Source organism: Phragmites australis, chromosome 21 (genome assembly GCF_958298935.1).
Source record: "Phragmites australis chromosome 21, lpPhrAust1.1, whole genome shotgun sequence".
Classification (NCBI taxonomy): domain Eukaryota; kingdom Viridiplantae; phylum Streptophyta; class Magnoliopsida; order Poales; family Poaceae; genus Phragmites; species Phragmites australis.
In genome coordinates, this window is record NC_084941.1 from 13289286 (window position 1) to 13361374 (window position 72089).

The 72089-nt window shown below is 44.8% G+C and overlaps 3 protein-coding genes and 1 long non-coding RNA gene across 5 annotated transcripts; 3 read left to right on the top strand and 1 right to left on the bottom strand.

Annotated features, from left to right (window-relative positions):
* Positions 1-4639: 4639 nt before the first annotated feature.
* On the top strand, positions 4640-18647 carry LOC133902894 (uncharacterized). The gene is made up of 6 exons (XM_062344216.1): positions 4640-5118; positions 5202-5303; positions 15661-15741; positions 16234-16343; positions 16437-16572; positions 16642-18647. The coding sequence occupies exons 1-6, from the start codon at positions 4777-4779 to the stop codon at positions 16849-16851; spliced, it is 981 nt and encodes a 326-aa protein (XP_062200200.1). The 5' UTR covers positions 4640-4776; the 3' UTR covers positions 16852-18647.
* Positions 11120-12508, top strand: LOC133902863 (uncharacterized). Its single transcript, XM_062344183.1, has 2 exons — positions 11120-11536; positions 11611-12508. Exons 1-2 carry the CDS (start codon positions 11151-11153, stop codon positions 11756-11758), a joined length of 534 nt encoding a protein of 177 aa, XP_062200167.1. The 5' UTR covers positions 11120-11150; the 3' UTR covers positions 11759-12508.
* A 232-nt stretch (positions 18648-18879) lies between the features above and the next one.
* On the bottom strand, positions 18880-21682 carry LOC133903636 (uncharacterized). 2 transcript variants are annotated; one of them, XR_009907314.1, is made up of 6 exons: positions 21016-21682; positions 20548-20618; positions 20053-20220; positions 19858-19956; positions 19294-19342; positions 18880-19085 (listed from the first exon to the last, which is right to left on the bottom strand). It is a non-coding gene; the product is annotated as an uncharacterized LOC133903636 (long non-coding RNA). The 2 variants fall into 2 exon arrangements; XR_009907315.1 differs by lacking the exon at positions 20548-20618.
* Positions 21683-50688: 29006 nt separating this feature from the next.
* Positions 50689-52536, top strand: LOC133903683 (tryptamine hydroxycinnamoyltransferase 2-like). Its single transcript, XM_062345122.1, has 2 exons — positions 50689-51165; positions 51431-52536. The coding sequence occupies exons 1-2, from the start codon at positions 50794-50796 to the stop codon at positions 52361-52363; spliced, it is 1305 nt and encodes a 434-aa protein (XP_062201106.1). The 5' UTR covers positions 50689-50793; the 3' UTR covers positions 52364-52536.
* Positions 52537-72089: the final 19553 nt, after the last annotated feature.

Genomic DNA, 72089 nt, shown 5'->3' on the forward strand with positions numbered 1-72089 from the left:
AGAGCTACGTCCGTTGTTGACCTTTCCATGTTTGTTGTTAAGGCTTATTAATGTACTCTATTGCGTTCAAATAGATATTGTTTCATAATGCACGTACAATTAAAATTTAGAAACTTGCACTACTAATATGCATAAATATATTAATGCTTGTCATATAAAAATTGTATTAGTATATTTTTCATGAAAATACTTCCAGATGATTACATTTTTAATAGCTTAGAAGATAAATTCTTAGAAAGTAATAGTAAAAGACATATTTTGAAACCGAAACGCTCACTTGAAAAAGAGAGTATGGTTTCAAAATTGTCACTTAAATTGGATACTTCACTTTAACCAATAATGACATGGGTTCCGCTAATGCTATTATCTCTGCATGTGCTTTTTTTAAAACTAATAGGGCATGTTTGGATCCTATGAATTGAATTTAATTCTAGCAATTAGATTCCAAATTCAGATCCCAAACAGAATTAAATTGGCAAGAATGTTATTCAGTTCCAATTTTCTTGTTTGGATTCACATGGAATTGTTTTCTTGGAATCAAATTCAAATACCTGTTTGGATGATCCAAAGTGTGGGATCAATTTGATTGTAACAAAGAACTATACCTTGAAATTAGCAAGAATTGTGCCTTGCATAATAACACAAACTACACAAAAATTTGAGATTATCCAAGTAATTCCACCAATGAATAAGCACATGTTGCATCTGCTTTACATCAATATCTCACAACTCAAAAGTAAAAGTTATATCTATGAACAAGTACATATCAAACTTAGCCATAGGCATACATAGCATCTGTTTAGCAATACAAGAGTCTTTCATAGTAGGTCACATGTCGAATTGCTCCATTTGAGGGCCAGAATATCACTATTCTGGATGAACTCATTTACTCGCTCAAGTGTAGAAATAGTCTTTGATGAGATTGTAAACAGAGACGAGATCATCATCATGATTCCATGTCCATCTGGGGCGAGTTTGGCTACAAAGGACGCTCAATTTGACACTTAAAACATGACAAATCAGGCACAAAAGACAGTGGTCCATAGCTGAATTTCATTAGTAGGTGAACATTTGATGTAGTAACATACATACACCCTAGAGAGCAAGCCCGCAATCTTGACACTCCTTGCTGCTTCACCGAGCTTGGTCATGTCAACTGATGACTTCCTAGCTTACAAGGCATGGAAATAGTTAGCACCAGGTTTGAATTCTGAGTACAAAAGCATAGCAACAACAATATGATATTAGGAATAGTGAGTGTATATGTTTTCAAAGAAAAGTGTCAACATAAAGAGGTAGATGAGAAAATAAATACAAAAAATTGTATGCTGATATTCTAAATCACTCTTTAGTCTCTCTTATAACTATTTGTTAGACAAATGCATGGAACCTAATAGTTAATTTTTTGTCATTATGCTCTTTTGAAACAATATTCTGAAATATAGTTTTCACCCGCCGGAATAACTCTCCTAGCAAAAAAAAAAAAAAACTCCCGGCAATAACATAGTCAAAATCATAGACCATGTCTGTGAATCATGGCTTGAAGCACACCAATGACCCAATAAATTCTGCAGATTTCAGATTCTTTATTCTCATACCTCAAACCGATTTAATAAATATATCCAACTAATGACAACTCCAATCCAAATAAAAGAAGAATACAAATTACAACTGAGATGGTCTGCATAATGCAGGAAGGGACTTATGTGCCAAATATTAGGTTTTCAGATCACATAAGTGCTCATATCACTTCGATTTATACATACATTTAGAGGAAACCCACATAAACAAATTTGGAAGACACTAACTACTTGTTTCAGCTAGATCATTTAACAACAGATTTAACAAACCTTCACTACGTATCTGTCGGTGTATCAGCAACTGGGGGTCCCTGAGTCCCGAGACCAGGCCAGCCGTCCGCCACGTGTCACCATCCCGCGAGGTCCCTCCTGTAGGATGAGGAAAATCTAAGTTCTGGGAGAAGGTGCTCGGGGCCACAGCCTCTGGTCCCCGAGCACCCCAGTTCCCCGATGACCCGCAGAGTCCGAGTACCGGGAAGAAAGTGCTCAGGGAGGTGCCCGTTCGCCCCCGAGTACCATAGTCCCCCGATGGGCCGAAGAGCCAAGAGCTCGAGAGAGAGTGCTCAGGGCTGCACGTGGCAGCCCCCGAGCACTCGGTTCCTCGAGGGTTCTACAGAAGTGCTCGGGAGAGAGTACTCGGGGCTGCACGTGGCAGCCCCCGAGCACTCGGTTCCCCGAAGGTTCTACAGAAGGGCTCGGGAGAGAGTGCTTGGGGTTGCACGTGGCAGCCCTCGAGTACTCGGTTCCCCGAAGGTTCGCGCGAGAACACCCGATGCCCCGACGACCCCGAAGGGCCCGTCGACGAGGTGTCAACCAGTCAAAGGTCCGAGGCCGCATTTAATGGGCATGCACGGCCTGACATCCTGACATTCCCAACTGCTCCCGCCGCAGTGTCAGTCCCTGCCATGCTTTGGCAGGGGGGCGTGGGTCCATTAATTGCACGGGTCCCGTCCCGTATCATCCAGGGTGTCTCGGGATAACGTTGCCAGGATCAAAGCGTTCCGCCTGCCACCCTGCCCTGGCAGAGGAACAAGACAGGGTGGGCGCGCCGGGTGCCCCTGTGGCCGCCCGGTGGGCCCTCTCAACAACGCCAGGACGCCCACAGTGACGGGTGGTCGGATGCACGCCGCGTTTTTCCACCGCCCCTGTCACTTCGCCCAGAAGGAATGATGATGCCTTTCTCAGCCGTGGCGTCTTGGAACTTGAGCCCCCTCTTTCCCATTTGGGGTATGTCGTGGCCGGCGAGCGTATAAAAGGAAGGGATGGATAACACAGGAAGGGCGAATCGGATCAGCAAGGCAGAAGCACGACACAGATACACGAGAAAACATCCGAAGACAGATCGAGACGATCAAAGGCATCATCCGAAGAACACCGCAAGCAAGCTTGAGCAGAGCTAGAGCAAGGGAGCCTCAAGCTCTCTGTTAGGCAATATATTCTTGTAACCAGATATATCCTTAAGGGATTCCCTTCGAGGAAGAATATTACGTCCATACAGGAGTAGGGTATTACGCCCCCGTGCGGCCCGAACCTGTCTAAACTCCGGTGCATTTATTTCTCTTTGCACTAGGTCGATCATCCCCCACCACCGGCCGTTGCATTTATTTCCACTTCCATTTATTTCTCCGACGAACTCATTCAGGATCATCCCCCCGGCCGAATCTCTAAAAAGGGGTCTCTCGGGATCCCTGCGACAGGAGTTCATCCTCCGACAGTATCATTGCCTGCTAAAGCTGCTTTTGAAAGTACATGGAAGAATCAAGAATGAGATCAGCAAGCAGCCAAGCAGAGTATTAGCTATGAAACAACAAGAGTTTTGTAAACTTGCAAGTCATAACAACAAGCAGTTGGCCAAGGAAATTTATATGCTTTAGTATAATTAATTTCACACCATAGGCTCAATGTTTACCCCGTATTTTAGGGAAGTGTTTTCGCAAGAAGTAACTAGCCAATGCATGTAGCACATCTGCAGTTCAAGGCATCCCCAGACTATTTAGGCTTCTGAAATTGATTCACATATGAGCTATTTCCAGTGACTGCTCCAACGATACATGGTAGGTTCTTGGTTCAAGTCACCTACCCCTACTTTACGTGCATAGGGCAATGATAGACCTAGCGTATCCTGTGCACCGTTTGAGTACACAGTTTGATTCATACTCGTACAGGAGTATACAACAACACAACCATAAATTTTTGCGGTGGATTCAAGCATAGGACTAAACAGTTCGACACTTAGTTGGGGCACAAACATGCTAGAAAATCAGGAGGAAGCAAATTTCCATTAATCTACATCCCAAAACACTACAGATCAATAACAACCAAGCTACAATTATCACACCACGAGTTCATCAAGCATATATATCAAACAAACACATATCACTACCATACACGCTAATATAATCCGCTGGTAGCACTGGCTTTGTCAAGAGCACCGGCTTTGTCAAGAGCACCCACTAGAAATAACTAGAACTCAGGGTAAATGAGGATCTATGGTTACAAGAGGAGGGAGTACTTGTGGGAGAGTGGAGGAGGCTGGCGGCGGGGATGCGGCCAACAACGATGGGGGAGCCTTTGGTGGCAGGGGAGACGCTGTGTCAAGAGTTAGGACTCAGAGTCAATGTGTTAAGATCTAGCACGAGCGGACGAGACAAGATGGAATTGAGGTTTCCATTTTGTTAGCTAGAAATGTTACGTAGCTATGGATGAGCTTCACTGAAATCATTTGAATTTTTCACTTTATACTCAAACAGACCAATAAATATATTTATTCGAAACAAAAGTACAAGATGAGCTAAACAGAATAATAAAGATATTGATTCAAAATAAGAGTACATAGTCTTGAAAAATATTTTTCAGATTACACAAATATAGCTACTGAATTTATTTTTCATACTAGATTTTACTTAGTGCAGCGAAGTAGCATGCTAAATCAAACCATATAAACCACCAGATTTTTCTTCTCAAACAAGTCCTGTTTTGCGCGACTTTTCCCCACATGCTTATCACTTGTTTATTATTTGATATCTACTTATCTAGAATCTAGATGCGTATCAACTTATCACACCTCATTTTCGCTACACGTACGCACCCTACCTTCCAGGCTTCCACCGACTTCATCTCATCACCTTCCCATCCGACCCGACCGGTCCCCCCCCCCACACCCCCGCGCAATCCCTGCGCCACCGCCTCGCCGGCGATGGATTCGCCGCCGCCGGTGAACTGGGACGCGCTCGACGCTCTCGTCCTCGACTTCGCAAGATCCGACCGCCTCGTCCTCCCTCCCCGCGCCTCCTCCCCGTCGCCACCCTCCTCCCCGTCCTCCTCCACTACCACCACCACCACCATCACCACCGACACCTCCTCCTCCTCTTCGGCCCCCTCTTCGTCCTCGTCCTCATCCTACCGCTTGCGCCTCCTCATCCGCCGCGCCCGCAGCGCGCTCGAGGTGGGCGACGTCGACACCGTGCTCGCGCTCCTCCGCGCCCACGCACCCGTGGCGCTCGGAGACCACCGCCTCCTCTTCCACCTCCACAAGCAGGTAAGTGCCGCCCCGCAACCCCTTCCTTCGGAGTCTCCCTCTGGGAGCTCGTGATCGAGACATAAGTCTGTGTGGCGGTGCAGAGGTTTGTGGAGCTGGTGAGGAGGGGTGCGGAGACGGACAAGGAGGCGGCGCTCGACTGCCTTCGCACGGCGCTCGCGCCCTGTGCGCTCGATGCCTACCCGGTGAGGGCTATTGCTGCGACTCCCCTCCTATCGCCTGAACCCTAATGTATGTGCTTCCCATTGGGGTGTTTTGGCGTCATATTGATATACTCTATGCGAATTTGGTGTGGTGACTATATAGTGAACCTTCACGAGTGGTTCATGGCATGCCAAAAATAAAATTGAATGTTTTTCATTGGCTGAGTTTGAATGAGTAAACAACTCTGCATGTATAGGCTGTTAGATCGTATGAGTAGAGTATCATGATACGTTGGAAATTTGTTAGTTGTCATGCTTGCTGTTGTTTAACCTTTCTTGATAGCGCCCCTGATGCAAACATTTGCCGTAACTGTAATTTTTGATCTTTTGGATTGATCTATGCTTGAGCAGAAAATTCAGCTCGCTGATCTCAGATATTGATATATAGAGTGCATCTTTTGGTTTGATGTATGCTTGAACAGAAAAGACTAGGTCGAATATCATTATTTTCCCTGTTATACTCATTGCACGTCTTACTTCACTAGCAGGGTGTTATTATGCACTAATATTGCACTCATCTCCTCAAGACAAAATAATCTGTCTTAGTGCACGTCGTGCATAACATATGGAGACGAATGTGTTATAAAAATAATATAGCCAAACTAACACATCGTTATGCAAGTTAACCTGTGATATTATTGCAAAAGAATATCCAATCATGTAATCAATGCCTTGTCATGGTGACATGGAGAAAGATAAGTCAAATCAGGTAGAGGCAGGTTCATATAAGCTCTAAAGGGACGTCTGGTTTTACAGCTTCTGAAGAAAACAATAACCATCACTACCGGAGACGGCGTCTTTGCCGAGTGTCCCATACTTTGCCGAGTGCTTTTTATCGGACACTCGGCAAAGAGGGTCTTTGCCGAGTTCCAGAGGTAAAGCACTCGGCAAACATCTGGCACTCGGCAAAGACCCTCTTTGCCGAGTGCCAGAAATAGGACACTCGGCAAAAGAGTATCTTTGCCGAGTGTCAGAGAGCAAGCACTCGGCAAACATCTGGCACTCGGCAAAGAGGGTCTTTGTCGGGTGTAATTTTTTAACACTCGGCAAACCCTAATTTTTTCCCCCCTTTTGGCCTCCAAATTTTTTCTACAGCCCTCATACAGTACCTGGTACTCCATGTTCCAATGTGGCATATTTCTCGGACTTTTTCTATATTTCTTTAATTCATTTCAATTAATTGAATTTTCTTGGATAATTCAAATTATAACTGCTAGTCATTCGAATAATGAAAAAAAATGAATGGAAAAATGATATTCATGTTATTTAGTATATTGTGAGACCGTATCCAGGAACAGACCACCAATTTCGAATATCAAGGTCACGAAACATGACCACGAACTTGCGATCGAGTTGTTTTTAAATTGTATAAAAAGCAAACAAAGTCCGAAAATCTTGAAACTTGTCAAGATATCATGATTTCATATGTGGAGGCTGTCATAAAAATTTGAGAAAGTTTTAAGCAAGTTATCACGTACGATGCTTGCAAACCGAAGAATCTCCGAAGAAGTTGCTTAAAACCTTGCTGAGATTCTTCAGTTTGCAAGCATCGTACGTGATAACTTGCTTAAAACCTTCTCAAATTTTTATGACAGCCTCCACATATGAAATCATGATATCTTGACAAGTTTCAAGATTTTCGGACTTTGTTTGCTTTTTATACAATTTAAAAACAACTCGATCGCAAGTTCGTGGTCATGTTTCGTGACCTTAATATTCGAAATTGGTTGTCTGTTCCTGGATACGGCCTCACATTATACTAAATAACATGAATATCATTTTTCCATTCATTTTTTTTCAATATTTGAATGACTAGCAGTTATAATTTGAATTATCCAAGAAAATTCAATTAATTGAAATGAATTAAAGAAATATAGAAAAAGTCCGAGAAATGTGCCACATTGGAACATGGAGTACCAGGTACTGTATGAGAACTGTAGGAAAAATTTGGAGGCCAAAAGGGGGAAAAAAATTAGGGTTTGCCGAGTGTTAAAAAATTACACTCGGCAAAGACCCTCTTTGCCGAGTGCCAGAAGTCTGGCACTCGGCAAATACCCTCTTTGCCGAGTGCCAGAAGTCTGGCACTCGGCAAAGCCCCTGAAATTTTTTTTAAAAAAATCCCGGTTTTCTTTGCCGAGTGCCAGATCGGGGGCACTCGGCAAAGAATTTGCACCTGTTTTTAAAAAACCCCTCTTTGCCGAGTGCCAGATCGGGGGCACTCGGCAAAGCAGGGATTTAAGTACCCGGCCCAGCCGGCCCGCACGCACGCACGCACGCACGCGCACCCGCCGCCGCCGCCGCCCGCGCCCGCTCCCGCGCCCGCCGCTGCCGGCCCCTGCCGCCGCGCCCGCCAGCGTGCCCGCGCCGCCCGCGCCCGCCGCCGCCGGCCCCTACCGCCGTGCCCGCCAGCGCGCCAGCGCTGCCCGCGCCCGCCGCCGCCGGCCCCTGCGCCGCCGCCGCCGGCCCCTGCGCCCGCAGCCGCCGGCCCCTGCGCCGCCGGCCCCCGCGCCGCCCGCGCCCGCCGCCGCCGGCCCCTGCGCCCGCGCCAGCGCCGCCGCGCCCGCCACCACGCGCCGCCGGAGGAGGAGGAGAAAGACAGGAGGAGGAGGAGAGGAGGAAGAAGGAGGAAGGGAAGGAGAGGAGGAAGAAGGAGGAAGAAGGAGGAAAGAGAGGAGGAGGAGGAGAGGAGGAAGAAGGAGGAAGGGAAGGAGAGGAGGAAGAAGGAGGGAGAGAAGGAGGAGGAGGAAGAAGGAGGAAGAGAAGAAGGAGGAGGAAGAAGGAGGAAGGAGGAAGAAGAAGGAGGAGGAGGAGGCGCTCCGGTCGTCGTTGTCACGTTTCCGTATCACTAGGTATGCCATACCGTCGTCGTCGTAGTATTACTAATGGTTGCGGTAGTAGTAGTGGTAAAGTAGTTGTGGTGGTAGTCAAAGTAGTCGTAGGAGTGATTGTGATATTGTTATATATATGCGGTTGGATATAATCTTGTGGATGTCGGCCATCATGCCGTTCATATATATGTGCATGTCGGCTATCGTGCCGTTGGTTTTGTTGCAGGTTTTGGAAACCTCACCGTGCAGGGGAGGTGCTGCCGAAATTTTGTATTAACAGTTTTATATTTCTTTTTTGGCAGAGAAGAGCCAGTCGGAGCGGCGCCGGAGTACCTCGGCGACCCCGATCGCCTTCCTTGGCGCTGCGAGACTGCCTGCACCACGTCGCCTGACTCCACCGCCACCCTAGGTATAACCCCTCTTTCCGTATCATGTTGTAGATCACGTAACCCAGTTAGGCGTCTCCCGTTCGAAAGAGATACGGTTGGAAATATGCAGATATTTGCATATCTAAAACCGTATCTGTTTCGAATTGTCCACGTTTTTTGGACAGCACGCGGATGCGTAGGTGGGGTTAGTTTTCATGATCTGCTCCGATCGGAGACAGAGTTTCGGCATCATCTCCCTGTTGTTCTCCGGATACACACTCTCCCTAGCAGGACGTGTATTTGGAGAACAGCGGGGAGGTGCTGCCGAAATTCTGTCTCGAATAGGAGTAGAGAATGGAAACTAACCTCATCTACGGATCCTCGTGTGGGATTAGGACCTAACCTCACCTATAAGATAGTAGGAACGGCGTGTAGATGCAATTGATGTTTATATTACTCGCCGCTATATATGTTAGAGGATGGAGGACCGTGAGTGGATGTACACGGGCCGCGCAAGTCAGGGTCAGGTCACCAATGAATGGATCGACAAGACCGATGCTTTCTTGGAACGGGCATTTGGCGTGGCTGCTAAAGGAGCGAGTAAAATTTGCTGTCCCTGCAGCAAATGTGCAAACAGGAAAAGACAAACGAAGAAGGTAATGGGGGAACATCTTTGGAAGAATGGATTTACGGCAGACTATACCCGGTGGGTCTACCATGGTGAAGCCGATCGTACGAGAGAGGAGGTGGTGAGGCCACGCGTCGAGGATTATGATGCTGAGGCCGGGGTAGCAAACATGTTAAATGACTATCACGAGGCACAGTTCGCTGAAGGACGTACGGAGGAGGAGCCAGAGGCAACCGCAAAGGCGTTTTACGACATGTTTGCCGCGGCACAGAAACCCCTTCACGGCCAGACAAAGGTTTCTCAACTGGATGCCATTGGACGCATAATGGCGTTGAAGTCCCAGTATAGCCTGAGTCGAGACGCCTTCGATGGTATGTTGACAGTTATTGGCAGCCTGCTTCCGGAGGGTCACCTTCTGCCAAAGAGCATGCACGAGTCACAGAAACTCCTTCGTGCACTTAAGATGCCGTATGAGCAGATACATGCTTGCCCGAAGGGGTGCGTCCTATTTAGGAAAGAATACGTGGAAGCAAAGTACTGTCCAAAGTGTAAATCATCTAGGTTCCTGGAGGTAGATTCTGGTGATGGCCAGAAGAGGCAGCTTGACATTCCCGTGACAATCCTACGGCACCTTCCATTCATACCGAGGATCCAACGGCTATACATGACCGAGGAATCCGCGAAACAGATGACATGGCACAAAAATGGCAAACGATACAATCCTGACAGGATGGTACATGCATCCGATGGTGAAGCATGGACCCACTTCGATGGCATTCATCATGAGAAAGCTAAAGAGGCTCGTAATGTACGTGTTGCGCTGGCAACAGATGGGTTCAATCCTTATGGAATGATGGCTGCCCCATACACATGTTGGCCCGTGTTCGTTATCCCCCTCAATCTCCCCCCCCCCGGCATATGCTTTCAATGACAGAACGTATTCTTGTCGTTGATAATTCCTGGACACCCGGGGAATAATATGGGTGTGTTCATGGAGCCTGTGATTGATGAATTGGTCCGTGCTTGGGAGGAAGGGGTATGGACATACGACCGAGCTACAAAGAAAAACTTCAAAATGCATGTTTGGTACCACTACTCCCTGCATGACTTCCTGGCGTATGGGATATTCTGCGCCTGGTGTGTTCACGGGAAGTTCCCATGCCCAGTATGCAAGGAAGGTCTGAGGTTCATTTGGTTGCAGAAGGGTGGCAAGTATTCATCGTTCGACAAACATCGGCAATTCCTCCCTCTTGACCATGCATTCAGACGAGACATCAAGAACTTTACGAAAGGTGTCGTAGTGACAGACCCTGCACCACCGATAATGACTGGTGCCACGGTTCGTGAACAGATAGATGGTCTCGTGGTCAATCCAGAAGGTGGTTTTGTGGGATATGGTGAGCAACATATGTGGACTCATAAGTCGGGCTTGACTCGGCTCCCCTATTTTGATGACCTTCTCCTTCCACACAACATTGATGTAATGCACACTGAAAAGAATGTTGCCGAGGCACTTTGGGCAACAATCATGGACATTCCTGACAAGTCAAAGGACAACGTTAAGGCTAGAGTGGATCTGGCAACGATATGCGATAGACCAAACCAACATATGAAGCCTCCTAGTCGCGGCAAGACATGGAGAAGGCCTAAGGCCGATTTTGTCTTGAGCAAGCCTCAAAGGAGGGAAGTACTAGAATGGATTCAGACGTTAATGTTCCCTGATGGGTATGCAGCTAATCTGAGGAGGGGAGTGAACTTATCTACTATGCGAGTCTTAGGGATGAAGAGTCATGACTACCACATATGGATTGAGCGGCTTCTTCCGGCGATGGTTCGGGGCTATGTCCCTGAGCATGTCTGGCTAGTGCTAGCAGAGTTGAGCTATTTCTTTCGCCAGCTTTGTGCCAAGGAGTTATCTCGGACCGTGATTGCTGACTTGGAAAAAATGGCACCTGTGTTGCTCTGTAAGTTGGAGAAGATATTTCCACCCGGCTTCTTCAATCCGATGCAGCATTTGATTTTGCACCTCCCGTACGAGGCACGAATGGGGGGGCCCGTGCAGGGCCGTTGGTGCTATCCAATCGAGAGATGTCTAAAGGTTCTTCGAAAGAAATGTAGAAATAAATGCAAAATCGAGGCTTCCATTGCAGAGGCATACATTCTGGAGGAGGTGGCGAACTTCACAACAACATACTATGGTGACAACCTCCCTAGCGTGCATAATCCACCCCCTCGTTACAATGCTGGCGAAAATGAATCGAACCTCAGCCTTTTCCGAGGGCAACTCGGAAGCGCAAGTGCATCAACCCCCAAGACCTTGAATCATGAAGAGTGGCGCCATATCATGCTATACGTGTTGACCAACCTTGACGAAGTGGCGCCGTACATGCAGTAAGTTCTCAACGAACTTGTTAAATACGCCGTCACTATTCTGCATCTAACCCCCTTGTTTCTCGTTGGTACAGGGAATTTCTTCATGAATTCTGGCGTAAATCAAGGGATCCTACCCCGCAGCAGGTAGATACCCTTCTTAGACAGGGTGCGGGTAATGGAATGCCCGATTTCATTTCTTGGTTCAAACGGAAGGTACCGTCCAATTTAGCTCGTACTTAGTTTGACATTCCTAGTTACTCGTACGTGCGAATAATATAACAATGTATCCTGCTTGAGCTTGTAGGGCCAGAGGGATGCGTCTATGTGTGCCGAGTTGAGACAGGTTGCTGATGGCTTTGCCTATAGGGTCAGGTCATTTTCTAGTTATGACGTGAATGGATATCGCTTTCGCACAACAAGCTACGAGCAGAGTCGGCCCAATCGAAGAACCACAAGTTCCGGAGTTTTTACGCGCGGCGTTGATGAGGTCGAGTATTATGGAAGAATTGAAGAAATATACGAACTCAAGTTTCATGGTTCCGAACCTTTTAATCCCGTCATATTAAAATGCCATTGGTTTGATCCTGAAGTAACGAGACGGACATATTGTAATCTTGGCTTAGTCGAAATTCGACAGGATTCCGTCTTACCAGGAGACGATGTCTATATTGTGGCCCAACAGGCCACGCAAGTTTATTATCTCCCCTATGCGTGTCAAACCAGAAGGCATCTTAAGGGTTGGGATATTGTGCACAGGGTATCGCCACACGGTAAAGTGCCTGTCCCAAACGATGAAGATTACAACTTAGACCCAAACACATATGACGGAGAGTTCTTTCAAGAAGAGGGACTAGAAGGGAGGTTTGAGATAGACTTAACCGAAGCGATCGGAATGGAAGTAGACAATGAAACGGTTATTGAAGAGGACGTTGGAGATGAGGTGCAAAATGTGAAGGACTTACAAATGCTTGAGCGATTACATTTGGACAATGACAATGGCAACATTTCTCATTCGGATAGTGTTGATTATTTCGACATGATTGATAGTGATGATGAGACTTATGATCCAGCTAATCCCGATCATGAAGAATATTTCTAATACATGTAATACTATGTTATTTTGTAATTACGTTTTGTTTATTTTACATCTCTTTCTAAGGACTTCTTGTTTATATGTGCTTATTGGTTTACTCTTCTTAATTGCAGGTGATTGAACAAAGATGGTGGGCGGTGGGATGAGGAAGCTAACGTCCTTGTACCGAAGGACAATGACCGCTGCATCGGGGGAGAGTAGGAGGACGAGCAGCCGCAGGAAGGAGACGTCGCCTGCCGCCCCGTCGCGTGAGGAGGAGGAGGAGCAGGTGCCCCAGGAGGAGTCCGAGGAGGCGCAGGAGGAGGACGAGGAGGCGCAGGAGGACGACGAGGAGGAGGCGACAGCAGGGGGTTCCGCTTCCTCTAGTTCGTCGAGCGTCTACTTGCGAGGTCCCGCAAGCCTCCCTCAGCGACCGATACCTCGTGAGAGACGCCCGCTGATTCGACCCGAGGGGGAAAAGTAAGTAACTTTAGATGTTATCACTACTTTATATGATATGTTGAAAATCAAAATAGAAATTAATAATTTTTCTTAATCACTTGGGCAGGAACTGGACGATTGTGGTGAGTGGAGGTGCTCACACACGCCAAGTCAATGGCATCCTCGGTCTTCTGTGCAAGGAGCACTTCCCTGGCCTGGTTGAGTACGCCGGAGTGACGGGGCCGGCCTACTCGTTTGACCACTACGCCGCCGCCCCCGATGCTGCAGATCGGGCCCGCAGGGTATTCAACAACAAGGCGGAGCGGGTGAAGCAAGAGCTGTGGGTAAGTCTTCCCCGCACTACATTGCTCAATACATCGTATTTATTGGACATTCTTGAAATAATGAATGGATACATCGTGTTTGTATGCAGGATTTCTTTAGATGCCAGGACGGACATGAGGCTAGGGCGGATGCGGTGGCTACCAAATGCTGCAAAAAACTCGTCGTGGACATGCATTACGAGGCGCGCATCCAGGCCGTCGTAACTTACCACGGGACCGTCGTTGGAACGAAGGTCACCAAAAGGGACGCAAGAACCATGACGCTGACCCGGGACCAGTACCTGCAGGTAAATACAGAACATTAATACTGATTCCTCTTGAGATTAAGAAGGCTTAATTTCATCTTCTGATATGTCATGTACTTAATGGCATGTAGATGATTCCTTATTGGTGCGCCGCGCATCCCCAGTGCTGGGAACAGATGGTGGACAAGTGGTGCTCACGCGAGTGGGAGGAGACGCACAACTTGTGCCGGGAGCGGCGTTTGATGATGCCAGGTGTCGCACACCATCAAGGCAGCCGCAACCTCAGCGGATACGCACAAACATGGGTACGCGAATTCATTTATTTATTCTAACGCTCAATTCTGCATGATTTCTAATCATCTTGCTATTTTTCTCGCAGTCGGCGTCACATGGTGGCCAGCCTTGCTCCATCTTCAAGGCATTTGCTATGGCCCATAAGGGCAAGGCGACTTCCGACGTCGACTACAACCCGGAGGACGGGCCCGAGGCGTACAGCAATGCGACCGTCCACAACCGTCTTAGTGAGTACACATCGATGGCAAGGGAGGTCCATGGGCCAGAGTACGATCCGAGCACCGAGGACCTTGATGGAGAAGTCGTCATGAGGGCGGGAGGAGGAAAGAAGCATGGGCGATACTGGATTGGCGACGGCGCAATCGACTCGGCCGCTACTCCCAGTCTCTCCCAGATTCGAGCAAGCAGCACGAGCACGAGCCCGGCCATACGACCTCGGAAGGACACTTCACAGCACCGGGTGGAGGCACTCGAGGTTATTCCTAGTTTATTCGTCGTTCATTGGTTTTTTCATACCTTTCCTTTGCATTATTGTAACATTAGGGTGAATATATTGTAGGCCCAGCTGGAACAAGAGAGGAGGATACGGGAGCAAATGCAAGCGACGATGGAGAGGGTGGAGGCCGAGCGGGAGGCCGAGCAGCGGAGGATGGTGGAGATTCTTCAGTACATGCAAAGTATTGGCGCTGCTACGGGTGTAGCTCCGCCACCTTCGCTATTCGCTCCACCTCCACCTCCTCCCTATTCTACTCCTGTGAGTATAAATGTTTTAGTTTGTATGTTCATGCTTACGGTCAAATCTAGTGGAGTATGAAAGTTTTATTCATGTATGTTATATATTTATCTTGTCTCACACATGCAATCTCTTCTCCTTTGTGCAGAATCAATCGGCGGCATCGAACGATCCTAATGCTTCAGCGAATCCTTCACCAAATCAGTTTCGTTGACCATCTTGCTTATGATACTTGTGGTTGTTAATGGTACATCTATCTGCAATTATGGTTGTAGATGATGGACCTCTTGGATTAATTATAAACTTATTTGTGATATATTGTGAGACATGTGACGTTTGTGATATATATGTGGTGTTGGTGATATAAATGTGCTGTTGATGATATATATGTGATGTTGGTGATGTTTGTTATATATATCTTCTGTTTATTTGGATGGGATGTAAAAAACAAAAAAAAGAAGGCTGTTATCAGTCACTTTGCCGAGTGCAATGGCCATTGCACTCGGCAAAGTGACAATTCTTTGCCAAGTGCAATGGCCTCGGACACTCGGCAAAGTGACAATTCTTTGCCGAGTGCAATGTCTATTGCACTCGGCAAAATTACAATGCTTTGCCGAGTGCCACGGTCCAGACACTCGGCAAACAAAATGTACTTTGCCGAGTGCCGCTTTCACTGGCACTCGGCAAAGAGGAGACCTTTGCCGAGTGTCAGATTAGCACTCGGCAAATCCTTTGCCGAGTGCCCGATAAAGTGCACTCGGCAAAGAGGTCTTTGCCGACAAACTGTTTACCGAGCGCCCTTTGCCGAGTGTATATCGTACTTTGCCGAGTGCCTGAGGCACTCGGCAAAGAGGCTGTTTCCGGTAGTGCATAGTATCTTTCAGTTCCTGTCTATTCAGATGAGAACTTGGGACACCTGAATAAGCGTGTTTATTCTAACACGTTCATTAAAGTTTCTTTGTGTTTGTTTGGATCTTGCCTTCTGAATATTGGTACGTTGATATGCTCCGAAGGAAGCTTATGAGGAGTTCAAGCATATAATGCTTGTGTTGATATACAACAAAGATGATCAATCCTCCCCAGTTGTCAATGAGGTATGCACGGCCCTCTATGTCCATGACTCCATGTTATGCTTCCTAAGATTTTAATCTGAAGAATAATATCATGGGATATGTTAATTATTCTTGTTTGAGCATACTACTTTAAATAGCTTGTAGTAATCAACACCAATTAATTGATTCAAGCGGAAAAGTTTTATTTTCCCTGGCAAGTATGGATCTTAATTACTTGACTTCTCCAGAGTTGAAGTAGCCTTTGATTTTCATTCAGTTAATTGACACTATGACAGTTTGCTGCTTCGCACTGGAGCCTTACCATTTTACCTACTGATATGGTGAAGTACTATGCTTGTTGCTTCTTAGGATATCTATGTTATGATGTACTATGCTTATTGCTTCTTAGAATTTCTATTTCTCAACTTTCAAAAGGTTCCTATAAAACATCTTTCGGCACTTTCCAGTGAACTGTAGGAAAATTGTTATGGTTTCACATATGATTCATTCTTCTGAAACCTTTTTGCTCCACAGTGGTCTGTAAAGAGAAGGTTTGAACTTGCTGGTTTGCTATCATCCATACTAAGAGCTCATTTACATGCTTTTGATCCTGTTCTATCAATGACCTTGAGATACTTAATAAGGTACCTTATATCATCCTGTCCTTTCTAACATTGTTGGTTTGGCTACTTCCTGTTCCCGATGCCATTCTGACAATCTTTCAACACTTTGAAAAGCATTCACAAGGTATTTTGCTTGCGCCAAGGAATTTCATCACCTATATCTGATCTGACCAAGCGACTACTCTTTGAGGATCGTGATCCACCTGTGGTTCCTCAGGAATGCTCTCTAGAAGCACCACCATTTGATGAGGCAAGCACTTCTTGGTAATTATTAGCTATACTAAGCTCTTTGCACCAGCTTCTGATATTTGGCTATCAGGTTGATGTTCAAGCCCTAGCACATGCTGTGGAGTTGACAAGACAAGGTGCTGTTGACAGCTTGAAGTTTTCAAAAGGAGATTTGTATCAAGCATTTCAGGTTGTATCACAGTTACAAAATTTAAATATGAAACTATTCATCTATAAATATTTTAATTTTGTTGCCATATCTATTTCAAATTCTTGGCTGAAGGGAAAATTTTGTTTTTAATAGTTACAGTAAAACTTGCAACATTTAGTTTTCATGTAATCTAAGCAACACATTTAGTTTTCAGGTAACCTAAGCAATATTCTTGATCTTCTTAATGGGTTGTTACTTTTTAAGCACTGTTATTAATGCTAGGATGTTCATATTTATTTAGTCAACCTACAAAATTTTGCCAACAGACGTTTCCCTTCGTACATCGTGAATCTCTATTTCTCTGGACCCTTCCAGAATTAAAGTTTTGGTGCTGAACTTGTCATCAATGCCACAGGAGTCAAGTGTGAAGCTGCTGACACACACTATGACACTAACCGATAACTAGATGCCTGAAACTTAAAAAAAGAGGAAATTTGGAATGCACCACTCCAAAGTGGCCATTTGCAAACAAAAAATGCCAACTGCAGACTCAACATATTCGTAAAAGGCATTACTTTGTTTTTGGCCACTAAGGCAAGTCCTATTCTAAACTTTGCTACTAAATTTTACATGCTCCCATTTTTGCCACTGGTCAGTAGTGCCATGTTCGTATTTGCCATTTTGGTTCCCTTTGGTCAGGTTATTATGGTTTCATCTGAGTCATCACCAAACTCTCAGTAGAAAGCCCAAACCGCGCTCATTGCTTTCACCAGCGCCTAGTACCATCTTCCCCTCCCTCACCGTCTTTCTCTGCTCTGCCGCCTTCCACCTCTTCACCAGCCAATGTCTCAGCAGCAACTGCAGTGTCTGACCCAGCAATGACAGTTTCAAGAGGGCAGAGAGGCAGCGACAATGGAAATGCAGAAGTGTAGTCGAGAGACTTAACAGAGGGAGTTGGCAGTGCGGGCGACGTCACTATTTGTGCACTTGTGTACCTGGTGTTTGAGAACAGCAGATCCATATAGCTAGTCCTTTTGTTCCGAAACCTGCACAAAATCGATCCATCTATAAGCAAAAGAATTAGTGTTAAAGGCCAAATCTCTGACCTTTGTTCTGTAGTCAACAAGACTAGATCCTTTCAAACACACAAACAACCATCACAGCTACATGAAATGAGTATCTCATCTACAGGCATCCCTGAGAACCTGACCTTGGTGGGTTTTTTCCTGTTTTGGGGTGGGTGGGTTTGTAGCTAGGCTCAGTTTGGTGCTCTTTGCCTGAGAAAGAAGAGATGAGGTGGGGTCCTTCTTTCCCTAAATGGGTGAATGCCTTACGGAATTTGATGGCAGAGGCTAAACAATGGTTGCCCTTGTCGTGTTCCCATCTCCACCTCCTTACCTCATGTCCATGGAAAATATAGAAAAGGAAACCTGTTACACCACTGTTCACTCTGCTGCCATACCTGTTACTCTGCTGCCATCCTAGGCATATTGCCCACTGTTTTCATTTCCCACGACCTCCTGCCATCCTGGGCTTTCAAGTTTCAACTGGCCTGCCTATTCTGTCCAAGTGTTCAAAGCTGGCTGGTGGAAATGTCATAATGTGGAATCATCTGTATGTTTGATCATGTATGAGATGCTCAATGGAGTTCCAAGTATTGTACCTTTCTGAGAATTGTACCTGTGGATGCCATTTTGGCTGTACACTTTATTGTTATATAGCACTAGTTTAGTGACATTCTAAAATCTACTTGTGCTTTGCTTCAAGTTGCTTCAAAGGACTTACCCGAAAATAATCTTCAAATCCGCGGCTCAAATGCAGCAGGTCTTCACCGAGCTCTCTTCCTCTCCTCTCCTCTCCCCTCCTCTCCTCCCTCTTCACAACTTTTTTCTTTTTTCTGAATAAAATGGAATTTTAGGCTAATTTTAGCCCATTTTATAGAAGAGGCTGAAAGGGGGGTAGGGACCCCTACCCACCCCCTCAGGGGGCGGTAAGGCGCCGGTCACGAGCAGGCAGGCCCTAGCCGCCCTCTAAGGGGGGCGGTTAGACCTCCGGACCTCTCAGAGGGCTGCAGGGGGCTATAGGCACCTAGTTTTGGAATTTTTCCTACGAGAAATCTATTTATTTAAATTTTTAATAAAAAATATAAAAATTAAAAAAAACTCGCGAGGAGGAAGCAGCCAAAAAAAGGAAAATGAAAACAACAACATGAACTGTGCTGAAAAGCAAAATTGAAGCGCACGAATGAAAATAATATGATGCAGTGGAAGAGAAAGCAGCCCACATGCTGGTAGGCATCCATCTTGGTGTGGATCTGATGGCGAGAAATTTTACTAAAACTAGCTGGTGCCCCGCGCTTTTGCTCGGATGCTATGTACACATAGCTGCATAATAAGAAAAAGAGAAGGATACACAATATGAACAGTTGATGTTCAAATATATACTTATAGAAACTGCACAGCTTTGAATTGCAAGTCTTAAACGAATTTCAAATTGCCATAGTATATGCCTAGTAGAATGTAACATTGTTACTCCAGAAAAGAAGAAGCATGTACAATTATAATTAGTACGTATATAAAATTAATTCATTACCATTGGGTAGTTATCCACACATTATCTTAGTGTTTCGATCCATGCAATCCTGCAAGGACAGACGCATAAAAACTATTAGAGAAGCAAAGCAACTCTAATCCATACAAATAGAATGTAATCAACACATCAATTCAATTCTCGGCAGATTTCTATAGTTTAGTTTCCATAAAAATGATCTGGTGATCCTAACAGCACAAAATCTTTTCATTTTGTTTGCAGTTAACTTGGATATATATTTGACCATAGATAAGTAAAATTATTTCGATGTGACTACAACGGCTTAGACCTGTAACTTGAACCATGCCTACTCGAATGCAGTGGCACATACTCATGCCTATTCCCTAAAAAAATTTGGCACAGTTGGAAATAGTGGGCCAAAGAAGTCATGCTTGCGTCTACTGGAAAAGGATGTATAATCTATGAAATGAGGAATCAGTTATGATCATAGCAGAAGGTGGTACAATAATAAGTGCAATCAGGACCGAAAATTCATGCACAAACATTTGTAGATTATAAACAATAGTGTGTTGTAATTATGAAAATGTCAAGACTCAAAATATTTACCTTGCATTAAGGCATTCTCTTGAGCACTTGGCAGAGAGTCCGCATGTAAGAAAGCATGGCAGCAACTTCATATGATTGAAATAGTCAGGTCTCCTCCTCCTGTCATCACAAATGCTTTTGCATCAATACTATTCAGGGGTTTAAAGAACTCATGTGCATTGTCTGATGTTGGTGCTTGCATAAAAAAAATAGAACCTTGTCGATTGATGCAGCAATGAGTATTGCTTGTTTCAATAATTACTGGCTCCCACAATGCCCAAAGTACATTATCTTGGAATGCTATAAAGAAAACAATTATTCCTAACACAGTGGCAAAGCCTTGAAATTGGTTGTGCTGGAGCCTGGAGTAACCTCATTGGTCACCTGCAAATTGGATTCCCCAAAGTATTTCAGGGTCGGGAATCGTATGTAGAAGAAAGAGAGCAGGCAATAGAGCTATAAGTTCACAGCATCCAAAATGACGGCATAGAAGGGGCATCATGTAATGGAAACTCTACACGAATGTGTAATATTAACAAAATAGCTGCATGGGATGTGCTCATGCCTAACTTCATTCAATTCTGCAGTTAATCTGAGATACCTCGACACAGGTAAGCTCTTGTGTAAGCCCATGGTCGTTTGATCCGTACTGGCTACACAAACACTAGTTGAACAAGAATTAGCTACCGAAAATAGTAAAACGTCAGTCACCTTAACAATAGGGGGAAAAAGCATTCTGTCAAACATTAAGGTTGGAGCTTTTTCAGCATTTCTGAAGCGTACTGCAGGTGAGCACAAAACAAAGCAAGAATGAACTAAATAGCAGCACGTAGATGCGTTTTTAATGGAAATTTCAGTTGACAGAAGGTTAACGTGGAAGCAGAAAAACAGCAGTTACCATGAAAGAAAATATGAGATCGAAGTTTTTTTTTTCCATGCTTGGGAGAAAGACTGAACGTACCTAGGATTCTAAAAGTAGGAACGAAACTGATTTCAATAAGAGTATCAAGGGTGAACACAATATCTCTAACTCGAATCAGCAACATTTATTGTAAGAAAATAGAAATGGAAGGCTAATTCATAAGCAAAATAGCCATAAAAGTGCTCACAACATTTATTGGCACGCCTGTTGCGGCCGATGGCCCTTGATAGCTTGACCTCTCAGCTTAAGAAGCTCACCTCGTGGAATTTTACGCATCAGTTTGGACCACAGGGAGATGTAAGTATGGAGCCCAGGATAGAAGACCGGATCGAGGGAGGGCGGCACGGGCCGGTGACACGCGACGGCTAGGATTACTTTGCATCAGCTATATGCTACCAGCTGAAACAAAATGAAATTACTTTTGCATCAACTACACAAAAAAAAATGTAAAGACAAAATAGAGCTCGATATTATCTTGAATGGAACAGGTACGGCACAGATCAGGACCAAGGATCAGGAGCTTGCACGGGGAAAAGGGAAGGCCGGGGGAGGGAAGGCGAGAGGTCTCGGTAAGCATCGATGGGGATGGCGTCCAACTTGTGCGTGGAAGGCTCGCGATGGCTAGGCTCGGGACTTGGTCCTACAGCACCAGCGCGACTCGGGGAGTTGATTTAGGTGCTTCTCGATCGGCGGGCCTGACCGGAGCACGGCCGGCGGCGGTCGCGTCGAGCGGCAGTGCACGGTAGCACGGCGAAGGATGGGTCGGTGACGGGCCCGAGCAAGACGGAAACGCGCGCGGGGATGGAGAGGGGCTCGAGCAGCGGGTTGGCGATGAGGCGCGGAGGACGGCGGTCGGAGGCGGGCTAGACGGTTGCCGAGCTCGATTCCACCGTGAAGGAAGCGAATCCGGTCGGCGACTAGAGTGGGGACGAGGGGGAGCTCGATAATATATATGAGGGTATTTTTACTAAAATAGATAATATATTATCGTATTTGTAATTTTAATATTTATATTTATCATATTATTTATAGAAATAGAATTTTGGTATATTGTACGCTGAAAAATCACGAGTCTAGTCATATTCGATATACCATGTACCGAATACGACATTGTAGCTCATATTCGACACACTATTAACCATATTTAACACACCGTATGTCAAATATGATCTCTTTCCTGTCGTGCGGTTAATAATTCGGCACACGGTCATATTTAGCACATCTTGTACCGAATACAGCACTGTAGCCCGTATTCAACACACCGTGTGCCAAATACGGTGTATCGAATATAGGTTTTTGACGTACGGTGTACCGAAAATCTATTTTTGATAAATAATACGTGAAATATAAATACTAAATTTATAAATACGATAATATATTTTTTATTTTGATAAATACATTCACGTATATTATCTAATTTTGAATTTTTACGAAACGTGAGGCATGAGAGCCTGGGCAAGGCAGTCTCAGTGCAGGAGCATAAGGCCATGGCGCAGAGGGGAGAAAGACGGCAGCAACGGCGCGATGGGAGGCGAGTTCGGAGGAGCCGATGGACGATTTTTGCCTCTGACCGGGCCTCCAGGCTTCTGGAGGCAGGGCGGCGTTGGCAGCTCGGAAGCCGTCGAGCCGCGATCGGACAGTACGAACAGTAGACGTGGGTGAAATCATAGTATTGAGAAATAATAGATACTATATGATTAGAAGTGGACGGGCCTGATCCATTAACAGCTCAGCCCATTGGGCCTACTTGGATCAATTTTTTTTGCAAGACTGACCATCTAACCATTCAAGGGAGGGATAGAAGTTTTTTTTTTTTAAGATAAGGGTCTCTTGACCCGGCCTTCTAGGAGGCCAACAACTAGAAGTATCTAAACTCTGCTTTCAAAGAATATGATATCATGTTCAGATTGTTATTCGTGGCACGCCTTTGCGATTCAGTGGTTGGGCGGAGATGGAGCAAGCTATCGATGTTACAGTCTTCACCACCCAAGAAGAAATGGCAGCTCTCTGCTCTCTGCTCTCTGTACCCTTCACAAGGAGCTGCTGGAAATAACAGCAAAGGGAAATGGAATGCTACGATGAGATAGTAGACATTGGTTGGTTCTTGGATGGCCTAGACAGGGGGCTACTGCTTAAGTTGCCATCGGCCATCGTTACTGCGGCTGAACCTGATCGGGATCCCTAGGGTAGGTATCATCCATAAATGCCAGTTATTTTGCTCTTGAATATTTGCGTTTTCCCCTTTCCCCAGTATCAAAACTCAAAACACCGACAACTATCCCAGTTATCTTGTGCAATGGATGCCAGGGCTTCCATAAGTGTTTCGTTAAATTTTTTGCTAGCTTATAATTCCATTTCTAATTATCGCTCGTTTGCATGTCAAATATACTCCGGTTCCTAAATATATAGCATTTTAGAATGCTTTTTTAACTAACAATAATTTAAAGAAAATGATTGTAGTTTGATATAACTCTAGCTTCTAAATAAACTGTGATAATTTTTTTATTAGATTGTTTTTGGAGACTATTCCAATGTTAAAATGTCGCTTTTTCATTGACAGGGTAGTAGATCTGTACGTAGATTTCAAGTTTTGTTTCTCTACATTTTTTTCTCGAACACTTCCCTAATTTTATTTTTAGTAGTAGAGTTAGACCCACATGATTTGGTTCGGCAAAAAATTATGTACGTTGAGGATTGAGAGACTTCATTATGCAACAGATGTATTCATGTTCTCCACTAAATATGACCAGTCTGGTCAAGAGCCTGCCAAACCTCCGATGAGGGAGAATGTGACAGCACTGATTCGCATCAAAGAGGGTCAGGTGTCCACTGGTCTGGTGAAATCGGAGCTAGAGTGCCTAATTCATGTCAAATGACAATGGTCGATGCAAGCTCGTGGTACTAATAAGTTTATGGTTTCATTCCCATACAAAGTGGAGCTTAGCGCATGATAGCGATTTAACATATTACGACATACAATAAAGAAGGAACATATTACGACATACAATGAAGGAGTTATGGTTTCGAAGGAATAGGATTCTAAGATAGAGCCTAAGCAAATTCAATACATCTCACAATCAAATTGACTTATCTCATCCATATAACACATCTTACGATCAAATTCAATACAACAACGTATACAACAAGGAATCTTTTTAGAAGGACTCTCACATATGACTATTCAGGATACACTATTACGTTCCAAGCACTCACGAATTCAACAAGGGAACTACCGCAATCGGACCTTAGAACAATGTAAACTGCAAAATGAATGGCAAGAGCAGCCAAATCACCAAGCACTTTGCCAGCAGTTGCTGCCTCCGGATCGCCTCCGCTCCTCTCATGTACCCATATCCTATACACCGATTCCATCCTACATGAACACAAACAAAATATCACCAAAGGTCAGCACCAGATCCGTAATGATGCAACAAGACTCAAATAAAAACCAAGGCGAACCCACCTGCACAAAAAAAATGATGAAATGGGGAAGAAGGGGTCCTTCTCCCATCGGCCGAACGACGTCGCCATCGCTAGCTTGCCCCCTGCGCTCTGACCTATGCTTCATGTCATCGCTGGTGGCAACGGTGGAGCCACGCAACGCGCTGAGAGCACTATCGATGCAGCCAAGGATTTGCTCGGACTGCAGAGCTGCAGGTGGATGAGTGGAGCACACAAGATGGCGGTGTATTGAGTAAAGGGGTACCCCGACTAACAGGCCCCACGAAGGGTGCAAACAGCCAGGGGAACATGCCTCCTAAAAAGCTGATCGGTTGTGCGACCAGGGAAGGGTTACCACGACCAGTGCAAGGCCTCCAACGACCAATCTCGCTATGCCTACACATAAACCCGCGGCCAGCCCCACTGGTCACATGATCGGATTAGACACAACCCATCCGAAGCGCCTTTATTTGGCACCCGCTCGAATGCTTCTCTTCACCAGGCACCAGCTTCGGCGGATAAAGTCGTGGGCGGTGCAAGGGGCGTTGTTCCATCCCGTAGCATTAAAGGCTAAGGAGTGAGATTTTACAGGCTGGCTCAGCACCACACGACAGATGGGACGTTGTCAGCCACCCGGTAGGGCAAGTGGACAGGAACGACGCAGAAAGGCAAGTGGACGGGGACAGCGTGGAGAGGCAAGTGGACAGGGACGGTGCAGAAGGGCACCATTCCGTCTCGTCGCATTAAATGCGGCGAGGTAGGGCTCTACGGGCTAAACATGATGACGCACGGTAGCATGACATACAATGCCGTCAGAGCAAGTTGGCATACCTGGTCCTCCGTAATGATAATTTGAGTTCGATATTAGAATAAGCAGAGGCCATCTGTGTAAGGCCCATATGTAAGTTCTCCCCTCCCTATTATATAAAGGGATGAGGACCCTATTTGTAAAGTAGAAAAATCAATTCTAGCAAACTGCTAGAACACCATCTGTAACCAAGTGAGATCTACGATAACACAAACACAGGATGTAGGGTTATTATCCTCTGGGAGACCCGAACCTATATAATCCCTGGTGTCCCCGAATGCACCATCTACACACACCCAGTCCCTGAAACACCATTCACACACCCACTGTCCAGCATACCCCGGAATCACTATCAGGGATTTACCCTCGACATTTGGCGCGTCAGGTAGGGGGCGCGTTTTTGTCGTTTCAGCAAGTTTGAAAAAACCTGATCAGGCTACCCAAGGTCGAATTCACGGCAACCGCTGAGTCCCGTTCCGAGGACCCCGGCCTTCACGATGTATTCGTCATGAGGTACCATTCGGACGAATCCGGTGTACTCCAGGTATGGGACACCGAGCCGGAATAAGAAAGCTTCAAGACCCAATGCGAGGTCTGCATGGCGGCCCATTCCGCAGGGGGCACTGGAGGGCCCCACACCTCAAACAACTGTGGCGAACCCCTGGCTTTTCGCCCAGAGGGAAACCAGTCTGGCGCTGGACAGGCAGGTGCTCCAAGATAACCCCAGCATTCCTAGCATCGTCCCGAGGAGCCCCTGCATAGGGTGTTTTCTACAGTGGCGTCTTTACCTAGGCCATCACATCGCCCCAACACTGGGGGCTCCCCACCTCGCGACCTATCGCCGCTCCACTCCCAGCGTCTCGACTACAAGACCATGATGCTAGCGCAGAACCTCCAGACCCTACAGGATCTCCTCAGTCACCCATCGGTGCCTATACCGGAGGGCTCGTTGGTGGCACCATGGCTACATAATCTCGCCCTCCTAGTCGAGACCACCCATCGCCAGACCACGCCGGCATGCACCGCGTTTGTCGCGAGGTCCGGTGAGGGTCGCGGTCACCATGGGTCACAGGTGGGCCCGCGACAAAATAGGTCACGTGCTCCCCCAACCACGAGGAGTACCCGTGGGCCACCACCAAGTTGGGGTGGCCAACCCTTCGACCATGCGACTCCTACGCCAACGTGACCTTCGAGGCGTAATTCAAAGCCAGGTGGCCACTAGAGAGGAGGAGAACAGGGCCCGACGGGTGCTAGAAAAGGGCAAACAGCCCTACCGTACGCCTTCCCCCTGCAGGGAGGCATCGGACGGCTCCACCCCATCGCTAGGACCCAGAGACCGCTGTCTTTACCCTAGGACACGTGCCGGCGCCCCGTTACGGGACAGGGTGTAACGCCCTGTCTTGCTGGCTGGACAAATTTTGACCGGTCCTAGCCGAAAAGTATGATGGCTCGATCAACCCGGAAGAGTTCCTGCAGATCTACACCACCATGGTGCAGGCCACCGGAGGACACGGGAAGGTCGTGGCCAACTACTTCCCTACTGCCCTGACCAGTTCCACTTGGTCTTGGTTGATGAATCTCCCCCGCGAGTCGGTTCACTCCTGGGAGGACCAATGAGACCAATTCATCGCCAACTTCCAGGGAACCTATGCCCGATTAGGGGTCAAGGACGACCTATATCAGGGCCGATAGCGACAAGACAAGTTGTTACGAGATTACATCCGGCGCTTCACTGAGCGCCGGAACACCATTCCGAGGATCACGGGAGAATCCGTGATCATAGCGTTCAAGAGGGGGGTCAAGGACTAGAAAATGGTCGAGTTGCTGGCCACCCGGGTAATCCGAAACACCACCGAGATCTCCGAGCTCGTGAACAAATGCGCACAGGCTGCCGAGGCCCGAGAGCGGCAGATCGACTCTAGGTCACGCCCGGTGTCCGACCGACCCGCCTCTTCCAAAGGAGCCGACCAGAAAGACAAGAAGAGCAAGCGGAAGGCTGGACCTCCTGAGGTCTTAGCATTCGAACAAGCCGGTCTTACACACCGACACTTCGAAAAGAAGGATGGGAAAAAGGGTCGGGGCTACTATCCAATCCACCGTACAGATGCCCATGATCTAACAGAATGCAAGGTCGTACGAGACATCATCCACCAGGAGCTCGGAGAGCGCAAGCACAAATGCAGCGACCACGATGAAGACCAGGCTGCCCCCGACCAGTCGGCACTGGGGTACCAGCAGGCCGATCACATGGTCCATCACATCTTCGGAGCGGCTGTGACATATTCCTCTAATAGGGAATACAAGTCGGTGGTGCAGAAAGTGTGGGCAACCACATTAGACCTGAGCCCATGCCTCAAGTGGTCGGAAGTCCCGCTCACCTTCAGCCAAGCCGACCATCCGGCATGCATCAGACGCCCTGGTCGCTACCCCATCGTAGTCAAACCCACGGTACAGAACATCCGGCTAGGCGTGTGCTCGTCGATGGTGGGAGCTTGATCAACCTTCTCTTCACCGATACACTGGATGCCCTGCAAAGTCCGAGAAGCTCATTAAAACCATCCCCACCTTTCTTCAGGATCACCCCGGGCTCCTCGGCCAAGCCACTAGGACGAATTGAGCTACCGGTCACCTTCGGCTCGCCAGACAACTTCAGGGCCGAAAGGGTCCTCTTCGATGCGGCCAACTTCGGGACTGCATATAACGCGATCCTCGGGCGACCGACAATGGACAAGTTCATGGCCGTTGCTCACTACGCGTACCAGGCAATCAAGATCCCTGGGCCAACAAGGGCCATCACCGTTGCTGGCAACACCAAGACGGCCCTGCACTACGACAAGAGGAGCCTCGATATGGTCGAGCTAACTCCCAGGTCGCAGCCTGAGACTGCTGAACCCAGGGGACAGCCAGTAAAAGTCCAGGTTGTCGCCAGCCCAGACGATCGACTCAAAGCAGTAAGCCTAGACGACACCAACCCGACTAAGACAGTCTAGATTGGGGCCTCACTGGACCTCGAATAGGAACTCACGCTCATCACCTTCCTCTGGGCGAACGTGGATATCTTTTCATGGGGTCCATCTGATATGCCTGGAGTCCCCAGGAATGTGATCGAGCACAAGCTGTCTATACGGTCGGATGCACGACACGTCAGGTAGAAGGCGTGTCAGTTCATGGGTCGACTGGAAGGAAGCACTTCGACAGGAGATCGATAAGCTCTTAGAGGCAGGCTTCATCTGGGAGGTGGCTGGCTAACCCAGTTATGGTCTGAAAGCATAATGGTAAGTGGAGGATGTGTGTCGACTTCACCGACCTGAACAAGGCATGCCCAAAAGATCTTTTTACCCTTTCCCGAATCGACCAGTTAACTCAACTGCCGGCAACGACCTATTATGGTTCTTAGATGCCCGGTCAGGGTACCATCAAATTAGCATGTGTAGGGGAGATGAAGAAAAAACGGCTTTTGTTACACCCTTTGGGGTCTTTTGTTATGTAAAAATGCCTTTTAGCCTGAAAAGCGCCGGTACCAACGGTGCATTCAACTCATTCTCTGACCACAGCTCGAGAGAAACATCGAGACATACATGGATGATGTGGTCATCAAAAGTTAGATCAAGACAGACCTGGTCGCCGATCTCCAAGAAACATTTGATAACCTCTAGAAGTACCACATGAAGCTGAACCCAGAGAAGTGTACGTTCGGGATTCCGTCAGGAAAGCTGCTGGGATTCCTCATATCTCATCGGGGGATTGAGGCGAACCCCGAAAAAATAGAGCCATCGACCAGATGCGACTGCCGAACAAGTTAAAGGAAGTTCAGAAACTAACGGGATGCATTGCTGCTCTGAGCAGGTTCATCCCAAGGCTGGGGGAAAAGGGACTGCCACTCTTCAAACTCTTGAAGAAAAATGACCGCTTCCTGTGGACATCCGAGGCGGAAACAACATTCTAATAACTCAAAAGGTACCTCTCCACCCCTCCCATACTAACCGCACCTCGGCCCAATGAGGAACTCTTGCTCTATGTTACTGCGACACCATAGGTCGCAAGCGCGGTTCTGATCACTGAGCAAGAGGGCCTCCAGCGACCAGTGTACTACATCAGTGAGGTCTTACACGACACCAAGGTTCGGTACCCACAGGCTCAGAAACTGTTGTACGCCATCATGATAGCCTCTCGCAAGCTCAAACACTACTTTTAGGCTCACAAAATTAAGATGATTTCCTCATTCCTAATTAGGGAAATTCTCCATTATAGAGATGCAACAGGGAGAATAGCAAAGTGGGTAGTAGAGCTTGGGGGATTCAACCTCCAATTCATCCTCCGAATTTCTATCAAGTCCTAGACGCTGGTCGATTTTGTAGCCGAATGATCGTCCTTCGAGCACGAGCAGGCGTAGCGACCAGAGGCGGATGAGCACTAGACCATGCATTACGAAGGGTCATTCACGCTAAAGGAAGCCAGAGCTGGGGTGGTTCTAACCTCACCCACTAGTGACATCCTCAGGTACATCGTTCAATTGTATTTTCCAGCCACTAATAAAACTGCTGAATATGAGGGCCTCTTGTCCGGAATGCGAGCAGCCTCCACACCTGGGATTAAACGATGTTAGCAATAGGGGACTAGCTACTAGTCGTAAACCAGGTGCAAAAGGAGTTTCAGTGCTCTGACCCGACAATGGTGGCATACCTCGCTGAAGTGAGAAAACTAGAGTGACGCTTCATCGGCTTTGAGGTCAAGCATGTCCCTCACAAGGACAACTTCCTAGCCGATGAGCTGGCCCGTCTAACTTCTTCTCGAGAATCTGTCCTGGTCAGAGTCTTTGAAGAAAGACTCTCACGGCCATCCACTGCGGTCTCGGGCCAAGGTGAAGGGGATGCTCCACTCGAAAACAGAGCACCCAAGGCAACACTTCTAGAGGCAACGCCTCCTTCGGTGCCATCAACCTCGGGAGACCATCAAGTAGTCTCCCTGCTCGGTTCGAGTATGACCTGGATGGATCAGATTTTGGACTACCTTTAGAACCGAGCAGTCCCTAATGATGCATCAGCAGAAAAGGTCTTGCGGCAATCACGCAGATACTCCCTGGTAGAGGGACACCTCTACCACCGAGGGAGCAACGACCTCTTACTGAAATGCATTACTCTGGAAGAGGGGAGCATAGTGCTCTTTGATATCCACAGAGGCATATGTGGTAGCCATGCTTCATACCGCACCCTGGTCAGAAAAGCATTCCAGCAAGGATTCTATCGGTCCATTGCCCTCCAGGATGCCCGTGAGCTGGTGAAACGGTGCGAGTCGTGTCAGTACCATAGCTGAAATACCAACCTACCAGCCCAGGAACTGTAAACCATACCACTCTCTTGGCCTTTTGCTGTATGGGGGCTCGATATCACGGGACCGTTCCCTAAAGCCCTAGGCGGTTTTGAATTCCTGTTTGTGGCAATCGACAATTTTACTAAGTGGATCGAGGCCAAACCCATTAGGAAAATCACCGCCGCAGCAGCGATTAAGTTCATACGAGGGCTGGTAGTGTGGTTTGGCAATCCAAACTGCATAATCACAGACAACAGAACTCAATTTGCCAGTAGTGCTTTCCAAGACTACTGCGAGAAAATCAGGACCAAGGTTTGCTATGCGTCTGTGGCTCACCCCCAAAGCAACGGACAAGTTGAGAGGGCAAATGGAATGATACTGCAAGGGATCAAAACCCGGGTCTTTGATCGACTTAAAAACTATTCAAGACATTGGGTGGACGAACTCCCTACAGTACTCTGGTCGCTACGGACAACCCCCAGCCGGGCCACGGTCGAAACCCCTTTCTTCTTGGTCTTTGGCGTGGAAGCTATGCTCCCCTCTGAAATCGCCCTCCAGTCACCCCGAGTCAACAACTACTCGGACGATGACCAAGTGGCGCGAGGAGAGGACGACATAAACCTGATTGAAGAGTTCCGCGATCGTGCTCTGGTTCGAGCCGCCCAGTATTAACAGAGCCTCAGGCACTACCACGACCGAAGGGTACGATAATGAACACTAGTCGTAGGCAACCTCGTCCTTAGGCAAATTCAGAATAAGGCTGGTCGGAATAAACTCTCCCCTAAATAGGAGGGACCTTACAAAGTGGTCGATGTCACCCGACCTGGTGCGGTCAAGTTAGCTATGGAGGCCGGGCATGAATTACACAATTCCTGGAACATCGCCCTATTGTGCAAGTTCTATGTGTAGGGCCACTCGAAAACAGGACTATTTTCTCTATTTTGTAGGACCTTCCGGACGAGCATGGAATACGACCTATAAGTTCTCAAATTAAAAAAAACTAGACTCCCTATTTTGCAAGACCTCCCGACCAACAACGGACTCCCCGCAAATTAGTCCTCTAACCACAACGCGTGACCACGCTTGATGACCACTACCAAACCTGGTGACCAGGGTGCCAAACAACAAGGCGGCTGGAGACCCTAGAATAGTGCGAAGCCCCATCCCGTATGCTCAAACGATAACAGGGGCCTGAGCCGCCGGAAATATGATGACAAGGCCACAAGTCCTCACTCGAGCCGAGCGCTGGTCACCACCGACGGACTTGTCAAGCTATGGCTGCTCTGCACGCCAAGAACCTCATTAGCGAGCAGGATGGGATAAGCAGAGCCAATTCTTTGCATCAACACTGGAAAAGTTTTTCCCGAAAAACTCCAAGCAGTGGTACAAGCCAATCCATCCAAAAAACTGCGGGACTCCGTTTTTGTCCTCTGACCATCGGCAAAGGCCTGGGAGGGGGGTGGAACAAAGACAGACACTGTATGACCCTAGCAATTTCCATTCATGAGGAGGATAGGTTAGAAGCCGACTAGTTGCACTTGATCAGGCTAACTATCCCAATACTTACTTGCCCTATCCTCCCTAACTCTAGTAACTAGCGCGAAGTTGGCATATAAAGCCCGCTGGACTCTCACCTCTATCTGCCCCTGAATGAGTCAAGGAACCTCTTTTACTCCTCCCTGGGACGGCAACTCACCACTCCGGGGATCAGACGGCGACCAGCGTAAGGGCCAGGGTGTGCGGCCGACGCAAAGGCCCTGCTGGGGCTGATGACCGGCCCCAGCGCGCCCTGAAGACCTCCCATCCGCTTCTCCAACTCTTTCTCTTCATCGATCTCCTTCTCCAGAAGTCCCCAATCGATCCCCTAATCGTCATCAGAAATATCGATGACATCAGTCAGGGGATCCACCCTGGCAGGAGAGCGGGGTGGCCCTGCAGAGGACGGCTATCTGTAGAACGGTGTAAGCTTGATGGTCGTGGGCGCCATTCGGGCAAGTATCAACTTTGATCTCATGATCGCAATTGCAACAAAAGCCTCGTCCGGAAGCACCACGGCCAGCGGATCCTGGGTGGGGGGTAAATCCCCCTCCGTCGGTTCAAAATCGTCAAACTCTTCGGTGAGAAAGGAAGGGAGCACGCCATGGCCTCAGGGTCTGCCTACACTACGGAACCGAGCGCGAGACGGGATAAAGAACTAGACTCTAGGCGCAAAAGGCTTGAAGGAAAGAAGGAATGCAAGAGGAAGACTCGAAGGATCCTCAAACACCCATCCTTTAAAAAGACTACAACAACGTCCCAACCAACACAGCATTCAAACCGCTCAAAACCCGAGGGGGCACACAGAAAGAATCAAGAGTCCTTCAGGTCCAACAGCAGTGTGCCTCCCCTTTTTCCTCTCTCCCAGGACACTTAAACGTCCCCTCGTGATGCGGAACTCAAAAGTTAAACTTTGAGGACGAACAGCGTCAATGACCACTCCTGGGCGAACTACGTTTGGCCTGGGGCCCAAGTGGTAGGATCAGGTCGAACCGCGATCACGAGGGATCTTGGGGGCTACTGTCGGTGTATTAAGTAAAGGGGTACCCTGGCTAACAGGCCCCACGAAGGGTGTAAATAGCCAAGGGAACATGCCTCCTAAAAAGCTGATCGATCATGCGGCCAGGGAAGGGTTACCACGACCAGTGTAAGGCCTCCAGTGACCAATCTTGCTACGTCTACACATAAACCCGTGGCCATCCCCACTGGTTGTGGGACCGGATTAGACACAACCCATCCGAAGTGCCTTTATTTGGCACTCGCTTGAACGCTTCTCTTCACCAGGCACCAGCTCCGGCGGATAAAGTCGTGGGCGGTGCAGGGGCATTGTCCCATCCCGTAGAATTAAAGGCTATGGAGTGAGACTTTACAGACCAGCGCAGCGCCACACGACAGATGGGATGTTGTCAGCCACCCGACAGGGCAAGTGGACAGAAATGGCACAGAGAGGCAAGTGGACGGGAACGACACAAAAAGGCAAGTTGACGGGGACGGCGTGGAGAGACCAGTAGACGGGGACGGTGTAGAAGGGCACCATTCCATCCTCTCGCATTAAATGCGGTGAGGTAGGGCTCTACGGGCTAAACACGACGGCGCATGGCAGCACGACATACAATGCTGTCAGAGCAAGTTGGCATACTTGGTCCTCAGTAATGATGATTTGAGTTAGATATTAGAAGGAGCAGAGGCCATCTGTGTAAGGCCCACATGTAAGTTCTCCCCCTCCCTACTATATAAAGGGATGAGGACACCATTTGTAAAGTAGAAAAATCTATTCTGGCAAACTGCTAGAACACCGTTTGCAACCAAGTGAGATCTATGATAACACAAACACAGGATGTAGAATTGTTATCCTCCGGGAGACCCGAACCTGTATAACCCCTGGTGTCCTCGAATTCGCCATCTACACACACCCAGTCCTTAAAACACTGTTCACACACCCACTATTCATCATATCCCGGAATCACTGTTAGGGATTTACCCTCGACACAAGAGTTGAGCGGAGAAGAGCAGAAGGATGAGTGGATAGGAAATATCAGTCGACGAGCCAAACGAGAGTCAAAAGTGAATTAAACTGAATTTTCGGGTCCGATCATCAATGCCGGTTCATGAATAGAACCGGCACTGATACTGGCTTATTAGTACCGGTTCGTGTTACAAACTGGCACTGATAAGTCGGTATCAGTGTCAGTTCTTAGCTACACTATCATCGCTCAGGCGCGGGAGGTTAAGAACTGATAGTGGTACATTTTCCCTGTTAGTTCTAACACAACCAGCAGTGATGAGCCACTACCTATGGCAGGTTCTATAGTAGTGCAGCACTGATTCACAGCAAACAGGGTTAGGTGTCCATTGATCTGGTGAAAATCGGAGCTAGAGTGCCTAATTCATATCAAATAAGTTCGTGGTTCCGTTCCCATGCAAAGTGGAGCTCCAGCGCATGATAGTGATTAAACATATTACAACGTACAATGATGGAGTTATGGTTTTTGAGGAATGGGATTCTAAGATAGAGCCTAAGCACATGCTCCAGAAGCTGTGGGTGCTGTTTGGGTAGTGGGCACAATTTTGGGGCTACCCAAAATATGGACATGGTATATACTAGGAGTGCAGTGGTTGTTAGAATCATGATGGACGCAAAGTAAATTCCCGATGCTACATATATAGTAGGTGATGAGCCAATATGAACTAGCAGTATTATCTATCACTGTCGATTCATTAACTCACCAACAGAGCAATATTTAAGCTAATACTAACCGACAGTAATAATCCTTGTCACTGTCTGTTCTTATTTCAATCTGCAGTGATGTCGAATCTGTAGTGACTGCCGGTTCATATTCCGAACTAGCAGTGATAAGGATTATCAATATAAACCGGCAATGATAATACTTCTATAAGTTCCAAGCATGTCTCCCTCACTTCACTCCTCATCTCTAGAAATCAATCTCGAGGGGTAGTGGCAGTCAAAATGGTGCAATGGTAATAGTTGCCACTTCGACCATCTCCACCCATCGGGCTCGTCTTCCCCATCTCCCAAGCCCATTGCCAACCTCGTGGTTGCGTTTAGCACTGCCGTGCCACCCTATTTCCCCAAGCCTAAGTCGTCTTTCCTATCTCCAGAGCCCATCGTTGACCTCGTGTCCACGTCGCCCGAGCCTGACTCGTCTTCCCCATTTCCCTAGCCAGTCGTCAGCCTGGTGGCCGTGGTCGATGCAGCCGTGCCACCCACCTCCCGACCGTCTCCCCGAGACCGAGCCGTGTCCCCATCACCCGAGCCTGACCTGTCTTCCCCATCTCCCGAGCCCATCGCTGACCTCGTGGCCGCACTCGGTCTAGTCGCACCATGCCGCCTCCCGAGTTATCTCACCAAGCCTGGGCCATCTCCCCTTCACTTGAGCCCATCTCCCTATCTCTCCTTCTCCATTTCCCCAACTAAACAAATGGTAAGTGGAGTGTTGAAAATTATGGTAATAGATATATCTAAAACAGTGGCAAAAAACACATTCGCTTCAAGATAATTGTGTTTTCGTTATTCGTTTAGATTTAATATTTACACGGATAGTGTAAGATGTACAACAGGTGGTGCAATACTGTTCTACCAGGAGCTCTTCGACGTATGGTGCAATACTACAATACTAGATCCCAAACCGAAGAGCTCCTGCTAGAACAGTTTTGCAACATCCGTTCTTATTTGTTATTATGGTTTCAAGAATATTGTAGTTTCAAATTAGGATCAAGTTTAAGTATGGCGATCAGTGTGCCTTGTGGTTTAAAATAACTCTACTAGGAGCTAGGAGCTCTAAGCAATTTTGCACCATAGGCCACATTGATCTTAATGTTGACTGACATTATGCTGATATAGATATAAAGTACTCTACCATCACTACTACAAAAATTATTTTTAGAGGTGGGTGGTAACTCGTTTTCACAGGCGTTTAGTGCACCCGCCTGCGATCGAAGGCCTATAGAAATAAATGATTTCCACAGGCGCAAAAGTGACCTCCTGTGGAAATCTATCACCACAGGCGGTTCACTTAAGGAACCGTCTGTGAAAATAGGTTTCCACAGGTGGTTCCTTAAGCGGACCGCCTACGATAATCGGTGTCTCAATCGATATTTTTTGAACCGAAAAAAGCAAAAAAAAAAATTTGACCGACCAGGAACCCCACGCGGTCGCAAGTCACAAGTCACAAGTTTTTTCGCACGAAATACGCGTGCTACGCGGTTTTTGGCACTCGAACTCGAAACCTGTCGAGTCGCGCGAACCCTCCCCACCATCACACTAGAGAATGACTACTGAACATATGAGCATACGTAATTCTTTTGATATCTGCAATCCGAAACTTCAAATGATTATTTGGATATCTAAATGACTTCAAATGAAAAACTTTTCAACTACAAAGTTGTAGATCTCGTCGAGGGCTACAATTTTCATATAAACTTTATCCTCATCCAATTTTGTATGAAAAAGTTATAAATTTGTAAAGATAATCTATCACCCATTTCTACAGGAGGTTCCTTAAACAGACTGCCTGCGATAATATGGTCATTTCTACAGGCGGTACACGTAAAGAACTGCATGTGGAAATGAGTCACAGTTTATTTTCAAAAATTCATAATTTTTTCATATGAAGTTGGATGAGGATAAAGTTTATATGAAAATTGTAGCCCTCGACGAGATCTACAACTTTGTAGGTGAAAAGTTTTTTATTTGAAGTCATTTAGATACCCAAATAATCGTTTGAAATTTCAAATGATTATTTGGGCATCTAAATGACTTCAAATAAAAACAATGTCAACTACAAAGTTGTAGATCTCATCGAGAGCTACAATTTTTATATAAATTTTTTCCTCATCCGACTTTATATACAAATGTTATGAATTTTTTAATAGATGGTCATTTTCAGAGGCGGTTCACATAAGAAACCGTCTGTGGAAATGACCATTGTGATAATAATCTATTATCACAGGCGGTTCCTTATGTGAATCGCCTGTGAAAATATTTTCACAGACGGCCCGTAACCGCAGGAGGCTCTCGCCAATTGTTCAGGCGGTTTATTTGAAAAACCGCCTGTAAAAAGTTACCCTAAGTGTCTCAAAAAATAGTTTTTGTAGTAGTGCATGATCATTTCGGTATGGATCTTTGTCTCAAGTTTGAGATTATACTTAAGATAGATCACTATACCAACGAGTTCGTGGTAGGGTATTTTTGAACATATGGATAAATTATTCCTGTCAATTCTAGTTACGAACCGGTAGTGATAGAAAGTATCACGACCGGTTAAAGGTAGAAACTAGCACTATCGGTTCCAATTTTGAACCGACAGTAATAATCTACGTATTATCAATACCGCTAATTCACTGCTGGTTTGAAAACTGATAGTAATATCGGTTTTGAACCGACAACATAGCATATTCTGTAATAGTGACTTAATCCTAGCTTGTCGAGTCACCTTACTCATGTTTTATTGTGTACCGATCTACTATATTTTTTTCTACTATACGACATGGATGTGTCAATACTTTGATAAGTTCTGCTTACCGAAGTATGACTTTGGTGAATTTGGAAGTGGTCATGTGGAGTTGTCACAATGCGATAAGTGCAAATCTCGTTATCGTCCAAAGCGGCTGCAATATCTGAGTTCTATTGTTAGCTTTGATGGATTAGCTTTTGCGTTTCAAAAAATTGCATGTACGCGTTTTGCCAACTACTTACTAATCTTTCCAGAAAAATGCTAGTTCTTCGGATCACAGCACATGTCATCAAAGTTTTGAAATTTTCACTATTAGTATGTTTTAAATATTTTAGAATGAAAACATAAAAAATCATTGTGCAGATTTTGACACAAAAGAGTTATTATAATTTTATTGCAATAAGAATTATGACCCAAATCTGTATTTTGAAGACCACGTCATTGTGTAAAATAACAAGTACGCTTTTTTCCTCAAGATTGTCGACATGTTTTACCAAATCCAAAGGGATTTCAACCTCCGGCTCTCCACTGATGCTGATCTTTTACTGTTCCTGTTGCATTGCATATTCATTCTGTGCATTGTCAAACGAAGAGGATTTGTTTTGGTCTGCCCCTGCATTTTTTACTCTTAGGTCGCTTGCTTTCTCTATCCTCCATCTCTGCATCATCCTTCTCTTGTGGTTTGTCAGTGTCCTGGCCGTTCCCATCATTTGAATTATGCTTACCCGGTCCATCCTGCAGAATATTCTCCACTTTGAAAAAGATATCTTAGATACTATCATCACCTATGATATATGTAGCATCGGGAATTTGCTTTCCGTCCATCACAATCATCATGATTCTAACAACCCCTGCGCTCCTGGTATATACCATGTCCATATTTTGGGTAGCCCCAAGATTGTGCCCACTGCGCAAAGCGGTAAGAATGACCTGATTTCAAACGACACGCCATAGACAATAAACCACAGCTTCTGGAGCATCTGCTTAGGCCCTGTTTGTTTCAGTTTCGGATTCTGGCTTTCAGCTTTTATAATCCGAAGCTGAAACAAACAGGCAGTTTTTTGTTATAGTTTTTTAAAATTTGCTGGTTGGATTGTGAGAATCTGAGAAGCTGGTTTTTCTCAGTTTTTGATAGATTGTGAAAGTCCATTTTATTAAACTGTTCATTAAATTTTTTTAATCTACAGTCTAAAAGCTTTTCACAATCCAGCTTTTATAAACTGCTTTACAGAATCTCTAGCTGAAACAAACAGACCCTTAGACTCTATCTTAGAATCCCATTCCCCAAAAACCATAACGCCTTCCTCATCATATGTCGTAATATGTTTAATCGCTATCATGCGCTCGAGCTCCACTTTCATGGGAATGGAACCACAAACTTATAAGTACCACGCGCTTGCATTGACCAGTGCCATTTGACATGAATTAGGCACTCTTAACTCCGATTTCACCATATCAGTGGACACCTGACCCTGTTTGATGCGAATCAGTGCTGTCACATTCTCCCTCATCGGAGGTTTGGCAGCGCTAGTGTACCTGATTTGAGTAGGGTGAAAAAGGGACAGGAATTTTCCGTCCGCCCGCTCGTTTGAAGTCTTCTAAAGTAAATATGTGATATAATAATAGCTATCTGATATTACCTATGTCCGATTTTGAATTTGAGAAAAAAAATAAGATAAGATATAGGATGACTCGTATTCCTCCGAAGTTTAGGAATGTTAGGTGTTAAAAAAAATTTATTGAAATTTTACTTAAAATATAATAATATATATAAGTAGATTGTTACATATTTATAGACAAATAATACTGAATACTCTCGTTTTTATATCTCAATGATCACTCTCACTATGCTTATTTTGATTGTAGCCTTATATTGTTTAATCTGTTGTGTGAGAATACAAATAAAGTGAAAAAACTTCATCTATCCGACTAACTAAAAACTTATGACACTATCTATTTCGACTCCGAAGCTCAAAAAAATTGTCATATAGATACAGATCCACTCCGACTTTGACACTGAAAAAAATTATATGATAGAATTTAGAATAAAAAAATAATTATCCGATATTATCCGTATCCGACTTTTAACTTTAAAAAATATATAAAATAGGATATAAGATAAGCTATATCTATCTATATCCAATTCAATTACACCTTAAATTTAAAAAAACCCAAGGCATCACCAGCAAAACCACATAACATTGCAGATGGCTTTGGCTCCCGCAATAGCTGGCACCGAGGGGTGAGGTGATCTCCGCAAATCTCGCTACACGAGATCATCGTCTTCTTTTTCCCCTTAGATATTGGGCCTCCGGCGTTACCTGCAGCCACTGCATCTTTGCCCGTGGTCATATCCGAAGTACCTGATCCCTCTCCTTTCTCCTTGACTCCCTTTGGCACCGCAACTTTGGACGCCGTTTGCTGCTCATGAGCAGCCTCTGCGGAGGAAGTTCTTGATGAAGGTCAACGCCGTAATAGGGCAGAAATCTTTATAGTCTGCTTAAGTCAGGGTGTATATGCAATTAAAACTCCTTCTCATTCGAGTTTTCTTTCTGACTCGATCATATATAAACAGCATGCAAAACCTAGTTACCCAGCCTAGCCCATGTTTGGTATGGTTCTACCTTAGTTAGCAGGCTCTTGACCAGACTGGTCATATTTAGTCGAGAACATGAATACATCTGTTGCATAATGAAGTCTCTGAAACCCCAACGTACATGATTTTTTACCAAACCAAATCATGTGGGTCTAACTCTACTACTAAAAACCAAATTAGGGAAGTGTTCGAGAAAAAAAAGTAGAGAAACAAAACTTGACATTTACGTACAGATCTACTACCCCGCCAATGAAAAAGTGACATTTTAACGTTGGAATAGTCTCCCAAAACAATTTAATAAAAAAGTTATCACAGTTTATTTAGAAGCTGAGTTATATCAAACTATACAATCATTTTCTTTAAATTATTGTTAGTTAAAAAAGCATTGTGAAATGCTATATATTTAGGAACGGGAATATATTTGACATGCAAACGAGCGATAATGAGAAATGGAACTATAGGCTAGGAAAAAAATTAACGAAACACTTATGGAAGCCCTGGCATCCATGCACAAGATAGTTGTCGGTGTTTTGAGTTTTGATGATGGGGAAAGGGGAAAACGCAAATATTCAAGAGCAAAATAACTGGGATTTATGAATGACACCTACCCTAGGGATCCCGGGTGCAATCGCAGTAGCGATGGCAGATGGCAACTTAACCAGTAGCCCCCGTCTAAGCCATCAAGAACCAACCAATGTCAGTTGATTGTTGACAGATATCCATGTTATAGTTTTTCTTTATTATTTAGATTAATCATATGATACTTAATTAGTATAATTTTAGAAATTAGATTGGGTAACTCCTGTTCAACTTTGAATCATTATTTGATTTAATCATATTTATTGAGTGAGATATTCTCTCCAAAGTAAGTGATAATAACATTATTGAGTCATTGCAATGAGAAAACGCAAAGTGAAGAATCTAGAGTAGTATTTATAGTATGTAATTTTGTTAAATTTAAATTTATTTGTTGAATTTACAATATTATGATATATTTTTAATATATTTGTTGATTTCGCGATTAGGAGTGTCTACTAACGTAAAAATCCTAGCTTTAATACTGCCCACTCCCCCCACATGCGGCACCAGGATGATGTTAGGTCATCTCTAAGGGATTCCCATCAGGGATCAAATTCTCTTTACGAAGGGATTTTTTTCTCTTTAGCGCTTCAACAGTTTCTCTTCACGAGATTCCCAAGGTCGTTCCCTTCAGGACGGGATTATCTCTCTTTTCTCTTCACAAATCCTTTCAAAGAGAAGCTGTTAGAGATGAAAGAAAATAAAGAGAATAGTGAAAGGACAATGATGTCGCCTAGAGGGGGGGTGAATAGGCGTTTTTACAAAAATTCAACCCTTTCTACCGTTGGCCTAAATTTGCAGCGGAATATAAACTAACGAGTTTTTCACAAGAGAAAAACCTAAATATGCTAGGCTCAACTAGTGCACAATCACCCTAAAGAAGTGTGGAAATTACAATCCTAAGGTGACAAAAATTACTCAATTCTAGCAAGAGATATGCAATAAAACATAAATTGAAAAAGGCTGAAAATACTGTTCATATGCCTGGAATTACTGTTCACCCCGGAGTCTCCGGTGTAGTCCGGATACTCCGGTGTGTACAGGTCCGGAAACTCCGGTAAAGTCCGGATTCTCCGGTTTCTGTACAGAACTGAGCCCGAAACTGAATGAAATAAATGAGTAGAGAGTTCTAGCTCAAACCAAGTGATGTCGTGTGTTCCCGGAGATGATTCCAAGTAGATTCACGAAGAACCTACACTCAAATACACACAAACAAGTAGATCGAGCAATATGCACAAAGATTTGAGTAAGAACATAAAAGTAAGGAAACAAGAGAGGAGACGCAAAGAATTGTTTCCCGAAGTTCGGATTCACCACCGTGAATCCTACGTCTCCGTTGAGGAAGCTCCAACGAGCCGGGTCTCTTTCAACCGCTTTCCTCTCCAAGCTCGGTCACACTTGAGCTCGGTTTCCACTAACTTGATCTCTTTCCTTCCGGAGGCGAGATCGACCTTCACAAACTTTCCGCGGCTCACCACAAGCACGGGAGCTCACCGGCGACACCTAGCCGGCTAGGAGGCTTCACCTCCAAGAGTAACAAACGCTTCGAGAACTTCTTGTCAAGAACTCAAGTGCTCAAGATTGGATTTTAGCTCACTTGCACTCAATCTTCCAATCTCTCAACCCAACTCACTTTTCTTCTCAAATCACACACTAGAATGGAGTGGGATGGAGTTCTTTTGGCTCTAAAAAGTGTTTCTTTCGTGCCCTTGCAGCAGCCCCAAAGGATGGGGTGAGTGGGGTATAAATAGCCCACTTCAAAAAACTAGCCGTTGGGCTCTTTTCTGGAACTTACCGGAATATCCGGCGTACACCGGAGTCTCCGGCCACTCCAGGTACCGGAGAATCCGGTCTTCACCGGAGTCTCCGAGTACAGCACAGCTGACCTCCGAAAAACGGCGATAACTTTTGATCCCGGAGTCCGATTTCGACGATTTTGGACTCTATGGAAAGCTTATTCAGAGGGCTACACATCCCAACTGAATTCATGACCTAAAACACATAGGATCAAATTAGGAACACTCCAAAACCCATTTTGGACACTTCCGCACTTTCCGCTCCGGACTCTTAACAACAAACTCTCACTTTGGGTTTGGTTGGGAACTCTTGAGCACTGAGACGCGACAATTAGCTCACGTTGCATCCCTCTTAATAGTGCGGCATACCTATACTCAAATTCAAAGATAAAACTCGTTTGAACCACTTTGAGCATTTGAAAACTTTCAAGTACCGCTTCTTTTTCTTTCAAACCTTAAGGGTTACCAACTTCCATATATTCTTCACTCCATCTCTTCTTGATTCTTCATATGATTGATGTGAATCATCCATAGCTTTCCATAGCCTCGCACGGTCCATCGGCGCAAAGCCTTCACTCGCTCTTCACCACCGCCTTGGTCCTTCGGCGCCAAGCCATTTGCTTGCCCTTCACTACGGATGGTCCATCGCAGCCGAGTCTTGCTTGCCCTTCACCGTCTTGCCATAGAAAACCACTTTGTATTCGACATCTTCAATGAATTCACTTTTTCATATATGGAGTCCACTCTTGTTCTTCACTCTTGGCATATATGATTTCAATTCAACTTATGCCTTCTTATGGATCCTAAGCCCAACTCACTCTTAAGCACAAAGCACATGGGTTAGTCCATAAAATCTAAATGAAACTTTTATACCTTAAGTTACTTGATCTCCATAAGTAACTTATTAGCCTTCATGCATATTGTCAATCTTCATATAGAACCTAACCCCACTCATTCTTAAACACATAGCACACGGGTTAGTCCATAAAACTCTATTGACAAGTCATACCTTTAGTTACTTGATCTCCACAAGTAACTTAGCCTTCAAGCTTATTGCTAATCTTATTGAGCTTATTCTTCTTCTCATGAGCATCACTAAAAGCTCATTTACTTTTGATGCAATTCTTTGAACTCATGGCATTTCTCAAAGAATCCATGCTTCATCATTTATACATCTCCTATGGAATAACCTAATAGCAATTCTCAATATGATTGTTAGTCCATAGGCATTGTCATCACTCAAGCTTCTTCTTCTTTTTATGAGCATCACCAAGAGCTCATTTATATAGATGCATATTTCTCCTCTATGCATCACATCCGAGCATCACCTAGAGCTCATTCATCTTGATGTACTTTCAATCTTCCTATTCACCTAGAGTTCATGCATGTCTCTTCTTCATGCATCACCTATTGAACAACCTACTAACAATCTCAACAACATTGTTAGTCCATATGTATTGTCATTAATTACCAAAACCACACATAGGGGCTAGATGCACTTTCAAATAGGAACGGGGAGCAGAATCGGGAAGGGACGAAATGAAAGGAATATCGTTGGAGATGGTCTTATCAAACACCAACAGCGCCTCAGGTACCTTGGGCTCGTCCTCGAACATATCCAGCCCTATGCCACTGAGGCAGCGCTTGACGAGCTCACACTATCTCATAATGAGTTATCACAGACGGTTGTTAAATCTTATTATATATGGATTTCATTTTTATTTGTGCAAAAGTATCTGTGTTTTCACGCTTGTTACAGATGAGTATCACTTCGTATGTAATATAGGTATACACAATCGAGTCTGACTAACAACTACGTCTGTAATATAATTGCAAAACTATGAGTTTCCTAAGTATCACATATGGATTTACTGTAGTAACCAGCTGTGTGTATATACTATCATGTACAAGTTTTTTTGCATAACTGTCTATATCTATGAGTTGGTTTCACACGGGTATTGTAGAAAAAATATGTGTCTCCAAATATGAAGTCATCAATAATCTCTTCGACATCTTTACCTGGAATAACTTCATACACATCACACTCAGGCTCACCTGCTTCATACATATCGTCATTAGAGTCATTCATTTACATATTCTTCTCCATTCTTGATCCAACATGTATAGTTTATTGTGAATTAACACATAATCAAATGCGCATGCATATTATGTGTCTTTAGAAACTTTTGCTTATTTATGCAACCAATGTAAGGACAAGGCATAAATTTCTCATTCTTGTTCAACATATCTGTCTCGGCAACACGTATGAACCTATATATGCCATTAAGGAACTCGTCACAAATATGATTTCTCTAGGAACATCCAACTTCGACCAGTTATCTGCAATTTTTAAAAGTTAACAGTTATTGAATTTTTAACGTAAAGAATTATTTTAAGTGTAAATTTTAGAGGTAATATAATGGTCCTGGACTAAAAAAAGAAAACAAATGTATTTTGAACATAAGCTTAAACACAAGCTCAAATATTTTTAAGGTATTATTCTATCAACCTACCAATTCGGAGTTAAAGAAAGTAAATTCTAACCTCTACGAATTCTAACAGAAGAAGCTTCAAACAAATCACCCCGTAGGATTGAATAGTAGCTCAAATATTTGGATGCAATGGTTCTATGAATCTAGCTACTAATTTGGAGTTAAAAAATTTAAATGCTAACCTCTAGTTATTCTAACAGAGAAAGCTCGCATGCTGCCCCACGAGGGAAGCTCCGCACGCTGTCTGAAGACTCACGCGCGCCTCTGTCTGAATATCAAGGGGTTAAGCCCAATAATTTAGAGACATAGATGGTTATTACCGAACTGTCTATATGTTCACCATTGTGAAGACGGTTATTAAGTTCAGACGGTTTGTTATTTTCAACGGTATGTGAGTACTACTAAGACACAAACAAGTTTTATAAGAAATTATCTGAATATTGGTGCAACCTGACAATAGAAATGTTACAGACTCATCTATTTTAACAATTATCTATGTCTATTTTATTACTGATAGGTTCTAATAAATCATCTGTAATTCTTTATCTGCTTTTACGGTTTCTGTGATAGCGTCAGGGACGTCGACGTGCTCGCCGCAGCCGATGTTTACAAGCATGCCCGTGTCCAAGCGCCTCAGTCACCACGCGGTTGACGATGCCGCGGCTCTGCTCGTTCGGCAAGCAGGCCACCAGGAGCACGACGCTGTTTCCTGCCAGTTCACTGTAGTAGCTGACCGGGCAATCGAAAGCTTCCACTCGCTTGGCTACAGCAAAGCCCTATCCGCCCCAGCCCTATAATGCCAACTATTTTGCCACTGAACTGCAAAAGGAACAAAACCTAATGAGAAGATCACATTTAGGCCTTGGTTGGATCCACCCAGTCCGGGCCTAATCCATGTGGATTGGATTGGACCGGGTTTAGGCTGGCCCTTAATATATATCATGTTGCATACCTAAACAAAAAAAAAACTTATTAGAAAAAAGTTGAGAAAAGGAAACAAACAACAATGAAAACAAAAACAGGGAAGGCTGACCACTCATGAAAAAACAAGAATGTAACTATTTTTCAAGTGCTTCAAATCATCTTATTAATATTCAATCACCAAACTAGGTCCATAAGTAATTGGATTTTGATCCAAAGGCCTACAATGGTCATTGAAAATTAAATTGGTTTCATGCACTTGAAAAATAACAAATTGAATTGAAGTGTATGAAAAAAGGGAAATTGTAAAAAAAAACACTTGCAAGTCAGAGAGTTTTCAAATAACCACATACATCTCAATTCCTTATGGTGTAACACCTGCAAATTTTATATGTTTTCAAATTCCCTCATGTATCCATTGACCGACCAACGTGGCTGTAGTGTGGCCTTGAAGCGTGACTTGGCTCATCCAGCGTAGCATTGGGAGGAGCTAGAGATGCTCCCGGTGCAAAAAATTGTAACAAAGCTCACTCAAGTGAAAAAATGATAAAGAGCAACGATGATGGTCTGATTTAGAGAAGATGGACAAATCTGGGTGTTAGTCACACCAAACTCCGAGAAAACTCGTAGACGAGCTTGTCTTGGCCGGTCAAACATTTAGGCGAAGGCTGGAGTTCTAAACAACAGTGGGAAGCATCACTAGTTCTAACCGATTCTTGCCTTACAATATTGCTAATCCATGTTTCATCTTAACATGCATCATATATCTCTAATTTGGGACAACCAGATCTACATATTAGCATTAGATCGAGCATGTATAAAGTGTTGCAGCCTGGATTCTCTAATTTGGGACAACCAAATCTACATATTAGATCGAGCTAGTTTTCTTCCAAACATAGGGCCAAAACCTAAGCGGCTAAAATTACACAACAGTACACCCGACAATGATATTTCAATTCCATGTTACTATCATCATACTAACAACAGGTCAACAGTGTCAGTTCCAAAACCTCATCAGTGCCGATTTTGGAACTAGCACTCCAGAAGGGGCACTCATAGTCACCAATTATCAGTGCTGGTTGTTAAACTGGCATTGCTAGTCTTTCTAGAAAACAAAAAATACTAGCAAACGAGCTGGCTCAATCCATTGAGCTGGAGCCCGCTGCCAACCTCACATCGTAGCCCACCACAGACCCCACATCACAGCATGCCACCTCGTCGACGCTGTCACCGCCATCGCGCCCTGGCGCCTTTGTCGGAGAGTCCGTCAACACTGTCACTACCAGGAGGAAGGAGAAGACCTAGAAGCTGAGGAACTTACCGAGGAGCTCCCGCCGCGTGGCCTCGACAGCCTTGACGCGTGCTTCACATGTCGCCCATGCGCTAGATCCCGCCGCCCCCATGCGAAGAGGGCAAGGAGAGCGGGAGGTTGTCGAATCCTCCCCCGTACCGAAACCCACTGACCCCGTGTCAGATCCCGTCACCCCCACACGAGGAGGCCAACGAGGAGGGCAAGGAGGGCGGGAGGTCATCAAATCCAGTCGGATCTTGCCGCCACCACGCGAGGAGGCGACGAGGAGGGCATGGAGGGAGGGAGTTTGTTGAATCCTACTGTCCCCATACCAGGAGGCCGATGAGAAGGGCAAAGAGAATGGTGAGAGGAGGGGCCGAGGGGATGAGACAACAGTAATATGCCTACTGTATATACATATGTAATTATACATGCAATTGAACCCCACGCTGCTTATAAGGCACCGGCGTAAGATAGGCAAGAATGCTGAAATGATACGCACAGTGCCCATTAATTCAGAGCATGTCGGTGTCGGTTCTGGTGTCATGAACCAAATCATTCAGGTGGCTTGTGTGGGGTTCAATTGCATGCATAATTGCATATGTACATACAGTGCCCATTAATTCAGAGCATGTCCATCAATTCAGAGCGTACGGTGCCCATTAATGATACATACAGTGCCCATTAGTTCAGAGCATGTCCCTGGTATATAAAAAATTATTTATAGAGGCGGGTGGTAACTCGTTTTTACAGGTGTTTAGTGCACCCGTCTACGATCGAAGGTCTGTAGAAATGAATGATTTTCACAGGCGCAAAAATGACCGTCTGTGAAAATTTATTATCACAGGTGGTTCACTTAAGGAACTGCCTGTGAAAATAGGTTTCCACATATGGTTCCTTAAACGGACCGTCTGTGAAAATTGATTTTCACATACGGTTCCTTAAGTAGACCGTCTGCGATAGTCAGTTCCTCAATCGATATTTTTTTAACCAAAAAAAGCAAAAAAAAAATGGACTGACCAGGAACCCCACACATTTTTTCGTGCGAAATACGCGCGCTACGTGGTTTTTGGCATTCGAACTCGAAAGCTATCGGGTCGTGCGAACCCTCCCCACCATCACACCAGAGAACAACTACTGAACATATGAGCATATGTAATTCTTTTGATATCTACAATCCAAAACTTTAAATGATTATTTGGGCATATAAATGGCTTTAAATGAAAAACGTTTCAACTACAAAGTTGTAGATCTCGTCGAGAGCTACAATTTTCATATAAACTTTATCCTCATCTGACTTCGTATAAAAAAATTATAAATTTTTAAAGATAAGTTGTCATCTATTTCTACAGGCGGTTCCTTAAACGGATCGACTGCGATAATGTGGTCATTTCTACAGACGGTTCACGTAAGGAACCGCTTATGAAAATAGATAACAAGTTATTTTAAAAATTTATAATTTTTTCATACTAAGTCGGATGAGAATAAAATTTATACGAAAATTGTTGCTCTCGACGAGATCTACAACTTTGTAGTTGAAACGTTTTTCATTTGAAGTCATTTAGATGCCTAAATAATTATTTGAAACGTCAAATGATTATTTGGATATCTAAATGACTTCAAATAAAAAAAATATCAACTACAAAGTTGTAGATCTCATCGAGAGCTACAATTTTCATATAGATTTTTTCCTCATCGGACTTCATATACAAATGTTATGAATTTGTTAATAGATGGTCATTTACAGAGACGGTTCACATAAGGAACCGTCTGTGGAAATGACCATTTTTACAGGCGGTTCCTTATATGAACCACCTGTGATAATAATCTATTATCTATTATCATAGGCGGTTCACATAAGGAACTACCTGTGAAAATATATTTCCACAGGCGGTCCGTAACCGTAGGAGGCCCTCGCCTATTGTTTAGACGGTTTTTCAAATAAATCACCTATACAAAATTACCCTAAGTGTCTCGAAAAATAGTTTTTGTAGTAGTATGGTTGGTTCCACGCAGAGCAGTTGACCTGCCAGTTAGTATGTACTCCCTTCGATTGTAAATGTAGGTCGTTTTAGATTTATACACAAGGATCAAGAAAGTAGATTGAATGACCTTATTATCCCTTACTTATTCTGCATTGGAAAAGATAACTCATTCATTTGTGAGAGTGATAGTATTTATTAAATAAGAGCAAGAAGGAAACAAAAGAGAAAAAAATGCATAGAAGTTTGAGAATGACTTATATTTAGAGAATAGTTGAGGAGGCTAAAACGACCTACATTTACAATCAGAGGGAGTACGTACTACGCAATCAGAGGGAGTACGTACTACGCTGGGGTCAAATGAACCTAAACAAATCATTCGAGGGGGCGAGTTAATTTGAGGTGACAGTCCTATGCCTACTACTGTATATACACATGCAATTATGCATGCAATTGAACACCACACACGCCACCTCGAATGATTTGTTTAGGTTCTCTCAAACCTGAAGTGAGGCTGACGAGGTCAAGGGGATGCGTGGTGAGAGAGAGGTGGAGAGATAAGTGGGTTTGAGAGAGAGAGCCAGAAGCATGTGAGAGAGAGGGGATGAGATAGAGTTGGATGCGAGCCAGATGCAAGCCTAAACAGATCTAGTAAAAATTTTGGTTCGGTCCCCCTTCAATACCGGTTCCGAATAAAAGCTCGGCACTGATATTATTAGTCTCGGTTTTTTTTTATATAAGCCAACACTAATAATACTTATCGGTACTGATTTTTACCCGAATGGATGAGTTTTTATCTGATTGTGTTGTAAACCGGTACTGGTACACTATCAATGTCGGTTTGTTCTAATCGGCACTGATGAGCCAACATGAAGGACCCTTTTTGCAGTAGTGTGTAGAGAAAGACACATATATATGCATACAGGCTTAATTGGTCAATTGAAAGCAATTAATGGTTTGAATAGTACAGTGATAAGGTTTGAATGGATCCCTCTTTCAGGCATCTAAACAACTTGATTAAGTTGGATTGGATCAATCGCCCCCGCATGCAAATATAGAGAAAACTGTGAACTTAGCTCTCGATGATTACACAACAAGTTGACACTTAATTTTTTTTCTGGCCAATGCTGAAGAGGGTCTTTATGACCCAAACAACCATAACCGCCGAACGACTTCTTCTTGTCTACTTGGACTTAATTAGTTAGTTGGCTACCTTTTAGTAAGTATTAATATATATAAAACTTGAACTATTTTACAGTCTAAGTAGATCCTTATTCCAATAATATATGTAAATAATAAAGTGTATCTAAGTATGCGTGAATAAAATTTGAATGAACTGTGGTATATATATATGTAAATGAGATGTGGTCAATAAATTATATATGCTTATATATTAATGTGCCCCAGATTGCCAATTGCCTATTGCTGATTTAAAACTAGGAGTGATGCTGGTTATGAATCAAGAATAATGACCATATTTGTGGTAGTGCTAGAACTTCTGTGCAACGGGCACAAAGTTACTAACTTGTACGTGCACGGTGCAACGTTAGCATCTGCAGTTTTGACCGCGCGTCTCGTGCGGGGTAGGTGCACGCGGGTCCTTTTCCCGCCAGCACCGATTCTACCGCCCCGCCTTCATTAGACCAGCACGGAACCTCTATATAAGCGCACACGCACGCATGCTAAGCATAAGCATACAGACACGATAATCGATCAGGAAGCTAATCAGTGACACAACTCACTTCACCCTCATCCTCATCATCAGTTGCTAGCAAACCAAGCTAACAAGCCATAGCTGTGCCTGCGACGATGGGGGTCCCTGTGCAGATGAGGCGCCGGGCGGTGTTGAGGGCCCCGCCAGCGTCCACCCGCGGCGGCGGGAGGACGTCCCCGCTCACCACCTTCGACCGCGCCTCCACGGACGGCTACATCCCGGTCGTCTTCGCCTGGAACGCGCCGGCGCCGGATAACGGCGCGATCGTGGACGGCCTCCTCGCCGCCGTCGCGAGGTACCCGCACCTCACGGGGCTGATGGGCGTCGACGACCGTGGCAGGAAGTGCTTCCTCCTCAACGACGCCGGGGTGCTCGTTGTCGAGGCCGAAGCCGACGCGGACCTCGCCGAAGCGCTGGCGCCCGACGTGGCCGCGCACACCAACGATCTGTACCCCAAGGCTGACAAGGTAAATATATCTATACAGTTCGAGGATTGGTTCTGTTCTGTTACACGTCCATGTTATAAGCAACATGTCTACACGTAGAAAAAAGTTTAGTTTCACGAAACTTGTTGGCACTGGCGACTAATACAAAGGTTTGGTGCACCCGTACATGCGTAGCATCTCTCGAAGCATAACGTGTCTGCTAGTGTTAATTGCATTAATGTTTCGGGATGTTTTTTCGATTTCTAAGGCACATGAATTTGACTTGCATGCACTTGCCGTGGTGTAGGAACGTGCCGACGAGCCGCTCCTCCAGGTGCAGCTCACGCGGTACCGGTGCGGCGGGCTGGTGATCGGCACCGTGTGCCAGCACCTGGTCGCCGACGGGCAGTCCATGAGCTTCTTCTACACCGCATGGGCCACCGCCGTGCGCACCAGCTCAGCGACCCTCCCTTCGCCTGTCACCGACCGTGCGGCCATCGCCGTCCCCCGCAGCCCACCAGTGCTGAAGTTCGATCACCGGAACATCGAGTTCAATGGAGAGCACAGCCCAAGCCGCTCCTATGCTGTGCTCCCGATGGACAGGATCAAGAATTTTGCGGTGCACTACCCGGAGGAGTTCATCACCGACCTCAAGGCCCGCGTCGGCGGGAGGTGCAGTACGTTTCAGTGCCTCCTCGCGCACGCGTGGAAGAAGATCACGGCAGCGCGGGACCTGGCGCCGGAGGAGCTGACGCATGTCAGAGTCGCCGTGAACTGCAGGAGCCGGGCCAACCCTCCAGTGCCCTTGGAGTTCTTTGGCAACATGGTGCTGTGGGCGTTCCCGCGGATGCGCGCCCGGGACCTGCTGTCATCGAGCTACGCCGCGGTGGTCGGCGCCATCCGTGACGCCGTGGCGCGCATCGACGCCGATTACATTCAGTCATTCATCGACTTAGGGGAGCTGGCGGAACGCGCCGGAGAGGAGCTGGAGTCAACGGCGGCGACGCCGGGCACGGCATTCTGCCCGGACCTGGAGGTGGACAGCTGGCTGGGGTTCAGGTTTCACGACCTCGACTTCGGCGGCGGGCCGCCGTGCGCGTTCCTGCCACCGGACCTGCCCATAGAAGGGATCATGATCTTCGTGCCGTCGTGCTCCGCCAAGGGCGGCGTCGACCTTTTCATGGCGCTCGACGATGAGCACGTCGAGGCCTTCAAGCAGATCTGCTACAACATGGACTGATCGATCACGCCTAAGTATATATGTACGTACAACTGTACGTATGTGATGTGTATTGTATGTATGCTGTATTTTTATCAACAACAATGTTAGCAATACTGCATGGATTATTCTACGAATCAACGGATGTCGCGCGCCGTACGCGATTGGAATATGTACATTTTATCATATACATATTGCTATTCTACAAAGTTACTAAATGTTTGTCATGTGATATGTGTGGCTGTCAGACTTTTAAAAATTTGACCTCTAATATATATAAGAGTACAACATGACCAAATGAAAATAATTTTATTGGATTTCTCTTGTAGTATGCTTGGTATATATTTCTTATGATTTGCTTTTATATTTCTGTAAAATTGATAGATGGAGAAAGTACTGCATTATATCAGATCATGGAGAGCCAAGAATAGCCTGCATACATTTAGTACTATTTACTGATGATATATACAGACGCGTGTCTTCAATACAACTAAAGTCCGGTTTGCAACTTTTGGTAGATTACAGTCCTGTTTAGGGGAGCTGGAGCTTATGGATTTTTTCTGAAAAGCTGCTTTTCTGAAAAGCTATTTATGGCTTCTGAGATAAGCGGTTTGGCTTATGGGTTTAATTTTTAGCTTCTCAGCATACCAGCTTTTCAGAAAAACCACCCTCAGCCAGCTTTTCAGCTTTTAGTTCATTTCACCAGAAAACCAGCTTTTGCTTCTCAGAAAAGCTCCTCAGCATTCAGCTTGTTTGGGGGAGCTTCTCAGCTTCTCAGCTTTTCTGAGAAGCAGAAGCTGCCAGAAGCTCCCCAAACAGAGCCTACATTGCAAATCCAAAAAAAATAGTTTAAATTAAATCTCACTAGAGCTAAGTACCAAAAGTTCCTGAAGTAAACCTCCTCATCCAAACATGAGTAAATATGTATACTATTTGTCTGTAATTGTAAATGCGATATTAACCAACGCTTGTCATGTTACTTCATGATCACGAGCTTTCAATGAAGAAATTTTGAGGAAAAGCGATTGGGGTATTGAGCCGCAAAGCGAAACTGAACTTGTATTATTTGATTTTTGCTTTGAAGGAAATTCATTCGCAGGGCACAAAAGGTTAATTTCTATTCATAGTTCTCGGTCACGTATCCTCTTTTGGATAAGAAAAAAGGGCATGGGCGGTGTCGATGTGACTTGGTTTGCGCGACGAAATGTTCCAATCGAATCCGGGTGGGGGTTGGTGACGGGATACGTGCTGCCGCATGGCAGTATGTCAATGGACTGAGTCTTTCACGCTCGCAGGGCGTTGGAAGAAGGCGCCACACCCGGGAGACTTTCGGCAGGCGAGAGATGTAGCTACACGAGTCCATAGTTGGACGTTGACATGTGTGTGCGTACGTGTTGCTGGTAGGAGTGTGATATTAGGTCCCCGGCCAGTTGGAGCTTTCTTCTAAATTCTATTGGACATGGACGGCGAAGGGAACCATAAGGGCTCGTTTGGATACCCTAACCCGCCGGGATTCTTGCCCGTCCCTTGGTGGGTTTGCTCCACCAACCTAACCCATGTGGCCGTTTGGATATGTACCTGTCACAGTCCGACCGGCGAAGAAGTCCGGCGGAGGATTAACTTGGATTGGGGAGGAAGAAAGAATACAGAGGGAGGTAGAAGCAGGAGTTGCGTTTGTTTCTCGTTGCCTCCCCTTCCCCGCGCCGCAGCATCCCTGGCCCAAGTCCATCATCCGCTGAAGCCGTCCGAGTCTTCTTGACGCCTGCCGACTTCCCTCTTCCATCAAGTACCGTGGCAATAATACCTTGTCGGTTGAAAATTTCCCAGCCTACATGGATTTCATGAACAGGCTAACTAAAAATTTTGTGGATAAACTCAATAAAACAAAAGAGTCAAAAGGTGACTATTCCATCAAGAACTACCTTCAAGTGTGGGCTAAACAGAAAAATGTTCATCAAGAACTCAAGGGTTCGTAATGGCTCAAGGGAGGAATTGCTCCCAAGGTATGCACTCTGATCTAACTACTGCAGAATGACTCTTGGCAGACGGTTTTTAAGTCAGGTCCTAGACGGTTTCCTTTCTATTTGCTGTGAAGTATCTGTGATGATCCCTCTAATCATAGATGGTTATTGAACCATCTAGCATAATATATATCATAGGGAGGTCCTCTAAAGAAACCATATATGATAACAGACATCCACGTCTCTATAGACAGCAAAATCCATCTACGATAAAATATGACAGACAGTTGCTCAAAATGAACAATATGCTATCCATGATATATTACATATTCACATACGGGTATGGTAAATAAGAGTCTGTGTGTAGAATGAAAAAAAAAAAGCATCAGTGACCACGCCCCAATGAAGCGCCTCGGGTTATCCTCGATGCTTAAAACCATTATTATATCAATCCTTGGATCAGTCGCTGGTAAATAAGAGTCTTACAACAAGTATTATCAATGTCATACAAGACGAGGGACGGTGAGCATAATCCACCATCCTAATAACACATACAACACTAAGCCTAAGTGGATTATAAAAAGGATTCACGACAACAGAGTACACAGCAGAGGCAGCATAACGAACACACCACTCCACAAGCAACTCGGGTGTGGACGCGACAAGGCCTACTCGTTAGCCTCACCGTCTGCCTCGGTGAAGTCCGGGTCGCCCTCTGAAAGCACAAACAAGGGTGAGTACAAGAGTACTCAACAAGTCTCAACCCTTACCCTATGGCAGAGGTACGAATACATATATAAGAGGATGACAAGGATAAGTTGTAAGGTTAAATTTTGCAGAAAGCTACGTTGTACACATGCATGGTTCAATTTATGTAAAGCAGTTTATGTAAACGATATCGGTAATAAATATGGTTGTCCAAATTTTATTGTTGCTGGACAACACGTCCTCGGCAACCAACGGCACACGGCCGGACCTATATTCCAAAACAGGGCATACCTAGCCCACTCACTCACAAGGAGAACACACGCAACCCATGCTAGTTGCTGCGACTGAACCATAGTTCGTTCATGACCGTGGATACAGCTATTCGAATAGTTTTACCTCTGCAGAGTTGTACACTTTACCTATAAGCTGAGCTCGACAACAATCCACTGCCGTGGAAGCGCGACTCAACGAAGCCATTACCCACAACAGCATTATCTCACTAACCGCCTACGGGAGCTAACCAGGAGTTCATGACCTTTAGCTAGGCCTCCAACCGGGTCGCAAGCCTGCACCTGCTCCATGGTTTCCCGCTGCACGACTGCCTCCAGACGATAGTAGACTAGCTGGGGGACTTAGACTAAGCCCTGCCCATACAGGGTCGAGTAGTTGTATTGTATAGACTATGTAGGACATCACATCAATTCGGTCCTTAAACGAACCAAGGCAAACACCTCCACATAGAGTCTGCCACACGGACAACACTCCTCCCAAAGCCTGTCATACTGACAGCACTCCGGCTCCCTAGGTATTCCCGAAGGAACCCTGATTTGCCACGATTCTAACCCCAACTCAGGTATTTATTATTATCATCCAACAAGGCTCTACCCATCCATAATCCATACAACACAACACCAAGTTTTACACCTTTGAAAAGCTAGATGTGATTAAGCATGAAATAATGGTAAAGGTTATCGTTCCTAAGCATACTAGTACAAGGTGACCGCGTAGGCATAAGTAAAGTAGCCATGTCGAGATCCTAGGTTTACCAATATTAAGCACGCAGGATAAACACGAACGGCTGGCTAAGCTACATTAGGTTATAGCTAGATCAACAGTTTAAAATATGCCAACTAGCAATACTGCATACATTATATCAAAGTAAAACGGCTGCTACGGGTGGTGTTGATAAAACCGGGTTCAATATGGTCAAAGGGAAACAGATTGAGACTTGTCTTCGTTGAAGTCCTCGAGGGGGTCCTGTTCGAATTCCTGGGTTCCTGGCACCTGCTCCTCCTCCTCAACGAGCTCTCTGGCTTCTAAACGTGACAAACAAACAAGCAAACAAATAAAATATAATTAAATTTGGAATAATTATGAAAATAGTATGAAAAGGTAGAGCTTGAATTTAGAAGAATATTGGTGGAAGAATCATCAAAATCGGAATTGAAACAGAGGATTTATGGGCTTCCGAAGTTAATCGGTGGAATAAATCAGAAAAAGAAAAAGGATAGAATATTCCTGGAATATTCTTTGGAATTTTTGATGTTTTGGAAAAAAAGAAAACTACTGTGCACGATGGGCTTGCTTCTGTTCTGGGCTCAGCTTGACGGACCAGCCATTGGGCCAAGTCGGCCTAGCGAGGGAGCTGACGGCAGTGTTGACGGTGTTAGCTAGTCGGACCCACTTGTCGAAATAATATAGAGAGGAAGGGAGATACAGGAGGGCGACAACGTCGGTTAGCGTGGTGGCAGTCCACGATGGCGCGCTCGTCGGAGCTTCACCGGAACGGGGCTCCCGGCCACCAATCTCGTCGGCGAGACCGCTAGGAGGGAGAGGGAAGCATGAAAAGGGTTCGGCAGCGAGACACCACCGGCTTGGCACGGGAAGCTCGGCGGTAGGCTTGATGGAGGCCCTGGAGAGGAAGGTGAGGGTGGTGGAGAGTGGCGGTATGGCATGTGGTGCTGCGTGGCCGAAAATGGCGGTGATTAGGGCTCGTTCGGGGGAGATCGATGATGGGGAAAACTTGGTGGAGAAAGAGAGAGTGAGAGCAACAGAGGTAGTGAGAGTAGAGGGAGGTAGAGGGAGGGAAAGCTTGACTTAAGAGCTCAATGAGTGGCGGTGAAGAGAGGTGGAGCTCGGGCGGGCTATATATAGGCATGGAGAAATGGGTGCTCGATGGGGAAAGGACGACAGTGGGAGCACGCTTGCCGAGTTCGGTACAGGTGGTGTAAATGCTACCGTAGCCGAGCGGCTCGGCTTTGGCTACCCAGTACACACGTGCGCGGAGGTGTTGGCGCGGAGGGAGGACAGGCCGGGGCGAGCAGACGACACGATGGTGTCCGGCGGCCGGGTTCCTCTCTCGTGGTCGATGCCGGTACAACGGGATGTGACGGGTTAGAGCAGGGAAGGAGGAGAGGGACGGCACGGCAGTCTGATGCATGTATCGGCAAGCAGAGGGGGTCCTGCGCGTACGCTGCCGTGCGACCTCTTTGCACGTGTGCGTACTGTGTGAGCGCGGTCGCCGTGAGGAAGAAGAAGAGAGGAGGCGTGCGAGTGGGTTGGGCCAGAGCTGCGCGGGGGGAAGATGGGCTGGAGAGGGAGACAAAATGGCACGGCCCAGAGGGGAAGACGGCCGGGCCGGGGAAGAAAGAAAAGAAAAGGAATGGGCCGGCTAATGGATTGGAAGAGGGATTGAGCCCAAGAGAGATAAAAAAGGTTTTTAAAATTTTGGAAGGACTTGAAATGGTTTTGAATTGATTTGAAAGGATTTGTTTGAATCAAATTTTGAAACTGATTTGGCCAAAATTGGGATGTTACAAATCTACCCCACTTAGAGAGAATCTCGACCTCGAGATTCGGGAGCTTCTTCGAATAAGAACGGAAACTCCTTCCGCAAGATGTCTTCTCGCTCCCACGTAACTTCTGCTTCGGTATGCCTGCTCCACTGTACTCGGCATAGCCGAACTGTGGATCCTCTGGTCTGACGAGAAATGACATCCAAGATCCTTACTGGGACTTCTTGGTATCTCAGGTCATCCTGTAGGTCTAGGGTTTCTACTGGGACATGCTCTTCTGGCATTCTCAAACATTTCTTTAGTTGGGAGACATGGAAGACATCATGAGCATCTACTAGCTTTGGTGGTAATTGTATCTTGTAGGCTACTGCTCCAACTTTTCTTAGAACTTCATATGGTCCAATATACCGGGGAGCCAACTTTCCACGGACTCGAAACCTACGAGTCCCTCGTATTGGTGAGACTTTAAGGTATACATACTTTCCAACTTGGAAGTCCAGATCTCTTCTTCTTTTATTTGAATAGCTTTTCTGACAGGACTGAGCTGTCTTTAACTTTTCTCTGATTTCTGCTACACGGTCTTCTGCTTCTTTGATGAGGGCTGGTCCAAGCAATGTCTGTTCTCCGACTTCTGACCACATTAAAGGGGGTTCTACATTTTCTGCCATAAAGGGCCTCAAAAGGGGACATTTTCAAACTGGCTTGGTAGCTGTTGTTGTAGGAGAACTCTGCAAAGCCAGGCTTGCTTCCCAGTCCTTTCCATAGGTTAGGGCACAAGCTCTCAACATATCTTCTCAAGAACTTTAAAAGGACCATCAGCTCGAGGCATCAATTTAGATTCTCTCAACTCAGGAAATCGATCTTTACGCAAGTGTAACAAAACAAGATCACCAGGTTCAAAAGTTAAATGTTTTCTACCCTGGCTACCATAAGCTCTATATTTCTCATTCATTTTTTTAATATTTTCTTTAGTTGTTTCATGCATATTTAGAATAAATTCAGCACATTGTGTAGCATCCAAATTCAGAGTTTCAGAAGGAGGTAAAGGTAGTAAATCAATAGGAGCACGGGGATTGAAATCATATACTACCTAAAACGGATTTACCTTGGTAGTGGAATGGACGGATCTGTTGTAACCAAACTCAATATGAGGCAAATACTCTTCCCATATCTTCAAATTCTTCTTTAAAATAGCCCGCAACATAGTAGATAATGTGCGATTAACAACCTCCGTTTGTCCATCAGTTTGGGGATGACATGTAGTAGAGAACAACAGCTTCGTCTCCAATTTATTCCATAATGTCCTTCAAAAATAACACAAAAACTTCGCATCATGATCAGAGACAATGGTATTTGGCTCTCCATGTAAGCGTATAATCTCCCTGAAAAATAAATCAGCTATGTGTGTAGCATCATCACTCTTGTGATAAGGTATAAAATATGCCATTTTAGAAAAATAATCCACCACTACAAATATATTATCCCTCCCCCTCTTTGTCGTAGGCAATCCTAAAACAAGTTCCATAGAAATATCCTCCTAAGGTACACTAGGAACAGAAAGAGACATATAAAGACCATATGGATTCAAGCGAGACTTAGCTTTATTGCAAGTAGTGCAGCGTGACACGTAGCGCTCGACATCACGTCTCATCTTTGTCCAAAAGAAATAAGTGGCTAGCACATCTTCAGTTTTCTTCCCTCCAAAATGTCCCATCAAACCTCCTCCATGCGCCTTCTGTAAAAATAAAAGATGAACGGAGCTAGCTGGAACGCATAGCTTATTAGCGCGATAAAGAAGTCCATCATTCAGCACATACTTATTCCAAGTTCTCCCTTCTTTACAATTTTGAAAAGCATCTTTAAAGTCCGAATCAGTTGCATATAACCCTTTTATTGTTTCTAAACCAAAGATTTTGTGATCTAGTTGGGACAACATGGTGTAACGTCTAGATAATGCATCCGCAATGACATTGTCTTTACCTTTCTTGTGTTTAATTATGTATGGAAAAGCTTCTATGAACTCAACCCAATTAGCATGTCATTTATTCAGTTTAGCTTGACTTCTAATGTGCTTCAAAGATTCATGGTCAGAATGAATAATAAACTCCTTAGGCCAAAGATAGTGTTGCCATGTTTCTAAAACTCGAACTAAAACATATAACTCCTTATCATAAGTCGAATAATTCATAGATGGCCCATTTAATTTCTCACTAAAGTAAGCAACGGGTCTACCTTCTTGAAGTAACACTCCTCCAATTCCAATTCTGCTAGCATCACGCTCTAACTCAAAAGTCTTACCAAAGTCCGGAAGTTGGAGTAGAGGTGCATGTGTAAGCTTCTTTTTCAGCGTGTTAAAAACTTCTTCTTGTGCTGGACCCCAATGGAATGGAACACACTTTTTTGTCAACTCATTAAGGGGTGCAGCAATGATGCTGAAATCTCTCACAAAACACCAATAAAATCCTACAAGACCATGAAAACTTCTCACCTATGTAATAGTCTCCGGGGTCAGCCATCTCTTGATGGCTTCAATTTTTGATTCATCCACTTCAATTCCCTTTGGAGTAACAACATAGCCAAAAAAACCAACTAGATCGGTACAAAAGGTGCACTTCTCAAGATTAGCAAACAAACATATCTCTCGCAAAGCATAAAAAACAGCACGTAGATGATCAATATGTTGTGTATGTGACTTGCTATAAATCAAGATGTCATCAAAATAAACCACCACAAATTTACCAATGAAATCACGTAGAACCTCATTCATCAATCTTATAAACGTGCTAAGTGCATTAGTTAAACCAAAAGGCATCACTAACCACTCATATAAACCAAACTTTGTTTTAAAATCAATTTTCCATTCATCTCCCAATTTCATTCTTATTTGGTGGTAACCACTACGCAAGTCAATCTTTGTGAACACAATAGAACCACTTAACTCATCAAGTATGTCATCTAGCCTAGGGATAGGATGACGATATCTTATGATAATGTTATTAATGGCTCTACAATCAACACACATGCGCCAACTACCGTCTTTTTTAGGAACAAAAAGAACAGGAACAACACAAGGACTAAGACTTTCTCGTACATACCCACGGTCCAAAATGTCTTGAACTTGCCGCTGAATTTCCTTAGTCTCCTCCGGATTGGTCCTATATGCTACACGGTTTGGCAAAGTCGCTTTCGGGATCAAATCAATTTGGTGCTCTATTCCTCTCAAAGATGGCAGCCCTGGGGGTATCTCGGTCGGAAACACATCCTTATACTCTGTAAAAGGTTAGTGACAGCAGAAAATAAAGAGGAAGGTATATAATCAAGTGAAAATAAAGCCTCTTTGCATACCAAAGCATAGCAAGGAACATCACTGTTAACAATTTCAGCAAGATCTGATTTTGTAACAAGCATAACACCACCTTTTAATTTAATGCCTGTGGAACTAGAAGAAGGTGTTGGTTGCTCTTTCTTTGGTGGAAAAACATGTTTAGCTACTTGCTGATTTTCAGATTGTAAATCTTGCTCTCTCTTCACATTTTTAGCTATCTCTTTATCACATTGCACAATCTCACTCGGTGTTAAAAGGAAGTAAGGTTATTTTCTTTCCGTTGTGCATAAGTGTGTATTTATTAATTCTACCATGGTGTGTAGCATTAGTATCAAATTCCCAAGGACAGCCTAACAAAAGGGAACATGCTTGCATAGGCATGACATCACAATCTGCATAATCATGGTAGGAACCAATGGAAAAATGAACATGAACAGTGTGTGTTACCTTCGCCTTACCACTGTTGTTGAGCCATTGAATGTGATATGGACGAGGGTGTGCGCGAGTGGCCAAGCCAAGCTTTTTGACAAAATCTGAACTCACCAAGTTATTGCAACTCCCACAATCAATTATAACTCGAACACGGTAGTCCTTGACAATGAGAAAAATTTGAAACAAATTATGGCGTTGAAGCTACTCCGCTTGCTCAATTTGAGCACTCGAAACACGTTGTACAACAAATGTTCTATTTTTGTAGTCCTCGGTGGCAGCGGCACCTAAAATCTCATCATCATCGCTATCGGTCTCATGATCACCTGCAAGGTTAGCTTGAAGCACAAATTCATCCTCAACATCACTAGTACTGATGTACCCACCGTCATTGGTTGCAACGTAAGCACGTTGACTGGGGCAATCCTTCATGACATGGCCCATGCCCTTGCAACGGCGGCACACAATACTCGCTGAACTACTCGTTGAGCTAGTTGAAGGAGTGGTCTTCGTCGCTGGTTGCTACACAGAAACAGATTTGCTCTCCTTGGTTGTATGTGGTGCTGGTGGTGACGGTGCTGCTGTATGCGCCCTATTATTGGAGGGGGCAGCAGACCGTGCTGGAGCGAACAAGGCTGATTTGGCTTTGCCCGATTGCGATCTGGAGGAAAACGAACTCCTAATGTTCCGCGACTTTGGCTCACGTCCCTGCAATTCTTTCTCTGCCAACATAGCAAGATGGAACAACCTATCCATGGTATTATAATCTCTATAATCAACCAAGTCCTGAATTTCACGTCTTAACCTAGAATAAAAATGAATCATTGTATCCTCATCATTTTCTTGTATACCACAGCGAAAGACAGCAATGTGTAGTTCATTACAATATTCACTAACAGATCGACTACCTTGATTGAAGCGCTGCAATTTCTTTTTGAAATCTCGTTTGTACTCAGGGGGTATAAATCTACTGCGCATGGCATTCTTTAATCTCTCCCAAGTAGTAGGTTCTAATCCAGCATTTACCAACCCATTCCACCAAATAATTGCATAATTAGTGAACTCACTAGTGGCTTGTCTAACTCTATGTATGTCAGGAACCATGTGAGAATTAAACTTCTGCTCAACTGTCATTTCCCAATCTAAATAAGCATCAGCATCATATGAACCATCAAAAGAGGGTATCTTAAACTTGACCTTAGCGTAATGATCATCATTACCTCGAACATTACCTCCCATGCGGTGGTTACGGTTGTTGTTATTGTTGTTCAGCCGACGCTGATGTTATGCCCTCCAATCTTGTCCCACAAAAACAACAGCATCATCATCTTCATGTCCAGCATTGGGATCATCATTGTCAGAAGCATCTTCTTCCTGTGGATCCCGCAGCTCAATGTCGTTCACCCGTGTGACTAGATTAGCAATGCTTGCTCTCATATCATTCATCCTTGTGACAATGTCGTTCAATGTTTGATTCTGTCTTGCCATCATGTCGTTCAACGCTTGATTCTGTTGCTGAATGAGGGTGTTAAGTTCTCCCTTGGAGACACAGTCCTTGAAATCCGCCGGATCATCTGCCATGGTTAGTAGAAAGCAAAGGACAAAACGTAATTATCCCTATCACTATTAGACAGTGGAATCACACACACTCAAGCGTCTTACCACGCTCTTACAAGTGTTGTTACTAACGTAGCAGGTGGAACAATCGGCAGCTACTTCTTGATAACTTGTCGAGCGAGGGCATGATTGCAAGAGAGGACCTGTTCTGATCAAGAGAAAGTGTAGCTTGGCACAGCACAATATGGTAGCAAGGAGTAGCAAAATCGTAATCAGATTAGCAAAGCTGAATAAATATCCAAAGTAGTTATCATTGCTGGTCCCTAACGTGTCCCTAGACCTAGCACAACAAGCTGAAAGAAAGGACCAAGCACAAAGAACACAGTGTGCTACCACAATCTTATTGCCTTTAATATTTCTGATTTTTACCACAATATTTTTTCTATATTTTTTTTTGCACACTTTCTTTTCCAGATGTTGTAGCACACACTTATAAAGGGTCTAAAAAAGATAGGCACAAAATTTGGAAGCAAGCAAAGCCAAAACAGATCACAAAGCGGTAGACAGCAGGATGTGAAAAACGGGTGCTAAAACTTCTGGGCCCCGAAAAAGGGTCTAAACAGTCGAATTTTGGGGCCAAACAGGGCAACAAGTCAAAAAAAAGTTGCTCTTTTCACGTCGGGCTTGAAATTAGCTTTCCAACGGCATATAGAACGTCCAAATCCGAGTTCGAATGCAAAAGTTACGTCCGATTTAGTGAACACTGCTCAAACTAGGATTTCTGCGCACTTATTTTCATCTGTTGGTTTAGTGCAAAGCTTCCCTATCAACCGAATACAGGACACGGTTAAGTAACTCTACTTAGCAATGTAAACACACCTAGGGCAAAGCTTCCCTGGCTATGGATGATAACAGTAGCGGAAAATTAGGGCAAAGCTTCTCTACTCAATCGGTAAGCCCACGAAATTAGGGTAAGCAAGCAATCGGATCGCCAGATGAAAAAGGAGGACTGCGGTGGTAGGCGAGTGATACAAGATGACTTGCGACCTATCTAGGGCTAGCGTGGCGAGAATTAACACAAGGCGGTTCGCGAGGGCAAATCGAGTGATGTAGTGGCTCGACTTGTTGGTGGGGGTGGGGGTGGGGGTGGTGGGAGAGCGGCGCGACAAATAGCACGAGCGTTGAACTAAGACCAAGAACACTACTCTAGAGCAGCAACAAGACTCGACCATGATGGACACAAACTCAACACCGCGACACCAAAAATGAAACTGCAAGGCTCAAAGGGTTGTAGGACAGCAGATAATGGAAATATTTTTGGCTTTTTGTAGACTCTAGTTGATGAAAACATAACTAATCTAAGGGAAAAATGAAATTTCCTAGCGGGTAACCTGAAAATCTGATATCAGTTGATGAAAGGATTAGGCCCGATCTTCCGTTAGGTAATGGTAAATCGATTGGTGGATACTCAACGTTGACGATCCAAGGCTTCCGATCAGGACAGAACGTAACCCTTGCAATCGCTACACCACTGCTCTGTTGGTTATCAACCACGCGCGACATGATTGACCTGCAAGCGAATCAAGAACACAAGCAAGAACATGGAAGAACACAATCTGAAATTGCAAATATGATTAAGCTCACGAGTTGGGGTTTCACAAACCGAACGACGACGAAACTGTTTAATGACAGATTAATCTAAGAAAAACCCAAAAAGTCTATGACAACAGCTGCTAGATATATGAAGAGGGGCGTGCTAGGGTTTTGGGCGACCAGGCGGGTCCACAACTTGGGCTTAGACCCGAACACGTTTACAAGGACCGATATAGCCTAAAATTGTGACACAGCACATTGTTTTGATGACAAAAAATAATTCACCGTGAATTTGGAGCTGGGACCAGTACGAAAACAAAGCTATCATCCTTAGCTTTCCAACGCATCAAAGAACACCTTATTTGGACTCCATATGAAGAAGTTATGGCCGTTTTAGTGCGGCGCTGTCTGCTGAATCCGAACCGAGTTCCGACTCTGACTTGAAGTTGGCTTGAGCCTCGTCCGACTTGGCTGTTCCATAGGTGCTTCTCTCATATTCCTAAGAATAAAAAATTCACAAAAATTGAGTAGCATCTCATCCTTATAATTAGTAGTATGGACAGAGAGTAACGAATTCACCTCATGAGTTAAACGACGTGCATGAGCCCGTGTAATCGGTCCTTGTAATGGATCAATCACCAGAGGATCACTTGTAGCGCGTGTATCTAAATAAGTGATGTCCTCATTACTACCGCCAACTCGAAGTGGTCATAGAAGCTAGTGTCGGAGAATCCGACGAGGATGCGTACTTCAGACACACAATCAGGGATTAGTGCCAATTGTCGAATATTAATGCTTGACAATATATCCGTAATTAAATAGGGGTGCCTTCAAGATCAGGGCTTGAGGAGGAAACAAGATACATAATGTATACAATTTTGGGCCCCCGATTGGAGTAATACCCTACATCATTTATCGATGCTACCATATATTGATTATCTCGAGTATGAGCAATGTGGCTAGACCTATTACAATGGACAGGATTAGATCTAGGCTAATATAAGGTTGAAGTCACCGAGTATCTTCAATTGCTAGGATCTTGATGTTTCTTATCTCCCATTTCTCTTCCTCCCCCGGGGGTCTGGGTCCCTGCCTTATATAGGGGTCGATGTACCATCTCGGATTTGGTTGTAGTCGATATGGAGTTTTTTGTCTTGTCAGCCAAGGCAAATCAGATGAATCCGACCTGGATACTAACTATACTTGATCAGGTAATCCGATCAAGACCTTCCTAATATGTGTTTTTGAGATCTCCAAAAATATCAGGTACTGTAGATTTGGATCCGCAACATCCGGAATTGTCAAACATGTGTATGGTGTACCCTATTTGTATAAAGTGTACTCCTTATGCATATATAGCTATAGTTAGATATTTGACAATACCAATTTGGAGGTGCATCCTATCACGATGTTAGTGTAATCATGAAGATCCCACCAGTAATAATGGAGGAAGATTGCTATATATGCAAGGATCATAATAAATGACTAATTGTTAAATGAAATTAATGAGCTATACGTGTAAGCATGTGATGTAACTCGGCACATGTACATTAGTATAATGTCATTGTCATATAAAATTTATGAGCATCCTCGGTATTTATGTTGATCACTTAATAATAAAATAATGCAGTTTACGTATTAATTAATAAATAACATAAATGCACAAATTTTACGTTAGAGTGGGTAGTCAGTTAGACCGTACAGTATGGATGGTTTAGCTGATAGTGTTTGTGCAGTCGATTTGTATAAATAACCGATTGTACTGCCCATGCCTCATCCCCTATGTGAGAGCACGGTTAAAACACCAACAGTAACCACTCAAAAATCACGATAACCGATCTTCTCGGTCCGGTTTGGTTTCAAAAACCGAACGGTAACCGAATTTGAATTAAAAAATTCGAAAAATAATAAAAACAATTTAAAAAAATCTTAAAAAAAACTAGACACAATTTTAAGACCTTCTGTGAAAAATATTTTCAAAAATAATATCGTTTGCATCATATTCTATAAGGAGGAAGTTTGAAAAACATGAAAAAATTGAAGCGTGCAGCTCAGTTATTAATTCATGCTAAGGAAAAGTTTAACATGCAAACACATATTTTTCTTGTGTAAAACATATTTTAAGAGGATCTTTAAAATTGATTTCACTTTATTTAGAGTTTTATTAATTTCTCTATGATTTTTACAAAGTTCACAAGTATAAAGTGAATATGTAAAGAAACAGCACTGTAATTAACTTTTTCATATCTACTATTATTTTTTCTACGTAAATCATAGTATAAATAAGTAATGAAAGTGGTTTCACTAATTTTTGAGGTGTGATGGGTCGGTTATGAATTAATCTAGTCGCAACATATTTACACAATCATGCATGTTACAATAACTAATTCATGAGTTCATGTATTTTTAAAAGACATAGGATCATATAAGAAGACTAACAAAACTAGTTTCATGATTTTTGGATTGACAAAGAGTAAACTATGCATTTAACTTGGTTTAACAAATACAATTTCTCACAGAAAATTTTGAACTTTTTTAATGAGTATAAATACTTTTATCATGTAGATCATGTTACACGGAAACCAACAAAATTTGTTTCACTTGATTTGAAGCTCAGATGAATTAGTTATTGAGTTTACAAGATTGAGATAATTTTTAGGTTTTTTGTTGAACTTCACTGAAAATCGAGAAAACCGAGCGGTTACTGACAATGCGAAAAATTCAAGAAAACCGCTCGATAAATCCCAAAAATCGATCGGTAACCGGTCCAAACAAACCGGTTACCGAACGACTAAAATCGCTATTTTTTTTTCAAATTTCAAATTTTGCTGAATGAATTTTGTCCGAATTTTTTTAAATTTTGACCGGTTACCGCGGTAACCGCGAATTTTCGGTTACCGCCGGAGCTCGGTTACCGAGCTTCGGTCGGTAAGGTGAACCCTTGATGAGAGGTCGGTTAGACTGAACAATATGGATTGTTTAACCTACATTGTTTGTGCAGTCAGTTCATAGATATAACCTACTACAATGCCCAAGACCTCATCCCCAGGTTAGAGGTCGGTTAGACAAAAAAGTATGGACGGTTTTACTGAAATTTTTTGTGCATTCAGTTCCTACAAATAGCCATTTGCACTGCCCATGATCTCATCCCCAGGTGGACAGTCAGTTAGGGTCTGTTTGTTTAGGTTTTTTCTTCTGGTTTTTTTGAAAAGCTGTGCTTTTGGTTTTTCTGAAAAGTTATTTTCGAATTTAGTTCTTCGGTTTTACAATAATTTTTTGACTTCTCAGCACACTACTTCTCAAAAAAGCTACTCTCAACTAGCTTCTCAGCTTCTAGTTCATTTTCTTAGAAGTAGGCTTTTGGCTTCTCCAAAAATCAATTTTCAGCAAACTCATTTGTTTAGGCTTCTGGCTTCTGGTTTCTAACAGAAGCAGAAACATCCTGAAACAAATATGCACTTAGACCGAACAATATGGATGGTTTAATCCACTGTGTTTATACCATATTATGGAAGTATCTTTCAGGACAAATATACATATATGATTTTTTATGTTTGCACACTAAATATTTTAAAAGTTATTAATCGTCAAAGTTTTGAAGGTTTGATCAAATCTTATCTAAAACATGATATATTCTTGACTGGAGGGAGTACAAGCCAAGTCCAAATGCCAAAAAAGAACTACTCTTCATTCGAAGGAGGCTGAAAAGGTGTTGGAGGAGGGTATCGAGCAGTGAAGTCATGCCGAAGCTACTAGTACTGAAGAGACAAGTCCCGAATGCAAGTCTCGAGAGCTGAAATTGCCTCATTTATACCACAAATATCTTTCCGAAGCTCTATAAAGTCCTCCCTCATGGACTCTCCAAGAATACGAAGCTGTGTCATCATAGGCTTGTAAAATTGTACTCCACATACTGATTGCACTGTGCAAAGTACATCTGACATCGATAATGAAATCCCCATTGGAATGAGGCAAGACCAGCCATCATGCCCTCGTGATAACTTCGTGCAAAGAAACCCTGATGAGTGCCTGCTGTAGTAGATTACGTGGAACTGACATTTGTAGAGGTACATGAGGTGACACAAATTGTTGTGGTAATCGCATCTCCTCCTGATCAGCTATCTCAGAGGCTGCCAATGAAGAAGAGGCACCTGTACTACTGTCTCAGTTACTGCCATAGCTGCATTGTTTTGCTCTATTAGCTCGGCATGGCTTAGATTTTCCCAAGTTCAAGGATGGTGTGGATTGTCACCTTCTGAGTGCTGTAACAAATGCCAGAGTATCGAACCTTTTTCTTAATCAAACACATAATGTGAGGAGAATAATATATATTGTTGACCAAGGTATATTTATGGTCATCTATCTCCTTGGAAATCAAAATGCTAACATTGAAATATGAACCCTCCATTATATGTAGTCCAGAAGTGAGGATCAATCGAGTCACATGGCATGGCATATTGATCTCGCCCCCTTAAATTGAGAACCTCATCTAAATTGTCCATTTTGTTGGTTTGCTTGGGATATGAGGTGATATCTCGTGTAATAATTGTTCTCATCCACTTCCACATATTCTTCTTTTTCCTCTTCCCCACTTCCATTATGATTCTCTTGCTCACTCCCATCTTCATTGTTTTCCTTCACCTCAACTTCGGAGTCAGAGGACTAGTGAACTTTTTCCTCATGCTCTTTAATATGATGCCTTCATGACATAGGCATCTGCATCCTTGTCATCATCATCCGAACTCTCGACATATCTGATATTCCTTTTTTTTGACATGTATGTTCGGTTTGTGGAGCTAGACAATGACCGGCAATTACCTTTCCGCTGAAATGAACAAAAAATACATACCGCATGAGCTGCCAATCCAATGAGCAATAATTCCCAAACAAGTCGATGACTACCTGTATAGGTCGGTTACAGTTTAACTGATTTCTCATCGACTTTAGGCATCGTCACTAACACATTCCACCCTAAACCAAGGGAATCAAATCTAGCCATCAAGACAAAACCATTCCATAATCTAATTGCAATAATCCGTAACACATTTTGTCGGGGAAATACCCCAGCCTGGAGATATTTAGATGGTGCATGATGGTATTACTATAGCTGTCATAGTATCTTAACCACCATATGGTATATGAAGGGATGAAATACTAAAAGTACCTGTCTAGACATATGATTGTAACATAATATCTTAGGGGCATGCCGATAATTTCCTCTGTCATTTCTCTCTATACATATGCCCTCGAAGGGAAGGAAAGGGAGGACCCTAGTGGTTTTTTCCCAATATACAAACGATATTTCTCTTGCTCTCTCTTTTCCATTCACAGGCTCCATCTCTAAGCTTGAGCCTCCTTTTATGAGTGGGGTTCTCACCGTATCTATTGGGGCGCGTTTGCGTGCACCCACAGTGCACCGTCCGTGGGGATGCGAAAAAAGAGCCTTGATGGAAGGAGAAAGGAAGAGAAAGCATCAAGCGCCGCGAGCAAGACACCGGCATGCAGGCTACCTCCAGCTTGGATGTATCATTGCCGCGCGAGTCGGCGCGGTTTGATGCATGCATAGCAACCACACCCTCTGTGTGATCTATGGCCAAAACTACATGCGTACGCGCACGCTTGCCCGTACTTGGCTACACCTGCAACAGTGAGCTGGATTACGCCCTCGTCCACCCTCCAAAGAGAACACGAGGGCCCCTCGAGCCCCTCCAACACATCTGGGATAAAGGGGATGCAACTACGAGTGCCACTCCATGAGCATGACCCATTGATGTCTTGCGAGTGAAGAGCCCATGCTTGCATCAGCACACATGAGCATGAACAACGACTGTGGCATGCTGCAAGCCACTCCCGAGACTGTTTGCAGGCAAAGCACGTATGAGTGTGGCTCCCCATGCTGCTCTGGTCTCGAGTGAAGGCTAACCCATGTGAGAGAAAAAGCAAATGTAAAACCCTTGTGAACCTCCACACTCAAGGTAAGTGCACACACCCATTTATTATGCAGCAGTTAGATATATTCTATTCGTTACTAGTGTCAGCTGGTGATCAGTTGGACCTGCAAGTGGACCAGCAAGCGTCCATTGCGCCTAGTTGCTATCAACTTTGGGGTGTTGGAAACCTTTGGTTATTAACACCAAAGATAATGGTGAAAAATGGAGTACACCCATTTAAATACCACGAGATAAGTTTATAAATGTTCCACCGTGCATGTAGTGGTAGAGATAGAGCAGGTAGCTAGTAAAAAATAGACTATCCCACCTGATGCACACATTTTCCACACCAGAGCATGGCGCTGCAACACTTGACAAAAGCTTTTGTGTTCACACTATGACCTAGGGGTATTTACTCTCATGGTGTAAGAAATAGCAGTATATTTTATTTACGATATGCAGAAGAGATAGGCATGCATGTGGACGGTACGGGAGGATAGCTCCTAACTTTTGTGGTACCCATATTTTCTTGCCGCTCGCAAGCTTATCTTGTGTCAGCATGTTAGAACATTTAATACACCTTTATTATGGCCACTAGCTCCTATGGGTTGTCGTACTACCATACGCATATTCTAACAAATGTATGCAGCTAGCCAAGGGCGACCACGAGCGTGTGCTTAGCTTTGGTAGGTCCTCGAGTCACGTCAGCATGCTGTCCGTCAGGCCGCTTTGGAGGCCGAGCACTTCGCGACGTCTCCACAGACCACGCCAGAGGATGGGTGCTCCGAGATACCTCAATGCTCTGTGATGCCTCCATGGCCTCCGCTTCTCCTCACCTCCACGCGCGAAGCTGTCGGGCGGAAGCCTCCTTGGTCCACTGTGCTGGAGCCTGGCTCAGAGCCTCCCCCATGCTCCGAAGCCTCACCATACTTTGGCCTCGACGAGCTCCGGCCTCGCATACCTTTGGTGCCTCCATGCCTCACCATACTCTAAAGCCTCGCCGGAGCCCTTCTGTTTGCTGGACCACCTCCCTGCTCACTGCCAGAGCCCTCCGCACTCACAGCCAAAGCCCTTCACACTCACTTTTGGGTCAGACACCAAACAGGGAGCACAAAAGCTCTCGGGGAGCACACGCAAGCATTGAAGAGAAGCTAACACTCAGACTCAACGCGAACACACATGTGAGCACATGCACACAGAGAAGAAAGCTAAAACTGCTCACACCATAGAAGCTCAAAAACTAAATACACATGAAAGGAACCCACTGCGCTCTACCGCTGGAGTCCGTCCGTCTTGCTACTAGCGGAGCCCATCTTCGGCCACTGGAGCCTCCAAGCCGCACCTACTCCGACTTCTGGAGTCCCTGACCATGACTGCACTGAAGCCTCCAGCTGTGCCACTCCGGTTACACCAGATCCAAAGCATCCGACCGCTCCACTCCAGTGTCGC

Bases quoted from the DNA above. Each gene is read 5' to 3' on its own strand.
- LOC133902894 (XM_062344216.1), top strand. From the start codon at position 4,777: ATGGATTCGCCGCCGCCGGTGAACTGGGACGCGCTCGACGCTCTCGTC. The intron at 16,344-16,436 runs GTACCTTATATC...CACTTTGAAAAG, and splicing joins ACCTTGAGATACTTAATAAG to CATTCACAAGGTATTTTGCT. The intron at 16,573-16,641 runs GCAAGCACTTCT...TTTGGCTATCAG, and splicing joins AAGCACCACCATTTGATGAG to GTTGATGTTCAAGCCCTAGC.
- LOC133902863 (XM_062344183.1), top strand. From the start codon at position 11,151: ATGCAGCATTTGATTTTGCACCTCCCGTACGAGGCACGAATGGGGGGG. The intron at 11,537-11,610 runs GTAAGTTCTCAA...TCGTTGGTACAG, and splicing joins GAAGTGGCGCCGTACATGCA to GGAATTTCTTCATGAATTCT.
- LOC133903683 (XM_062345122.1), top strand. From the start codon at position 50,794: ATGGGGGTCCCTGTGCAGATGAGGCGCCGGGCGGTGTTGAGGGCCCCG. The intron at 51,166-51,430 runs GTAAATATATCT...GCCGTGGTGTAG, and splicing joins TGTACCCCAAGGCTGACAAG to GAACGTGCCGACGAGCCGCT.